At 40.5% G+C, this 72,089-nt stretch overlaps 1 protein-coding gene across 1 annotated transcript; it reads right to left on the bottom strand.

The window, feature by feature from the left end:
* Positions 1–34,463: 34,463 nt before the first annotated feature.
* Positions 34,464–49,269, bottom strand: LOC149162304 (TMV resistance protein N-like). Its single transcript, XM_089435150.1, has 3 exons — positions 49,127–49,269; positions 36,038–36,166; positions 34,464–35,301 (listed from the first exon to the last, which is right to left on the bottom strand). The coding sequence occupies exons 1-3, from the start codon at positions 49,267–49,269 to the stop codon at positions 34,464–34,466; spliced, it is 1,110 nt and encodes a 369-aa protein (XP_089291276.1).
* Positions 49,270–72,089: the final 22,820 nt, after the last annotated feature.

The raw sequence follows: 72,089 nt of genomic DNA, 5'->3' as shown, positions 1-72,089 counted from the left end.
CACTTCTTGTCGACATCAGCTCATTATCCGAGAAGATGGTCTAGGAACACCCCATTCAATACTTTGAAGTTTGCATGCCTCAATGGCAAGTTTCTCACTTCCGGCGACAGGTTTACATCAATGACCTTCGACCGAAAGATTTTGCGTGGTGTTCGATGTCAAGTCCTTTATTCACACTATGTGAATCGTATTGCAGTACCTTGAGGATCATTATCATTATCGGTGATTCCTCTCCCGCTTGTTAACAGTTTACATCATTGACTGGTAATCAAGCGATGTCTTTCCATGTTCGACTTCAAAACATTTCTCACATGGATCGACTTGTACTTCGAGTGAAGATCGGACGAGATTGAAGACCCCGGATCTAGTTTCATCCATCCGGGCCATGACATATATCCAGGGAAATAAAGACATTAAAATGTACAGCATTGCAACACATATAATCATCCTACCAAAAGGATGATGGCTCTATCAGAATCATTAGTCTACAATCAGACAATTGTCTGTCCTATGTACATGAAAATGAATTTATAAAGTTGAGCATGGGAATGCCCGCCTCAGCTAGATCATGAAAACAGTATGAAGATAATGTATTGTATTGTATCTTATTACAAGTCTCCTCCCAGCATTGAAATAACTTCGGATCCTCATAATAAAGCATTTCACCCGATTAACGGCCTCATACTTTAGGGGGCAACTGTTATAGACATTTTTGTGCCTTACAACTCCAAGCATGAAATGTCCATAAACCAAGGGCTCCTAAGTCCCTAAAAGTGTTGTTCTAACCCCTAAAGGAACAAGGTCAACAAATTATAGCTTCTCCCAGAAGTTCTCCACCAGAAACTGCTCAGAATAAGTCAAAACAGGATCATTCCAGCTGCTCCACTGGCTAAGTGCGTTGCATAGCACCTAAATCCACTGGCTAGGTGCATTACAACGCACCTAAATGCACTATGAGGGTGCGTTGGGTGAGAAATGACAAATGGCAGTGTCATTCCACGAGGTGGAGAGACAATGGAAGCTTCCAGAATCTTCTCCTATGACACTTGCCTCACTGAATTCGATCAAGGATGAGTAAGAGGCCTTCAGTCTCCAAGTGGAAGCAAGAACTGACAGAGAGAAGACACTAATCAAATCACAAGCTGACTCATCCTCCTTACACACATCTATATATGGATCCCTCGTCCCAGAGATCCAGAGGCTGGAATTTTGCACATTGTAAGGAATTGTTGTTGGTTTTGAGATAAACATCAGAGTATTGGGTGATCTATGCTTTGTTGGAGGTGAAGAGGGGCTTCTTTGTTGGGAGGTTGATGCTAGGTCAGGAACCATCGGTTGTAACTCCTCCTGGATCTTCTTGTTTATCAATAAAAACTATTTGAGTTTCTCCTCCATGCTTTTGTATCATTGATGCTTGTTACATTTGTATGGTTAACTTAAATCTGATCCTAAGTTGTTTATGAATATAGATCCATGTCTTTGTATAGTTTTCTTCTTCTGTGATCTTACAGGTACTTGGTGAAGCTGGGCAAGTAAGGGAGAAGGTAGCTGGAAGGTGTCAAAGAAGAGAGGGATTGGATCAAAGGATTAGCGCAAGGAACATGTTGGTTCTTTCTACTCCTCTCTATTTATAGTTCATAAAGGAAATACAAAAGTAGTTTTCTCTGTTTGTTTCTAAGGCAGCTGTCACACCTTAGTGGGATAGAGCAGTTCTAAATAGACACTTTTCCCAGTAACACAAAGCTACCCTTCGTAGCCACAGATGACGTCATTTTCAATGTCCTGGGGGCATGAGCGCCAGAGTGGTGCGCCCCAGACATTGTAGAGATCAAGAAGTCGGTGGTGCAAAGAAAGAAAGACGAGGCCAATCTGCATATCGCACAGTTGGCCGAAAAGTGAAGAAAGGAAGTAGTGGCAAGAGAAGTGCAGGCTGCGCGACGCGACATAGAAAGCCGCTAATTAGGACAAGGCCGCAATAGCAGCAGCAGAATAGGAGGCAGTTGTAAAGGCGGGCGAGGGCCACACGACATAGGGGCATGAAGCAGAGGAAGCAGAAATAGAAGAAGGAGGCGCGAACCCACAAACCGCGTCAATGCAGCTGAAGCATCAGTAACCCACAGAGCGGGAAGGGTCGTAGAAGAAGGTCAAGGCCTTGAAATTGTCCATTGACCCGATCAGCATAACCGAGGGTAGTCTGCATGAAATTGGCGAAACTATGCGCAATGTCACCTCTGAGGCTCTCCAAGATTTCATGCAGGAGAACCAGATTCTGTTGGGGGCCCTCAGAGCACAGCTACAGGAATTATAGGCATGCCCCCCCAGCCTAGTACCCTTTCAGCCAGCCTTACAGTTGGCTCAATAGCAGTAGAGTAGATGTTACGTGCACGAATGACGAACACCATAGTGTTGCCGGAAAGAGCACTAGTACCATCAAATGAGGCCGATAGGCCTTCGGTTAGCACACTGAAAGGTATTAATATCAATCTAGATGCACTACTGCGCGAGACCTTATATGCGCTGCAGGATGGGATAACTACAGAGCTACAAGCTAGGGAGAGTTGCACGCTCCAAGTCCTCAATGAACAGAAAATAAATGTGGAACAACTAAGCTTGCAACGCGAAGAATTGGTGTCACAGGATCAACAACTGGTATAGGTGATAAACGACGCTTGCTAAAGCATCCCAGAGCTATCCATCCCAGCAGACATACCAACGAAGACGCAAATCCATATGTTAGCAGTAGGGATCTGCGAGGCGAAGGAAGAAATGACAAAGGTTCAGCTGGAGCTGAACCTTCAGATCGCCGAGCTACGGTTAAAGGCGTAGCCATCCACTCCCGTGGAAGTCAGAGAACAGCACGCTAGTGCTATCACAGTGGGATTGGAGGAAATTGGAGGTGCAGTGCGAGACTGCACCAATATGTTGGAAGAATCACTTGAGGTCCTCTCAAATCTGCAAGAGGACCCCAACATCCAGTGCTTAGAGACAGAGGCACGAGAACTACAACAGTAGTATGATAGTGTCTGAGGAACTATGCAGATGGTGGTCCTCACTTAGAGGCTTGCGTGGACACAGTAGGCTAAAGCGGTAAAGGAGTAGGTGGACGTGGCATGACATAAGGAAGCAGTCCTAAAGGCGTGCATCTAGCCTTGGATTGACGAGGCCTTCACCATCATGGCAGAAATTGAAGGCAAGCTCACACACATGTAGGTGATGCACAAATTGATGCAAAGAAGCACTCCTGACACAGAGGTCTCGTAACAGCGTATGGAGCAGATCTAGCAAGTAGCAGCTCAGTGTGCTGCTGACCTTCGCACAGTTCGAGAACAGTTGGAGGCACTCTGCGCAAAGATCGCCGCGCTAATAGAGTGACTCGCGGGTGAGTCACGATGTTTGTGTTGGGGGCCTTTTGGGCATGGAATCTCCCCAAGGCATGTTTTGGGGCTTAAAGCTCAAGTTTTGACCAAATCTTGTTGTAAAGCTCCACGAATTGCGGGCATAAGGCGCGAAAGTATGATAGAGTCACAGGGTTGTCCGGCCTAGTTTTGTAATGTAATGTCAGCTGGATAGACCTACCCATGGTCCATGGACCATGGGATTGTATAAATAGAGTGAGGCTCTAAGTGTAAAAGGATATAGAAGAGACATAAATAGATAATAGAAGAGAAGCATGAGAAGTCTGAGTGATTGAGTCGGAGGGTGAAGTGTGTCTTTGAGTCATAGAGTAGGAGAAGGCTCTACAGCTAAGTGCGCAGAGGCTTAGTAGTCCGCAGTTGAGTGCGTGTACCCCTGCAGCTGAGTGCACAAGGCGAGTCTAGTCTGTAACCGTGGAAAGAATCAATAAAGAGAAGCTTGGTTATAATTCGGTGTATATGTTCTTGGGTTAATGCATGATCGATATAATTTGCAAATATATTGTTTATTTACTGCGTGCACCTGTATGAATGTTTGATGTTGTTAAGTATAACTTAAAGCACTCAAGTAGGAAAAGATAATTAACTAACATTGGAATATAAGCAAGGTCTTGGGTAATCACGCAGAGCGCAACGCTCAGCCCCTGGGTAGGGTTGCGCGAAGGCAGTCTATCAGGCCATGAGGAATGGGAAAGTGCGTGAAGCAACCTACGCACAGGGACAAACTGCGGACCAGTCGAACTCATATGACATCTCTAGGGTGCGAAAACCTGGTTCTAGCACCCTCCCATACTACTTCGGGTGAGATCTCATTCCGCGCTCCACGGACTGTTGCCGAAAGGGCCAGTAGTACCAGGATTTGTTTGGCTAATCAACTCTAAACCTGGGTCAGGCCCCAACAAGCCAATAATTGAAATCGTGGAGTCGCATGGCATAAGATCGAGTGTCCATACTCTGAAATTTGACACCCTCATCCCAATCTGGAAAGTGGCCAAAACATAGAAGGCTCAGATGCAAAAACTAACTACACCACTGAATTTGTGTCGTCGAGGGGTGTAAAATTGACTATCCATTTTCTGAATTCTGACATAGGAAAAATCTGGGCCTGTAAGAATCTTTTAGATTCCCTCTTGATTCTCCAAAGATTCCCTCATTTGGGTTGACAAGAGATCTGCAACTCAAATAATAAAACTAATCTCTCCATTGAGATCCTTACAAAATTCTGAGAAGAATGAGTATAAAGTTGGCTGCATTCTAGATCTAGGGAATTCTAGACTCCAAGGAATCTAGAAGATTCCCTCAAGATTCTCAAAGATTCTCCTCCACTGGGTATCTGAAAATCCGCTGCTCAAAAAGAGAATCCAACCTTGCCATTGCATTCCCTATGAGAATCTGAGAAAAATGAGTATAAACTTGATTACATTCTGACAAAATGAATTTTTACCTCCCAGAAAATATTAAAGATTCCTCAAAAAATCTACATGAAAAATATTCCCTAGAATATTCTAGGCATCTGCCTCGATTTCCATGCCCAAGGCAGACCCCTATGCATTTCCACGCCTCCATTCTGTCTCTCTCCCGTTCGATTCTCCATTCTTCTCCCGTGCAAATGAGAACATAAGGTTTAAATATGTTTTATGTGCAAAGCTACGTAGGAGGTCGTTGTGGCTTGATGCTTAATGTGGAGACATTGAGTTAGGGAGGTTGGGGGATCAAATGTTGACATTTCCATAAATATGTGTGTTTCATTTTTTTATTGAATTAAACGTATATATTTGGTGCATTGTATCCGTTGTAGTATTAATGGGTGTTGTTGGTTGGTGTATGATCGCCCAGTGAGGGCTAGCCCACGTGGGCTAGGCGGGTTCAATCCCTATTAATGGGTGTTGTTGGTTGGCGTATCATCGCCCAGTGAGGGCTGGCCCACGTGGGCTAGGCGGGTTCAATCCCTGTTGGCTCCACATTTAAATGTGATATGTATGGTAGTTGGGTGTTAATACGAAAACATGGCACGTTTTGGTTTTTAATTCCATTACCTTCAACTGTTAATATGGAATGTTGGGTTGGCATATAAAACATGTGTGTCATATTATATGGTTTTTAATGCCATTACCTTCCAGATGTTAATATGGAATGTTGGGTTGGCATATAAAACATGTGTTTCGTATTATATGGTGTTATAACCATAACCCCTTCCTTTTACATATTCGTTGAAATATATTCAACCGCCAATCGTTTTTCGCATAATTCGTTCGTTTTTTAAATGATTTTAATATTTGTTTTATTTTTATTTTCTTTATTTTTATATATTTATATTAATAACTATTTATTAAATGATTTTTGTTTGATTAAATGCTAGCATGTCATGTGTCGACAGTTTAGTAGCGATTTGGTTACCACATAAACATAGTGGGTTTCACCTATTGACTAGGATGCCATGTGGTACACTGTGGGCCCCGCTTTTTCCCTTGTCACATCAAACATTGACGAGCTCTATCTCCCTCATACGAACTCGAATTTGAGTGTCATTTGCATTGTTCGAATCAGGGCAACGAGCACTTAAATGTGATGCTGGTTTAAGAGCAATATGACCAATTTGAATTTTGACAATTTCTGAGCCCCCTTGGACTTTTGCATGTGTCTGGAGCCACCTCGATCACAAAAAACTAGGTTGATTCCAGGATTGTGCATTGCAGACTTCCTGGAGGGAAGCCTCATGCTCTTCATAGTTTTGGGCAATAGTGCTTGATCACTGAGGCCTGGGGATGCGTAGAGTAGCTCATTGGAGGTCATGCTGATGGAGGTTAGTCCTGTCGACAGATTTTCAGAAAAAGTGGCCAAGTGTGTGAGCGAGTGAACTCGTGTATACATGACCTTGCGAACACACACTCAACATGACTCGATGACAGAACACCTGAAATCACAAGACAACATATCATTTGTGTCACTGACTATGGGACTGTCTAATGGTGAAAGCGATAAGTGCGACACTTCGGATAGACCTTCAGACGATAATGATGAGACTTGTGCAAAATTGTGTGTGAGTGCGATGGGCGTTTACATAGTTGAAACAATTCATGCACACGAAAACAAACCTTCGATGTCACTAGAAGAAGGTCGCAAGCATGATGTGGCAATCAATATGCCAAAGACGACAGCTCGTCAAACTAGTGAAAAGGAAGCAAGACATCTATAGGAAACACATGAAATGAATTTTTTGTGTTTGCGCACATACATGTTACTGAAGACAGGATGATATAACAATGAAAAGCAATCATGCAAACTCGAATAAGAGGTGTACCTTGAAAGGTGTTCTTTACTATACTTACCCTAGAGATGATCATGCATCCGACAGAGATTGCATGCGGTCCTGGTCTTTTCCCATAACTTAGTTCCTTAGTAGAGTCTCCTCAACTCCTTAGGAGTGATCTCAGCATGTCACCTTTTCCTGTAGTCAATGAGAGATAGATCAACCCAGTTTCAGTGGGTAATGACTGTTGCTGGGATGAAGTCCTAGGAGGCCCATCGCACAGTTTCTGTATGCAAGACAGATATAGCAGTTGGACAACATTGTGCAGTTTTGAGACACGTGACATTGCTGTGAGATGGGGTCCTGGGAGGACACCTCTACACAATTTTTTAGTGCAATGCAGCTCGAATAGCTAAGAGGAAATATTGTGTGATTTCTGATAACAGTGGGTTCCGACTGAGAGAAGGACACTGGAGGAAAACATTGCATAGTTTTGGATGCCAAGGGAGGCTGGGGTCTCTGCACACTACGGAGTTCCAACAGGAAAGGTAGGAAGCTTGAGGGTTGTAGAAGAAAAGTTCACAATTCCGGGAAGCTAGATGAGGCTAGGTTTCTCAGGAAATGGATAAGTGTGAGATGAGTGACACATATATAAACAATGATAGAACTTGACTATGATCACACACGAACACTTAGTGACACATCGTAGACTATCCATAATGCATAAGACATACTTTTCTAGATGTACCAACCTTCAAGATAAGAGTGTATGAAGTGAGTATGAAACATGTCTATGTGATGATAACAACTCATATGCACAATATTCTCTTGAAGCAAAACAACATTCCATTTGCATGCCAAACAACAACCCCTATGCCCAAAGGAGACACATGCTGCATTAAAATGAGAACATAGACAACTGTTAAGATCAAGGAGGGGAGCTTGAAATCATCAGCTTACCAACAAGTAACCAAGGATGATCGATCATAGGATCCAAGGTAGGCTCCAAAATTTGCATGCGAGCCAAAATTTTGGAGGGTGGTTGTAGCCGCTACAACTGTGTTTGAAAAAAAGGGGCGAATTGTTTTGATTTCTTTATATGTAGATGATCTTATTATTACAGGAAATGTTGATGAGCTCATTAAAGAAATCAAAGTGCATATGTCGCAGGTTTTTGAAATGAAAGACCTTGGAGATTTACACTATTGTTTGGGTCTGGAAATTTGGAGGGATTTTGGCCAAAATTTGCTATCTCAAGGAAACTATGTCAGGAGCTTATTGAAAAAGTTTAGAATGGATTAGTGCAAAGTTGCCTTAGTGCCTTTATAGCATAATCAAAAACTTCAGAATGATGATGGTTCTAAGGAGGTGGATGTAACACTATAGAGACAACTAGTTGGGAGTTTGATTTATCTAACTACAACTAGACCTGATTTAGCTTTTGCAGTCAGTGCTTTGAGCTAGTTTATGTCAAAGCCTCTTGAGAGTCATTGGGTGGTAGCAAAAGGCGTCTTAAGGTATCTTCAAGGAACCTTGGACTTTGGTATCAAATATGCTGATTCATTTGATGTTAGACTAACAGATTTTTCAGATTCAGATTAGGCCAGAAATCTAGATGATAGATGATCTATATTAGGTTATGCATTCAACATTGGGTCTGGGTCCATTGCATGGAGCAACAAGAAGCAGAACATTGTATCCTTATCTTCAGCAGAAACAGAGCATCAAGAAATGTGTGCCACAACATATGAGACAGTTTGGTTGAGGAGACTTCTCCATGATGCCGGAGAAGAACAAAAAGATGCAACAGTTATGAGATGTGACAACGAGAGCTCAATCAAACTTGCAAACAATCTAGTGTTTCACAAAAACACTAAGCATATTGATACACAGTTTCACTTTGTTAGGGAGAATGTTTAGTCAAAAGAAATTTATATTGAATATTGTAATACTTCTGATAATGTTGCAGATATTTTTACTCAGCCCCTTGGAAGAATTAAATTTGAGTTATTTAGGGAGATGTTAGTAGTACTAGTGAACCCTTTCTCCATTACGGGGGGTGTTGAAATTAATGGAGAATGTATTATTGGAGAAAGTCGGTTCATTTGTTATGAGTGAGTCTTAGTTTAGGAATTAGTTCCTACATTCTAAGTGATTGTTCTAACTCTCCTATTTACATGTCAAGTATATATTATGGATTATTAATGATGACTACGTAGAGCATTCTACCAGATGCGAAGTTCTTCAAGTGTGAGTTGCATAGCTTCTTGAATATATCCGTCTTCCATTTTTTAACAAATTCCCCGATACATACATTGTTAAAATATTACTAAATATTAAGTTACTTGTTCAATTCCCCTCTATTCAAATGTTATTAAACATTACCATAATCCAAAGTCACCAATGCTCAACTTATCACACACACTATATATATAATTATACTAACTAAGAAAGACAACACAAAACAATGATATGATAAGAAAGACTTGTTGAAGAAAGTCAGTGGCAAGTTAACCTTGTACCGTATTCCGAAGTACTGGTCCATCCACTCCACAACACAATGATACGATAAGAAAGAATTTTGAAGCAAGTCAGTGGCGAATTAACCTTGTACCGAGAAGAATTACAAAGGGAGCTGAAAAAATGAATTGGCTGTCGAACCTGTGGCTAACCGAGCAAGGGTTTCTTTGTTTGTTGCCGAGTATATTTTTAAGTTCTTTGAAAAATGGGTTAGCTGCCAACGCTTTAACCAGAGCGAGGGTTTTTCATCTTCACAGTGCACTTGTTAGATGCCAGCGTTGGAATGAACCAGACTGAGCGAGGCCTTTTTTCTTTGCCCAGTATATCTCAAGTTTGTTCAGGTTCTGCGTTTAAATTTTGACAAATAGAGTTTGGATGTAAAAGCATATGTCAATTGTGTTTATATGTCAAATATGGTCACAAAGATAACATTGAAACTTTGTCAATAGGAGATGAACATTTGGAGGATAGAAGGAATGTATTTGGAGATAAAACTCATTTAATGGAGGCCTAATTCTACCATCTCCAAAAACTCATTTCCTGCAATTGTTGTCCTGACATAGGTGGTATTTTTCAAAGCTCCTACGCAATGGGCTTCTTTCTTAACTTGGATTCTTTTCTTTCTTGACATGTTTGGAATATTCCTTAGAGAAAAATATTCATGGAACACGCTATCAATTTTTATCGAAACCCAATGAAGGGAAAATATATTTTAGAACAACCAATGAAATAAAATGTAGAGCATTCCATAGATCGTATAATTCATTTTGCTTCTGATAAAATGCCTTTCATGGTTAACCACAGAACTCTGTATACAGCTTGCAGTGGGCACTATGGCCACGGTCTTGACCACTGTTGTAACTATGAAGTGTCGCTATCATCTGAATACGTGCTTTTCATTCCATGAACCCTTTCTTCAGTCACTGGCACAGCTGTTGGACTACTCCCTCACTCCATTGCAATTCATAACAACCATACACATCAAGCTACTCCAACGAACTCAATTGTTCAACATTGGGCAGCCTCTTCAAATTGAAGAACTGGCACAAGTTAATACTTTTAAGATTCCTTAAATTCTCAACTGAATTTGGGAGGACCTCTAAAGTGGAGCACCCCCTCAAGTCAAGACTCTGGAGGTTTGTTAAGTTCCCAACTGATTCGGGGAGCATCTGCAAACTGGAGCACCCTCTCAAGTTAAGACTCGGCAGTTTCCTTAAGTGTCCAACTGAATCCGGGAGCATTTTCAAAGTGGATAACACGTGCAAGATAATACTTTCGAGGTTCGATAAGATCCCAATTGAATTAGGCAGCATATGCAAAGCAGAGCATCGGCCCAAGTGAAGAGTTTGTAGCTTCTTGAAGTTCCCAATTGAAGCTGGAAGCATCTGCAAAGCGGAGCACTTGGCCAAGTTAAAAGTTCGGAGGTTCGAGAAGTTCCCAACTGAATCTGGGAGCATCTCGAGAGTGGAGCACCCTTGCAAGTGAAGAGTTTGGAGGTTCTTGAGGTTCCCAACTGAATCTGGGAGCATCCGCAAATCTGAGCAGCCGCCCATGTCGAGAATTTTTAGTTTCTTGAAGTTCCCAACTGAATCTGGGAGCATCTCGAGAGCTGAGCACCCTTGCAAGCGAAGAGTTTGGAGGTTCTTGAAGTTCCCAACTGAATCTGGGAGCATCCGCAAAGCTGAGCAGCTGCCCATGTTGAGAATTTGTAGTTTCTTGAAGTTCCAAACTGAATCTGGGAGCATCCGCAAAGCTGAGCAACCGCCCATGTCGAGAATTTGTAGTTTCTTGAAATTCCCAACTGAATCGGGGAGCATCTGCAAAGCTGAGCACCGAGTTAAGTGAAGATTTCGGAGGTTCTTGAAGTTCCCAACTAAACCTGGGAGCATCTGCAAAGCTGAGCACCCGCCCAAGTGAAGAATTTGTAGTTTCGTGAAATCCCCAACAGAGTTGGGGAACATTTGCAAAGCGGAGCACCCGCCTAAGTGAAGATTTCAGAGGTTTTTGAAGTTTCCAACTGCACCTGGGAGCGTCTGCAAATCTGAACACCCGCTCAGGTCAAGAATTTGTAGGTTTGTGAAATTCCCAACAGAGTTGGGGAGCATCTTCAAAGCAAAGCACCCATATAATCAAAGATTTCAGAGGTTCCTGAGGTTCCCAACTGAGCCGGGCAGTATCTGCAAAGTTGAGCACTCGCCCAAGTCAAGAATTTGTAGTTCCCTGAAATTCCCAACTAAATCAGGGAGCATCTTCAAAGCAGAGCACCTGCCTAATTGAAGATTTCGGAGGTTCCTGAGGTCCCCAAATGATCCGGGTAGTATCTGCAAAGTTTAGTACTCGCCCAAGTCAAGAATTTGTAGTTTCCTGAAATTCCCAACTGAATCGGGGAGCATCTGCAAAGCGAAGCAACCCGCCAAGATAAGAGCTTGAAGGTGGGTGAAGTTGTCAACTGAACCTGGGAGCATCTCCAATTCTGAGCACCCACACAGGTGAAGACTTTGTAGGTTTTTGAAGTTTCCAATTGAATAAGGGAGCATCTGCAAGGTGGAGCAACCGCTCAAGTGTAAACTTTGGAGATTTTTTAAGTTCCCAAGTGAATTTGGAAGCATGTTGTTGGGTCCCTATAATACTAGTGATTACCCCATTACTATTGTATTTATACCCCTTATTTATATTGTTGTGCCCCTATTACCCCCACGTTGTTATTTCTGTGCCCGATAGAATCCCTCTATTGTTATTTTTGTGGCTTTATATTATTATTGTTAGGTCGGCTGGATTAGATTGTGACTTCTTAGACTCCTATATATAGAAAGGAGGTTTTGTCATTTGTATCATCCAAGAATTGTTCATTTATGTAATGTAAAGGAGGTTTCCCCCTCGAAGAGGCTGAATTCTAAGGCGTTGATCTAACTTTTCTATCTTTTCTTGAGCTGGTTTCATAACATTTGGTATCAGAGCTTTGGATTCTAGGGTTTCGCTGCTCCAAACAGGTCATCGTGGAATTTTTGCTATAACTTTTTTTCTGTGACGTTTCAGAAGTCGCAAAAAAAACCCATTTGAGAAGAAATGACGCTGAACCTTGGGTCCGAATTTCAGATCTTGTCGCATGATATTTGTAGAGATATGATCTGAGGAAGTTGGTCTTTTTGTAGACTCCTGTATTACATGCAAAACAGATAACCTGGGGAAAATCATCATAACTTTCTCTCTAGGGATCGGATTGAAATTTCGTAAGAAGGTACAGAAAGAGGACGGACTGTAGTTTTTTTATGTGTGTTTCATATTGACAGCTTGAAACAGTTACTCGTGGCACGTCGTACAAGTTCGATCTACTGAACTAGTCTAAAAGCAAGTCACTGTGGGAGATTTCACATAACTCTTCCTTGGAGAATCCAATTTGGGTCAGACTTGTGGCATTGGAAAGAGGATGCAGAAGGCTACTACAGGTCGCAATTTCAGAACTAGATGATCCGAAATTACAGAGATACATCAGATTCAATATCAAGCTTCTATAAAGTGAAAAAAGGTGTGTAGTTTTTTTTTTTTTTTTGTAAGCTTGGTTTAACGGAATTCAAAGGGCATAGTAAAGCATTATTATCGGTAAATGATGCCCCGAGGAAAGAAAATGCAAACACCTAGTAAGGAACCTGAAAGCTCTAGCATGACTCATGAAGAAGAGGAAGAAATGCTACATGATATATCAAAATTACAAGAACAAGTGCAACAAATGTCACGCTCACAAAAGCTAACAGAAGCTAAGATAAGTGGCATGGAATCTAAGATAAATGGCGTGGAATCTAAGATAAATGGTGTGGAATCTAAGATAAAGGGCATGGAAGCTAAGATGGATGATTTGAAGACAGATTTGAGGACAGATTTGAAGACAAACATGGCAGATTTGAAGACAGATTTGACAAATTTTCTACAAGAAATACTTACTAATGGTGAAAAGGTTGTAAAGGAAACTCATGATGTGAACAAAAGTAATGTTAATCATGATTCCATAGACGCTAATGTTGGATCGAAGACCCACCATATTCCAAAAATCGATATGAGGAAGTTTGATGGCAAGGATCCCGCCACATGGATATTACAGATGGAGCAGTTCTTCGATCTCAATAATGTGCAAAACACACAAAAGGTACGTATGGCAACTGTATATTTGGAACCAAATCAGTTTGTATGGTATCAATGGCTTTTCTCTCGTAAAAAATTTATCACTTGGGCAATTTTTACGGAAGAATTGATAGCACATTATGAAGATACAAAAAGCAACACTTTTTTTAGCCAATTGATAAGTCTCAAACAAAAGGGTTCAGTAATGGAGCACATTGAGGAGTTCCAAAAATTGAACATAAGGGTAAAAGATATTCCAGAGGAGCATAGGATTGATGTGTTCATAGGGTCTTTAAAGGATAATATCCAACATGATGTTCGCCTTTGGGAACCTGATTCATTAGAGAAGGCATTCAGGTTAGCAAGAAAAATGGAAAGCAAAATTATGGCAACCAGGAAGCATACCACTCACAACTATAAAGACGGAAGTGTTGTTGCCCCTAGTCTTCCACAACCTATAAGGTTGACACCACAAAAATTGGAAGAAAAAAGAGCAAAAGGGCTTTGTTACAGTTGTGATAGCAAATACACTAAAGGTCATAAGTGTGCTGAGAAGAAATTATTCTACATAGATTGTGAAGAGGAAGAAGAAAAGGAGCAAGAAAGGTCAAAAGAAGAAGATATACTCCAGGAACAAAGCCTAGATGAAGAACAAATAAATCCGACCATATCTTGTAATGCATTGGCGGGAATTACCACTCCTCAAACCATCAAGATAGAAGGACAAATCAAGAAGAAAAAGGTAATAGTGTTGATTGATTCAGGAAGCACCCACAATTTTATTCATTGTAGGGTAGCAAAAGAATTGAATTGCTTCCTATATCCAGCACCAGAGTGTCAAGTGATGATTGCAAATGGAGGAACAATAAATTGCTCTGGAAAGTGCCATAATATCAAGCTATCCATGGGAGAATATGTATTGACTAGCCCAATGCTTTCCATTCCAATGGGAGGTGCTGATGTTGTACTAGGAGTCCAATGGCTACAATCCTTGGGTACAATAGCTTTTAATTTTCAAGAACTTTTCATCAAATTTTCTACGGAAGGAAAGGAAGTTGAATTAAGGGGTATTGCAGGGAAACCAGGAAAGATAATCAGCTCTAATGGTATGACAAAGCTTCTAAAAAAGGAGCAAAGAGGTGTAATTGCACAATTATGTTCGCTAGATGTTTCCACATCGGAATCATCTATTTCTCCAGATCTCCAAAAAGTCCTGGACAATCATTCCAAGGTATTTGAGACTCCCAAAGGTCTCCCACCTATGCGTGATCATGATCATGCTATTCATCTGATTCCAGGAAGTGTTCCTCCAAACATCAGGCCGTACAGATATCCCTATGTCCAAAAAAGTGAAATTGAACGTATGGTTGCAGAAATGCTAGAGGCTGGTATAATTCAACCAAGTCAAAGTTCTTTCTCTGCTCCAGTAGTATTGGTGCACAAGAAGGATGGATCATGGCGCATGTGTCCAGATTATAGGGAGCTCAACAAGCTCACTATTAAAGATAAGTTCCCCATTCCTGTCATTGATGAATTACTGGATGAATTGCATGGATCAATTTACTTCACCAAGTTGGATCTTCGTTCGGGATATCATCAAATCAGAATGAAGATTGAAGACATTCCGAAAACGACATTTAGAACTCATGAGGGTCATTATGAATTTTTGGTCATGCCTTTTGGCCTTACCAATGCACCTTCAACATTTCAAGGTTTGATGAATTCAATTTTCAAACCATTCCTTAGAAAATTTGTGTTAGTATTTTTTGATGATATACTAATCTACAGCAAGTCTTGGAAGGATCATGTTGAACATGTTGACAAGGTGCTACAACTATTGGAGGAGAAACAATTATATGCAAAAAGATCCAAATGTTTCTTTGGAGTCCAGGAGGTGGAATATTTGGGTCATATTGTATCTCATGAAGGAGTTAAGGTAGACCCTAGCAAAATTAAAGCCATTAAGGAATGGAAAATCCCCACATCCATAAAGCATCTGCGAGGATTTCTTGGGTTGACAGGGTATTATCGCAAGTTTGTTAAGAATTATGGGAGAATAGCAGCACCTCTAACAACATTATTGAAGAAAGATGCATTTTCATGGACTCCGGAAGCAACAAAGGCCTTTGAACATCTTAAAGAGGCAATGTGCCAAGCACCGGTCTTAGCTACACCGAACTTCACAAAAACCTTTATTGTGGAATGTGATGCTTCAGGAAATGGAATTGGTGTTGTTCTAATGCAAGATGAAAGACCCATTGCTTTTGAAAGTCGTCCAATCAAGGGAAAGTTTTTAAGCAAAGCTATTTATGAGAAGGAAATGTTGGCAATACTCCATGCACTTAAGAAATGGCGACCCTACCTAATGGGAAGACACTTCAAGGTAAAAACGGATCATGATAGCCTTAAATACTTTTTAGAACAAAGATTATCCTCTGAAGAGCAACAAAAGTGGGTCACAAAGATGTTGGGTTATGACTTTGAAATCATCTACAAAAAAGGGAAGCAAAATGTGGTGGCAGATGCACTCTCAAGAAAGGATGAGGATGTGGAAGCATTGTTGTGCGCCATTTCTATTATCCAACCAGATTGGATAAACGAAGCAAGGGAGGAATGGAAGAATGATGAAGAAGTGTGGGCACTTATTCGAAAGCTACAACAAGATTCCAGTACGTCTGATACATTTAGCTGGCAAAATGATTCGTTATGGTACAAAGATCGCTTATACCTCTGTAAGAATTCCCAGCTAAAACAAAAGATTCTTATGGAATTGCACACTTCTCCCTTAGGAGGGCACTCAGGATTTTTAAAAACTTACCACAGGGTTAAGAAGGAATTTTTTTGGGATGGCCTTAAATCAGATATTCAAAAGTTTGTGGCGGAATGTTTGGTTTGCCAACAAAATAAAGTTGAAACAATTAAGACACCGGGTCTATTACAACCTTTATCCATTCCAAGCCAACGTTGGGAGGAGGTTTCAATGGATTTTATCACAGGTTTACCCAAGTCTGAGGGAAAGAGTGTCATCATGGTGGTAGTTGACAGACTTACCAAGTATGCACACTTTTGTGCATTATCACATCCATTTAAAGCCAGTACAGTTTCTACTGCATTTATGGAAACAATTCAAAAGCTACATGGAAACCCAAAGATTATTGTAAGTGACAGAGATCCCATTTTCACTGGAAATTTTTGGACAGAATTATTTTCTTGTCTTGGTACTCAGTTAGCTCATAGCTCATCTTATCATCCTCAATCTGATGGGCAAAATGAGATAGTAAACAAATGTTTGGAAGGATATCTTCGTTGCTTTGTATCTGATAAACAGACACAATGGGTCAAATGGTTGCCTCTGGCTGAATGGTGGTATAACACTTCCTTCCATACAGCAACAAAAATGACCCCATTTATGGCACTTTATGGGTATCAACCACCATCCATCACATCATATTTAAGAGAAAATTCTAAGGTTCAGGCAGTGGAACATCACATCGAACATCAACAACAAGTCCTCCAACTCTTAAAGGATAACCTCGTGTTGGCACAAAATAGAATGAAACAACAGGCAGATCAACATCGCAGTGAAAGAAGTTTTGATGTAGGTGATTGGGTATTCCTACGGCTACAACCATATAAGAAAATGTCCCTAAAGCAAGCTAAGAAGGATAATAAATTATCACCAAAGTATTATGGTCCGTACAAGGTGTTGCAAAAGATTGGTACTATGGCATACAAATTGGAGCTTCCTGCAGCTTCTCGATTGCACCCAGTTTTCCATGTTTCATGTTTAAAGAAGGTTATAGGCGACAAGCTCCCAGTTCAAACAATATTGCCAGAACTTGACGAGGAAGGAAAAATTATATTGGAACCGGAAGCAGTCACAGAAACAAGAACTCGACAGCTACGAAATCGATCAATTTCAGAGTATCTTATCAAGTGGAAGAACTTATCCGCTGAAGATTCCACATGGGAGGATGAGAATTTTATGCAGAAGTATCCAGAACTACTCAAGCGTTGAGGACAACACTTTTTTGAAGGAGAGGGGCATGTTGGGTCCCTATAATACTAGTGATTACCCCATTACTATTGTAGTTATACCCCTTATTTATATTTTGTGCCCCTATTACCCCCATATTGTTATTTATGTGCCCCATAGAATCCCTCTATTGTTATTTTTGTGGCTTTATATTATTATTGTTAGGTCGGCTGGATTATATTGTGACTCCTTAGACTCCTATATATAGAAAGGAGGTTTTGTCATTTGTATCATCCAAGAATTGTTCATTTATGTAATGTAAAGGAGGTTGCCCCCTCGAAGAGGCTGAATTCTAAGGCGTTGATCTATATTTTCTATCTTTTCTTGAGCTGGTTTCATAACACATGTGCAATGCAGAGCACCCGCACAAGTAAAGACCTTGGAGGTTGATTAAGTTCCCAGTTGAATCTAGGAGCATCTGCAAAGTGGAGCACCCACCCAAGTGAAAAGTTTTGAGCTTCATTAAGTTCCCAATTGAATTTGGAAGCCTATGCAAAGCGGAGCACCCATCCAAGCGAAAAACTTGGAGGTACGTTAAGCACCCCACTGAATCTGGGAGCATGCGTAGAGAAGAGCACCTGCGCAAGTCAAGAATTAGGGGGTTTCTGAAGTTCCCAACTGAATCAGGCAGTATTGTCATATTTTTACAGCCCCATAAGAGCATGTGTCTCAACAAATGCATATGACAGAATTCTTCTGGCAATGTTTCAACATAATTCTTGTTTAGGGTTAATGATTCTAGATTTTCAGCTTCCCAATGGAGTTTGGAAGCATTAAAACAGAAGCATCAATAGTCAATTCTCTTAATTGCACAGGTGCCTGCAATGTTCAAAGTTTTGAACTGGGTAGATGTCATTTTTTTGGCATTGTTATATATGAAGACACATGGAGCAAGCAATTTCTGAGATTCGAAAGCAATACAAAACAACATTTCTGTGAAGAAATAGCATGATTACCTGGGATTCATGTTGCCACAGAGTTTCCAAATTCCCCCACTCTATATGTAGAACTCTTAAATTCTCTAGTCTAATTGAGGAACGTAAGGATGCATACGGAAAATTCTTCCAGCAGAGCCATATGAGTTGGGGTAAGTGCCCAATTTGAATAAGGTTTGAAAAAAATAACCTTCAGCCCTAAGAAGCTGCAACCGGCTCATATTAGTTAATAAAGGACTTCCCACAAGGTTTTGAAAAGATTGTTCAGGGTCATTTCCATGAACCATGCTAATTCCGCGCACCCAAATTGTTCAGTTCTACATGTTAGAAACAAAATCGAGAATCTTGCAATGTTTTGAAAACTCAAAACTTGACAGATGTTACACTAAAAAATGTCACCATGACTACTTACAGTTAGTATGGCTCAAATCAACAGTCATGCTACCCTCTTAGGCAAGTTTTATGCCTCTGCTATCCATCTCAAACTCAAAGAAGAGAGAAAGTCTTGTAAAAAATATGTTTATCTCTGGGGTCGCAGGTTCTCTCTAGCCTTACCTGCGGGGACGCTCACCATGTTCACAAAAGCTGCGTCGATGGACGCTCTGTATGTTAAGGGACAGGTGCGTCCTTCTGTAAAAGGCAAAATGCGTGAGTTTCATATTAAAAAAGTTACTTGTGCTTACTTCTAGAACCTTCTAGAGGTCGGTTTGATGAAATGGATGCGCCTCCAGTTGGTTCATGTATCTCTATTAAGGGGGAACTTATCCCATCAATAAGGGAGCTATCCCACCCAAAGAGGGGGATTATCCCATTGATGGTGGACCTGAATAACCTCTTTACAGCACTATAAATAAAGACATTGAGCCAGAGGGAGGGGAGGTTAGAGCTATACATTTTCTTTGGGTAAACGCTGCAGGAATTAGGACTCCCATTTAGAACCTTGTGAGGAGAGATTGTCTTTGCTTGATTCTACTTGGAAGTGGGTGAGCTTTGTCAAAGTAGAGGAAAACCCTTGATGGACCCTGGGAGGAACTTGCACAACACCAAGGCCAGGTTGTAAGAGTTTCTTTGTTTCGTTATTAATACAAACTGGTTTATTTTTCTCAATAGCTTGTGTTAACGAGTTATTTCATGTGTTCCTTGGTCTACATGTTGAATATATGTTTTATTATATGAAATACAAGTGCTTGGTAATTGTTTGATTGTTTGTGGTTGCAGGAATTGACATGAAGGAGGAGCTCATCCGGATCGGCAAGGACGGACTACAACAACAGCGTTTTGGAATAAGGTAAGCCTAAACACTCATAGTTTTCATGTTGTAAAAGGTATATTTAGAGAAAGATCACTCCATTTTGTCTTGTTTGTCGCTAGAGAGTTTAGACTCCTAGGGAGGTCAATTGTGTCCGCACAAACGACTTTTTCCGCCACGACAAATTGGCGACTCCGCTGGGGAATCCATTAATGAGAGAGTCTTTTCCTTTGTGTGAACTTTTCTCCGAGAAAATCATTTTTATTTTCTGGTTTTTGACTGTGAGAATTAGTATTTGGGTGGCTTAGCTTTAGATTTAGTGAGATTTGGTTTTTCTTCATTTTTCCAGAAGGACGCACCCTCTGAGTACTGCACAGTGCGTCTTTGGACGTGCTGTTGCCGTTTGCACAGAGCGGGCCCGCACCTGTTATAACGGGTTCCCTGCGTCTTCCTGTAAAATTTAGGAAAATTCCATTTTTGCTTTAATTGCTTTTAGATTTTGATTTTTCTTAGTGTTTTCTGCCCAGATCCTTTAGTACCCTGTCAAAAATTTTCACCTGAACTTGTTTTGTGAGCTTTGAGTGTTTTAGTGGATTTCAACAAAGTTTAGACCTAGGGTTTGATTTTTGGATAGGTTTTGTAGTGACTTTGACAGTAGAAAGTTGTCCAGCCTTAGATCTCTCTGGTTAGTCAGCCTTCTTAGAAGTCGGACCTGTCGTAAAGTCTCCTTGCGTGAGCAGCTTTCCATTTAAGTTGTTTTGGGTCAAATTTCGAATTACTTGTTTATAAAGTGTTGATTTCCATTTTACAAAAAGAACAAAAAGATTAGAGTTTTGTTTTGGCTAGTTTTTGGTTCTACAATAAGCTAGTCCTTGATTTAATTGTGATCAAGTAAAACACCTTAGAATAATCATTGTTAGTTTTGGCCTCGTTAAGATTGCTTAGAATAAATTTGCCTTTTAGTTTGCTTATGAGTGGATTTTCGTAGATTTTAATAGTCGTTAAGATTGATTTTTGGTTATATTAGATTTATTTGCTTTATTAAAAGAAAAATACAAAAAACATCTTCTTTAAAAAGTCTTGTTTCAAGTAGCTTTTTGTTTTTGAAAGAGGAAAAGAGTTTTTTCGTACATGTAAAGAGCGGTCATGTTTTTATGCTTGGAAAAGACAAACGAATTGTTTCTTTGATTGTCTTCAATTAAGAAGTTGCTTTTATAAAGATTGCATTCTCTCAACTTTTTAGTTAAAGCAATTCATTGAAAGAGTAAAGTAGTGGGTAAATCATCCTAGGTGCATTTTGTAGTGGTTTCGAGTCGAGTCAACACACCACTGGTTTCACTTCCATCACCTTTTGACTTAAGAAACAACCTTAAAAGTAACGCTTAAATTAAAATCAATCTAGTAATTTTTATTTTCTAGGGCTCTAAAGCACCAACATAGCTTAGGCTAGTGTCTTGGAATAGGTGAGTACTTAACTCTCCAAGGCAGTAAAACAAACAAGTAGTCGATCTTGTGATAGAATCAAATCCAATTGTTACATTTACACTCTGGGAAAGCTCCTCTTAAAGGAGAAGCACGAGCTCGTGTCCGAACCAGTGAGGGGATCATTCCTCCCTCGTTGGGAACGATGCCAGACAGTACGTATTACAAACGGTAAACCTCGGATTAACCATTGTCGAGGAGCCAGGGGTCACTTATCGGTAAACCTTGGATTATTGTCAAGGAGCCGGTAAGGGGATTGAGCTTGTTACTCTGCCCTTGCGTGCTGTCGAAGTTGAGACTGTTCCCCCAGGTGTACTTGTGGCCGTTGGTAACCTTAGTGACCATAATCTCTAGGATTCTACCCAAGGTGACGGTGGAGGGAAGGTCCCACTGTACCTGGAGCAGACGTCGGCTATACTCACTTGGATTTTCTGGGGGGTTCGCTTCACTTCGAGACGGTTAAAGTGGAGGAACTTGGTCCAGTCTATTCATTAAGCAGGTTGTCGGCGTAACTGTTCCACCTGCCATTTCTGTACTGAATCCTACGAGGTTGGACCTAATCACCAACTAGCGCTTTTGGTCCGAAAGATACTGTTTGTGTTTGGTTTGACACTCTAGATTCTTTAGGCGTGTGCTTCAAATTTGTTTGCTTCTTTAGAAGACTTTAGGTGGTTTGATTTGAAATTTTTACTTTGTTTTCGTGTGTTGTAGTTAAAAATCATTAATTGTGGCGGAATTACCGAGACAGTCCCGTCGACTTCGGGGCAAGTCTCCTGAGATTGTTACCGGAATAGATTTGTTAAGAAAACTCCGTCAATCGCGGGGTGAATCTCCTGAAGACATTACAGGTCAGTACGAAGGGTTAAAGGTCCTTGGAACTCCTCCTAGTGACAGTAGATTAGGTTCACCTGAAGAAGGAGAATCTTCCTTGGTAGTCCATCCAGATTACCAAAGTTTAGAAACAGGTTACAATCCCGAAACTGTTACAGTTTCCGAGATTGCTGGTAGTTTTTCATCTACCAGTGAAACAAGCGAAGAACCTGAAATTTCCGAACCTATTACTCCAACTCCTAGTGTTCCTGATTCACCAAGAATAGAAAGAATTATCACCGAAAATCTTCCTGTTGGTTTAATTGTTATAGAAGAACTTGTTCCAGAGGAAGAAATAGGCGTCTCTGATTTGAAGATCAAATTACCCTTGATCTAAGGGAGCGTGAATCCATCTTTTACAGTCCTCCTAGAAGTACTTCTTGGTACCTTGCGTTAACCAATTTTTTAGACAACTCAGTAGGTTTTTCTACACCTCGTACTCCTTTTCCACCTAGAGGAATTCATACTCCTGTAAATATGTCTGGTCAGTCATCTGTGTTTACGCAAAGTCCTGAATCTTTTTTACATGGCGGTCCTTTTGTTCCTACTGGGTATCAATCTCTTTCTGGTACCTTTGCGGGAGCATCTCCTCAACCCATTGATCATGGGTTATTAGTTGGAAACAGTGGTAATGTACCATTGAGTATAGGTGACATTTACATGATGTCAGGTTCAGTTCCCGTTACCCAACCTCAAGGTGGCCAATTACCGCCTGGGGGTCAACCTTCGTTAATGCCTGGGGGGCAACCTCAAGGTACTTCATTCGTGTCTGGGGGGCAACCTCAAGGTCAGTATGCTCCTATGGGGAAATACATACCTCAAGGTCAACCCCAGCCTCAATATGTACCCCAAAGTCAACCTCAGTATCAATATCAACCTCAAGGATGGCAACCTCAAGGATGGCAACCCCAAGGGTATCAACCCCAAGGGTATCAACCTCAAGGATACCAACCTCAAGGTCAAGGTCAACCCCAGTACTCGTATTTACCTCAAGGTTATCAACCTACAGGTCAATACTCTGGTCAAAGTTATCAACCACCTCAAGGGCAATTATATGGGACTGCACCTTACAATTATCAACCCTATCCTCAATCTGGCTATGGATCTCAGTATCCTCAACCTGTTATGGGTCAATGCCCTGGAATGTTAGTGTGGGATCCGTCACAGGGTCAACATATGTCGCAACCAAGTATACAGTCGGTACCTCAAGCAGGACAACCTGTAGTTCCTGGTCCACCCCAGCAACCGCAACCTATCCAGTCAAGTGTTCAGACCCCTGTAACTTCGGTAGTCACTCAGCCGCCAGTTGCACCTGGTACTCCACCTCAAACGGCTGCAGCAACTACCGCCACATCTACCATACTTACTTCTGGAGTATCGGCAGCTCCGGTTTCTACTGTCCCTGTAACCACTCCTCAGACATCTGTACCGTTGTCTGGATCTACGATTCAAACCATAGTCCAGATGCCTGTAGGCCAACCTGGTACAAGTACGGTTGTTACTACTCAACCTCAATTTGTTCAACCTCCGTACCAGGGACAGTATCAACCTGGGCAAGCTGCCCAACAACCGGTTTACTAGTATCAACCGTATCCTGGGTACACTTATCAACAACCTCAGCAACCCCAGTACGGTCTGGTTAATCCTGGTTTTCCAGGAGGATATAATATCCCAAATGCGACTCCTGTTCCTAGTTATCCTGGATATCCTCCTCCTGGGGCTGGTATTGTGACCCAGACTTTTAGAGATCCTAACCGGCAGTTACCGTTTATTGCAACTATGGATTTACCCGACTTGACGCGCCTAACGAACGATCCAATTCAATATCTTCAGTTCTGGCCGCCAATGCCAAATAAGTTGCCCAGCGATATACCCAAGTTCGAAGGTAAGTCTGGAGAGGATCCGTCCAATCACGTGATGACTTACCACCTCTGGTGTGCTTCAAATTCCATCTCGGATGATTCGATCCGTTTACGTCTTTTTCAGCGTACGCTCATTGGTCTCGCGGCCAAGTGGTACATTGAGTTACCACGGGCCTCTTTTTACAACTTTAGCCAGTTAGCTACCTCGTTCTTAACTCATTTTCAGTTACCAGTCAGATACGATAACGGTACAGAGTTATTAACTTCACTAAAACAATCGACCTCCACGTATATTTCAGATCACATCCATGAGTGGAGACGTCGAAGAAGACTAGTGAAAGTTTTTATCCCAGACCAAATCTTAGCTGAATGGTTTGTTAAATCGCTATTACCAAGAATTACTGAAGATGTAGCTAAGGCCGGAGTAGTTACTGAGGAGCAAGTCATTGCTCAGGCACAATACGTTGACTTAGTTTACACGCAGTTGGGTACATTACACGAGAAGATTCCGGATCTTCCCAATTCAAATCAAATCGCTGCTGCTCCTTCGGGATCTCATGCCACTGATGGTATGATTGGTATCGTGACTACGAAGAGCAAGAAGAAGTCTTCCAAGGCTTCAACTACTCCAATTATCACTTTTCCTGATTCTCCGACAGGAGAGTCTTCTCCTGAACTCACCGCCGACATTCACGCCGTAGAGTCATCTACGGCCAAATCAAAAAACGGTGGGAAGAAGAAAGGAAAGAAGAAGGCTAAAGCAGACAAGGCTCCAAAGGAGAAAACTGAAAAGTCGGAAACCAATGACGAAAAGCGCAAACCTCGATATCCTTGTCTCATTTGTGAAGAGGATCATTTTACGAGAGACTGCCCTCATCGGGCCGAGGTAGTGAAAATAGTCAAAGGTTCTCCCACTCCTACTGTGTTAAAAAATCCATTTCCGGAGCAGGAAAATAAGATGATAGGTTCTTCTTCGAATGCCAGTGAAGAACCCATTTTGATGATGTCTCATGTGAGGATTGCGACTCGATCGCAAGATTATGGTAGTAAGGCTCCTGTTGATGGCAAGGAAGCAGAATCTTCTCACTCTAACCCATCAACCTCAGCTCCTGGTTCCGATCCACTACAGATCGAAAAACCTAACCCAGACTTAGTGATTAAACCGCCCGCCAAGGGTGTACTTCGAAGGTCTGCTTTCAATCCACATGCGAGGGCAGCCCAGAATTACAACATTGTTGAGGACTTAGCTGTTTCACCTTCAGCAATGTCGGCACTTGAAGTGCTGCAATCATGTCCAGCACAACGAAAATTGCTTTTGTCGGCTATCGGAGCTGTCGATGTTCAGGACCCGAACCTAATGATCTTTGATCTAGAAAATAGTACGCCACGTCTCCCCCATCAAATGGCTTTCCAAATTCCAGTGATAGTCAAAAACAGGCCTATTCATCGGACTGTGATTGATGAGGGAGCTTCTACGTGTATTATGTCGATTCAATGTTGGATATCGCTTGGTTCTCCTTCGTTGAACCAATCCCCCACCATCCTTAAGGCCTTTGATGGCCGTGGGTTCCGTCCGTTTGGTATTCTACAAGAATTGCCTATAGGGGTCGAAGGTAAAACCGTTAGTCTGGATGTGGAAGTGGTTGATGCCCCTCTAGACTACAACCTTCTTTTGGGTCGAAGTTGGTCATATGCTATGACAGCGGTCGTTTCATCGGTCTTCAGAGTAATTAAGTTTCCACATAACGGTAAGATCGTGACTATTGATCAGCTGACATACTTTTCATCCGACCCAGCCTCTTCAGAGAGTATCCAACATGTTGGTAAGACGACAATCCCTTATAAGGACGTTGGTGTAGGTTTAGTTAAGGATTCCGGTTTACTGGGAACTTTTCCTCTCCCTCCACTCAGCGTAGAACCTTCGTTTGCAACAATTCATATGATCACGTCAGAAAACATTATTTATGATGATCCTTGGTATGTTCCATCTGACTCTGAGATAGACTCATTCGGTGATGTTATGCCGTTGAGTCCGTATGAAATTGCTTATGAAGCTCTTATGTCTTTTACCGACTTTCATTCAACCGAAGTCGACCAAATGAATGTGGTCAGTGAAGAATCACTTTTCACCTCACCCTTAGAACGGATAGCGTTTCCCGAAGTCGTGTCATCTGACGAACAGCTTCGCGAAATCCTAAGTGTAGACAATCTACCATGGGAGGATCTCCATCACAGATCTTCGTTTTTACCTAAGGATGATGCATTTGAAAATGATTTTTCATCTATCTTTACCGCTGAATATGTCAAAGACGCTCAGGATCCAACGAAACATTCTGATTCAGAGTTGAATTTAGGGAATATTTCTCGTACTATTCCCATTGATATTTCAGTGAAGCCCGGAATCGAGGAGAACATTCATATAGGTGCCGCATGTACTGAAGAAGAAATCAAAACTTACAAGGCCCTATTCCAAGAATTCCGCGACGTGTTTGCCTGGTCTTACGAGGAAATGCCAGGAATCGATCCTGCCATTGTTGTTCATGAAATCAAAACCTACCCGGATGCTAAACCCATTCGGCAACGGTTGCGTCAGATTCACCCTCGAAAAGCGGCTGCAATTAAAGCAGAAGTCGAAAAGCTGTTGAAAGCAGGTTTCATTTATCCGATCCCGTTAACGGATTGGGTATCGAATATTGTTCCCGTCAATAAAAAACAAGGAACAATAAGAATCTGTATCGACTATAGGGATATCAATCGAGCTTGTCCAAAAGACAACTATCCTACGCCTTATATCGATCAAATTATTGATGATTGTGCCGGAAGTGAAATGTTTTCCTTCATGGATGGTTTCTTGGGCTATAATCAAATCAATATTCTACCTGCCGACCAACCAAAAACGGCATTCATTTGTCCATGGGGGACATTTGCTTATTGCAAATTACCTTTTGGGCTTAAGAATGCCGGCGCTACTTTTCAACGGGCGATGTCTTATGCATTTCATGACATCAAGCACATTGTGCAACCCTATCTCGATGATTTGCCTGCTCATTCTTTACATCGAGCTGATCACCTTGTCCACCTACGAGCAATCTTTATGAGGTGTAGGCATTATCGAATTCGGTTGAATCCCCACAAGTGTGTTTTCTGTATAGAAACAGGTCGATTGCTGGGATTTGTTGTTTCAAAAGCCGGCATTCGCGTCGATCCCTCGAAAGTCGAGGCTATCATCAAATTGCCTCCTCCTTCGAGTTTGCGCCAACTCCAAAGTTTGCAAGGGAAAGCAAACTTTTTACGCCGATTCATCCCAAACTACGCCGAGGTCACTAAAGGTTTTACACGGTTGTTGAAACAGAACACACAATTCTTTTGGGACGAGATTGCCCAACAATCTTTTGATGCACTTAAACACGCGTTGACCCATGCACCGTTATTGCATCCTCCCAACTACAACCAGGACTACTTCTTATACCTCGCAGCTTCGCATTCTACCATTGGAATGGTGTTAGTTCAAGAAGATGAATTCGGAGCGGAGCATGTGATATATTATCTTAGTCGAACCTTGAATCCCACTGAGCTAAAATATTCGCATGTGGAGAAATTGGCCCTGGCAGCCGTTCAAGCTGTCCAGCGTTTCCGTCACTACATTCTTCTCCGTAAGACTACAGTTATTTCGGATTGCAACCCTATGATTTATATTTTGACAAAACAACTGCTAGGGGGCAAGTACTCTAAATGGATTGTCATCCTGCAAGAGTTCGACTTGGAGTTCGAGAAGTCCAAGTCTAAGAAATCCTTAGTCTTTGCGGAATTGATGTGTGATTTCCCGAGTGCTGACACAGAGACTGTGGCAGAAGAGTCCATTGCGGATGAATCTTTGTTTCTCATCAGTACTGTAGATCCGTGGTACGGGGATATAATCATTTATCTCCAAACCCAAACCTTCTGGCCTGAAGCTTCCAAAGCAGAACGTCGAAAAATTCGGTTTCAATCCCAGCCATACAAAATTATTGGAGATACACTTTATCGCCGGGGGGCAGACTTAGTTTTTCGACGTTGTTTAACTCACGAAGAGGCTGAGAGGGTTTTGAATGATTGTCACTCTGGAGCATGTGGCGGTCATATGTCTGGGTATGCCACAGCTCAGAAGGTGTTGCGCGCTGGCTATTTCTGGCCGTCTATGTTTAAAGATTGTATCATTGCAGTCAGGAAGTGCCACAACTGTCAAGTGTTTGATCGCAAGATGCGCGCTCCACCTGCTCCTCTCCACCCTATAATTGCCGTTGGTCCATTCGCCAAATGGGGTATCGACTTTATTACTTGTAACCCTCACTCGGCCGGGGGGCATGCGTATATCATCCTTGCGGTTGATTATTTTACTAAGTGGGCCGAGGCGATGCCTACATTCGACGCAAGCGGCAAAACAGCTGCAGTTTTCGTATTCAATCATATCATAACTAGGTTTGGTGTCCCACAAGCAATCATTACTGACCATGGGAGCCATTTTCGAAACGTCATGATGACTGAGCTTACAAGCCAGCTTGGTTTGCGCCACGATAGCTCTACTCCTTATTATCCGCAAGCCAACGGTTTGGTTGAGTCTATCAACAAAGTTCTAGTTATCATGATCCGACGAACCATTGGTGTTCATCGGTCGAATTGGCACAACATGTTATTTTCAGCGCTATGGGCATACCGAACCTCAGTGAAAAATTCAACAGGGTTCACTCCTTTCCAGCTAGTTTATGGCTTAGAAGCTGTGTTACCCATTGAATGCGAAATCCCATCACTTCAAATGGCTGTCGAATTACTTCCAGCTACTTCCGAAGAGGAGAAACGTTTATTATACTTGGCTAAATTAGATGAGACTCGACGTGACGCTACATTGGAAATCGAGACTCACGCGAAACGAATGAAAGCTCAGTATGATAGAAATGTAACCCCTCGAAGTTTTTCGGAAGGAGACCTAGTACTATTATATGATCAAGCTAACGATAAGCTAGGTGCCGGAAAATTCGTTCCCATGTGGCATGGGCCCTACATTGTAAAGCGAAAGCTAGCAAAAGGGGCTTATGAGCTAGTTGATTTTGATGGGGACTCTTTGGGTAAACCCAGAAATGGACTTTACCTAAAGAGGTATTATGCTTAAAATGATGGGTATGGAGAAATTTTTAGATAGGTTAGATTTTCTTTCTAGCTAGCAAGTGTGTTAGTTTAGTCAGTGTGCTTAGCTTAGAGAGTGTGGTTTTTCGTCGTTATTCTGGCTTATCTTGGTTTTACTCTTGATATTGTAGATGTCGACGCCTCTCCAAACATACATTGGATTTGCTGATGGTGCTTGTCGTAGTACACGGAATATCTCTTCCGCAGCTTGGGTTATCTATTCGCCCTCTGACGAGTTAGTTTCTATGCATGGGGTAAGCCTCGGTCAAACAACGAATAACATTGCAGAATACAGTGCAGTGGTTGAATTATTATCCGAATCTATTTCATTTGGAATTCGACGTTTGATAGTGAGGTTAGATTCTGAACTTGTTGTATTACAGCTTAATAGAGTTTATGCCATTAGAAATCCTGTGTTATTAAGGTTGTTTTTGAGAGTGCGTCTTTTGGAACGTGAATTTGATTACATTGAATATCAACATATTCCAAGGTCCTTAAATACATTAGCAGATGCAATTGCTTCTCGAGTGTTGGACAGACATTTACAATAATCATGCAAGTAAATTTAAAAACATTTCATCATACATGTTAAACAGGATAAGCCGGTAATAGTGATATATATAGATAGAAGTGTGTCAAAAATATATACATCGTCTTCGATCATAGGTTGAAAACACCTTATGATCGGCAAAATGATAGTACAAAAAGTCAAAAATGTCACATGTGACTACAAAAGTGACTAGTCAATCACTGGTGGTGCTCTCTGTATGACACCACTGCGCGGGCTACCTTACGCAAAAATCTCCTAAACGGTCCAGGGACCGCGACTACGAAACGCTGAAGCCTGATAGGAATGTCATCCATAGTAGTCTCAGGTATATCTTCCGTGAGACGCTCTAGATCATGCTCCAACTCAGCTAGTACTTCTGCAGCCACGTCTTGTGGGGCCGGTACCGGTGCAGCTGGATGTAGTCTATCAAAAGGCCGGAGGTTGGCTGGACGCTTTGGACCAACATCTGCATTTTGAAAGTTTTACTGTTATTTTTGAGACGATATATATGAAAAATAAAAAAAATACATAATTAGAAAACTTGTGAAAATAAAAGTACCTTTGTCGTCCCATTGTTCTCCCTGTGGAAGAACCATGTTCGGATCACCTCTAAAATCCATTCCGGCATACGGAAAGTCCTGTATCGAAAAAACCTGGTCCTCTAACCAGTGAAAGTAACTATCTGAGAATCGAACCACTGCCGCACCCTCGTCAGGATGCCGGGCCATCACCGCAACCCATCGTATCAGCTTTGGCTCCCGAGGACCCAAGATATCAACAGTGAGTTGCTGAGGGATCAGCATTGGAACTCTCTCCAAGGCAAAGCTCACGACTATAGGCCCATATCCAAAAGTCTTTAGTCGTCCGTTCTTTGCCTTGGTCAGTTGGCTCTTCATATGAGCCGACACAGCTTCACACCAGTTGAAAATGGTGCCTTGGTAACAGTCAATTGCCATCCGCATTTGGGATCCGGAAGCAATGTGTAAAGCGACCGCGCCGCAAATTCTGGTAACCGTGAACGCTATGACTTTGAGTTCAGGCAGAGTGATGTGTTTTATCTCTATGCCTTTTGAATGGTGAGCCCCACGTGTGCACCAATCCTCGCGGAGACTATCAAGGGGTTGGCCACCCGGCCTAGTCCCCGCAAGATTGAGTTGCTCGCCTCTGTTTGGAAAGCCAGTGAGAAAGTATACATCCAAGGGCTCTATCTCGAGCTGGTGCCCTCCTATGTAAAAGCATTGTTCTTGAACGTTCCATCGCTCAACCAGCCATTCCAAGAATCTTACCTGGCCCCTCATGCCCGGTATGGTCCAATATTTGTATAATCCGCATGCTCTTAGGGCATCCAGGGAAGGTTGATGATTTATTGCATCTTCATCTTCCTCTACATGCTCTCTTTCTCTCCAGTCTAACATGATTAATGCCCTGCACATCAAAAATAGCAATTAGAAATTGATTTGGGAATTTTTGGTAGGTTTTTGAGGGAGTTGGGGTTTTGAAATGCGCATTTCTCGGAAGACGCACCCCGGCTTTGTAGCACAGGGCGCCCGGACGCGGCTGGCCTGAAGGCGGACTGCGTCTTCCGACCATTTTCCCGTATGAGAAAAAGTCAGGGGACGCAGGTCACCCGAAGGGCACCTGCGTCCGCCGAGAGGCGCATTCCAAAACCAAAAACCCCCCAAAAAATGAAACTAAGACCTAAAAATTAATTCTAAACGGATAGAAATGCAGAGTAGGATGTGTAAAATACCTGGATGAGACGGCGTTCGATTCCGACGGTCAGATTTTCCGCAGCGACCACGGGAAGTTTCTTGTCAAAAGCTCCTTTTTCAACCTCAAAGTCAAACGGTAAAAATGACATGGTAAAAGGTCTTTTTATAGGTTTTTTGGATGAATTAGTTCATTTTTTACCATGAAAAGATGTTTTTCGATGTATTTTTGCCTATTTTAAACAGGTATGAGTAATGTGTTGCTTTTGTGCAGGACAAAGGGATTTCGAGGAAAATTGTCATTTTTCACAAATAAAAATATCAGAGTCATCTTTTAAGCCCTTTTCTGACTCCGAAAACATTAAAAGATCGTCGAGCGTTTCTTTTACACTTGTTAAAACGGAATTAAAAGACGGTCCCTTTTTAGCTCTTTTCTGACCGTAAAATCAGGAAAAGATTGCCGGGTTTTTGTCGTTTCAAACTCGATAAGGAAATAAAACGACGTGTCCTTGATCGCTTTTTACTTTTCAGGTCGACGACACTATTATGAAAGTACTCCTTGGTCGCAAGATCAAGCGGTTCCCCCAGGTATTATTTTATACTTTTTCGGGCTTGAGGGACACAAATTTACGAAAAAGTTCAACGTGGAGTTTCCTTAAGTTTTTCAGACTCTCTAAAAATTGAAAAACGCCGAGTTTCTCCTATACTGGGCTCGTTAAACTTTTACAGTAAAGGACCTGTTCAATTACAAACAGGAACGAACCACTCCTTCCTAGGGTTCGAATTTAAACTAGGTTGGACTCGTCCGAAGGATGAGCTTATAATCAAGCATATGTTATCCTCCTCAAGCTTGTTAAAAATAAAGAGGTACTTGCCAGAAATGGTGGGGGAAAAGAGAGAAGAATGAGCCTATTTGTTACCTTTTATCTCAAAAGAAACTTTATTACCGCTCTTGAACACGACACTTTTCATTCACCTGGGTTGGGAAATCTTTTACCTCACAGTTGACCAAACCACTTTGAAAGTCTTTAACCAGGTTCCAGGGATTAACTTTGAGTTATTCGTCACCAAGCCATCTGTCGTGTCGTTATGTGTTCAAGAGGTCTGCAAGCAAAACTTTCATCTGCAAAATACTTGTCATCCATTTGACCACCCCTGAGTCAGTCCTTACAGCAACATTTCTTCAACTTGAACAATGATTTCGTGTTGCAGGCTTGCCTGCAACGAGTCGCTTTCTATCGACATCGACACATTATCTAGAAATATGACTTAGGAATCGACAGTACCTTGAAGTCTGCATGCATCAATGGCAGGTTTCTCGCCTTTGACGTCAGTTTACATCATTGACTTTCGATCAAAGGATTCCGTGAAGTGTTCGACATCAAAACATCTATTCACATTTCACGGGTTGTGCTTGGTACTTTGAGAACCATTGACATTACTGGTGGTCTCTCTCACGCTTGTTAACAGTTTACATCATCGACTGGTAATCAAGTGGTTTCTAACATGTTCGACATCAAATCATTTAATCATATGGTTAGAATCGTACCAATTCGGGAAGTAGAAGTGAAGACCCTGGATCTAGTTTGTACCATCCAGGCTGCGAGGAGTTTTGTATTCATTATCTATGTAGACTAATCATAAACAGATGGCTGCGTCCATACTGTGTCTACGAAAGTCTATAAAAAATGATGTACTGCAAGATCATTCCTGTATCAGAATAGTTAGTCCATTAGTTAAAGTTTTGAATCTGAGTATGGGAATGCCTACCTCAGTGATGATATAATCTTATACATGTATTTTGTGTTGAAAATTGCAGGTTCCAACCAGGTCATCCACAAGACAATCCTTGAAATGATAAAGCGCTTCACCCTTCCTAGAATTACAAAACCCTAATCTATTCCAGGCTTCGCACTTTAGGGGGCAATCTTTTACACTAAAAAATGTCACCATGACTACTTACAGTTAGTATGGCTCAAATCAATAGTCATGCTACCCTCTTAGGCAAGTTTTATGCCTCTGCTATCCATCTCAAACTCAAAGAAGAGAGAAAGTCTTGTAAAAAATATGTTTATCTCTGGGGTCGCAGGTTCTCTCTAGCCTTACCTGCGGGGACGCTCACCATGTTCACAAAAGCTGCGTCCATGGACGCTCTGTATGTTAAGGGATAGGTGCGTCCTTCTGTAAAAGGCAAAATGCGCGAGTTTCATCTTAAAAAAGTTACTTGTGGTTACTTCTAGAACCTTCTAGAGGTCGGTTTGATGAAATGGATGCGCCTCCAGTTGGTTCATGTATCTCTATTAAGGGGGAACTTATCCCATCAATAAGGGAGCTATCCCACCCAAAGAGGGGGATTATCCCATTGATGGTGGACCTGAATAACCTCTTTACAGCACTATAAATAAAGACATTGAGCCAGAGGGAGGGGAGGTTAGAGCTATACATTTTCTTTGGGTAAACGCTGCAGGAATTAGGACTCCCATTTAGAACCTTGTGAGGAGAGATTGTCTTTGCTTGATTCTACTTGGAAGTGGGTGAGCTTTGTCAAAGTAGAGGAAAACCCTTGATGGACCCTGGGAGGAACTTGCACAACACCAAGGCCAGGTTGTAAGAGTTTCTTTGTTTCGTTATTAATACAAACTGGTTTATTTTTCTCAATAGCTTGTGTTAACGAGTTATTTCATGTGTTCCTTGGTCTGCATGTTGAATATATGTTTTATTATATGAAATACAAGTGCTTGGTAATTGTTTGATTGTTTGTGGTTGCAGGAATTGACATGAAGGAGGAGCTCATCCGGATCGGCAAGGACGGACTACAACAACAGCGTTTTGGAATAAGGTAAGCCTAAACACTCATAGTTTTCATGTTGTAAAAGGTATATTTAGAGAAAGATCACTCCATTTTGTCTTGTTTGTCGCTAGAGAGTTTAGACTCCTAGGGAGGTCAGTTGTGTCCGCACAAACGACTTTTTCCGCCACGACAACAGATACAATTTTGATAACACAACCCTATTTTGAATGTCAGTTTAAAGCTTCAAACTACTTACAGGTGGTTGGTGAGACATATTGCCAAGAAGGTTGAGGCGCCAAATTCGACGTGGGCACTCAGCAGGTTCTTTCTCCGCGATATGTCTGTCGAGGTCTCTAATGTGGTCATGCATTCTTATACGGTTTTTCCCGTCCACATCTACAAGACATCTATTCTCTAGGTTGCAAAGACCTAGCCATCCTTTCCAGCCGGAGCCGTTCCATATTCTTATAACAGTTTCCCTGTGTTCTCCAATAAAAAAACAAGCAATGTCTAAGAATGTTTACTTCTCCTCTGGATCTAGATTTTCGTAGCTAATTTGGAGTCTGTTCAGTATATCGCTGGGGAGTATGTTGGATATTTTATTGAATTGCGCTTCCCAGTACTCCAAATCTTTTCCACAAAGCAGCGCTCCAATCACTTTAAGAGATAATGGTAGTCCATGGCACGCCTCCAAAAGTTTTTCAACTACTTCTTCAAATCCCATAACTGGATAACTCTGGTTGAAGGCGTGCAAGCAAAAGAGTTTTAGGGAGTGTTGTCGATTAAGGCCGGTCTGCTTGTAAATAAATGACTCTACAATCCCCGAGCTGGTAAGAAGATCCTTGTTGCGAGATGTCACTAAAATTAAGCTCTCTGTATGAATGGTATCTTTGACTGGTGAAAATAATGCATCCAGTTGGTCGATATGATCCACATCATCTAAAACTATGAGAGCGGGGTGAGAAGATGAGAGATGTGTTCTGAGATTCTCTGTGCCTTCATCAGTGCTATTTATTTGTACATATTTGTGAATCAAATCTTTAAGAAGGTTACTCTGAAGGGAATGTAAAGATCTAGTAGCTGTGTTTTCTCTGATATCACATAGAAAGCAAGATTGACTGTAATCTGATCTGTGTCGGTTGAAGAATTCTTTTGTGAGGGTGGTTTTTCCTACCCCACCAAAACCCACAATACCAACCGCTCGAGCCTCCCCACTTTCGTGTTGGGATAACACTATCGCTTTCAGATCCTCTAGCTTCTCATCCAAACCAGTTGGATGTTTAGCAACATTCAGAGGTGTTTTGCTAACCTTTTTCAAAACTTGTTCCGCGACCTTATGGACGAGCTCACCCTCATCACTGAATAATAATATTCACAATGAAATGACTAGTAAGGAAGGGCTACAAAGCACACACGAAAGAGTAACAGAGTGAAAAGTGAAGGCCCTTACCCGTTACACGCGCTCAGCTCAAAACAGCTTATTTGTGAGCAATCCGAAAGAGCTTTCCTCCACTTTTGAATGGTGTTGGAGTCATGTCATGGCATCCATTTCTTGGTTCGAGAATCGAATGTGGTCTTCTTTTCGAGCTTGCTCAGTGCCCGAGCATAATCGCCATTTTTGCCCCGCGTACACAGGAAGATACATTGGAGGATGTTGAGGGCTGTAGCATAAATTCCATCTGTGCCCCCCGTCCACCAAAGTTCTGAAGGATGAACGCCATAGAAGACTGGAATAATTGTGGACCCCGACTCCAACATCTGGACGAGCTCATTGAGACACCAAGTGGACTCGGCATATCTTGGAGAGAAAATTGCTATTTTGACTGAGGACGTTCGAATAGCCCTTTCAATTTGGGGAGTTGAGGTGTCGCCCCTTTGCAATTCCTCAGTGTCTAGAAAAGCTCTTAAACCATTTTTGGAAAGACAACGGTAAAGGTGGCTTGTGAGGCCTTTCTTGACGTCAAGCCTGCGGTGATTTATGAATACGTTGTACGCATAGTCGCTGGAGTTGCAATGTGAGGAGGCAGTGGAGGTGGATACCGATCCAGAGAATGTTGCGTCTGGAGCAGGTGTCAAGTTAAGGTTTTCCATTACCAGAAAGTAAGAACGGAGATATTTTGCAGAGATGGGAGTAATGTGCATTTAATCGCTATATTTTCGTCCTCCTCGTCTGAATAGTTCAGAGATGTGAAGTAACCACAAGCTGCGCATTTGCTACCCTCTCTGCATCAATACTTTAATAGTTAGGTAATCAATTGATTAAAAGAGAAAGCACATAATGTTTTGGTTGTTCTAAATAAATTTGGTAAATGTTTTGATCAATTTATGTTTTAAATTGTTGGACCACAATCACAAAATAAATATGATTTCTTAGTCGTTTATTTTAAAAAATCTGTGGACCACAATCACAAAATCAATATCGTACCCAATTGGTGGTGCAAAACTGGTGGCATCCACCAACAAAAAGAGTTACCGCAGACCATCGACTTATGTCACTGCATTTTTTAACCAATGCGAAATTAAGGAATGCTTGAAAATATAGGCATATGCTTGTTTTTATTGTTGGCTGTTATGTGCTTTAAAATCTACTGCGTATGCTGATATTTAAATGCGCTTGAACATATACATAAATGCATACAACAATGAATAATGTAGCAAAGAAGGAAACACATAAGACAATGATGTAATATGGAGTTCACCCTGATATCTTGGGCTATGTCTCCTTGAGATCTAATCAACTCGATTAGACTCTTTGGGATTATGGTTGAATTCTTTTTACAAGTCCTTGACTCAACTCCATATGGTTTAAAAATTAACCAATGGACTCAGAATACCATCTTACTTGTGGTTGTCCTTTAGCTGCAAACAGTTCTAGGCTTCTCTGGACTAGTTCTTTGAGTTAGTGCTCTGAGACTCCTTTGAGCTTCTGGCTTCTCTGACTCCCACAGAATTGTTTACTATCTCTGGAATCCTTCATCTGTCTTCAACTCAAACAACACCAACAACATCTCGAGCAATCGATCTCTTTATTGTCTGATACTTCACTGAAGTATTTGTGCGCTGCCTCCAACCTCTGGTGGCTTTGTTGTGTTAAGTGCTCTTGCACACCAAGCCTCACAATGGGTTCCTCAGCGCTCCAACTCTCCCCACACATTCACTGAGCATTATGGGCCTCCATGAGCTTCTTGGAACTCCTCTTGAGCATCATACTACCTCCATGAATGAGCATTCATCACTCTCTGTGTTATCGGTCCTTCGCTCTACCTCAAAGTGAATGAATCAATTAAGCTCTCAGACTCAGCCCCCACAGTCTTTGACATTCATGGCTTTTAGCCAAATCAGCGTTGTCTGTTGGCTTTCCCTTTCAGGCTCTCTGTCTTCCGGCTTTGGGTTCACTCAAATCCCTCTCCTAAGCATTCAATAATCATTGCATAACACCCTTTGGGTAGGTGACCACCTATTCCGTAACGGAAGAGGCCATCAGCGCTTGAAATCCATTAAAAACAGTCATTTTTTGTTTTACACAGAGAATGCTGCAATACACAGAAAAATCTACAAAGCACTGTTCTTTCCGGACTTTAAATATTCATAATCGCACTTTATTTTCCTATCGGGTTCTCCCATAGGTTGCTATCACATGTCACAAGGCTCTGTCCCTTTGTATTTCGTAACACATTAAAACATGTGAAAATACATACAAAATGGTATTTTACGAATTTCAAAATATATCCATTATCACCTAGAGCCCTGTTGGGTCCGACTATCGCATCACATATCACAATGGCCCTTTGGCTTCTCCTTTGGTATCGCCGACACCGATCTCCCGATATCAACGATCGTAGTCGGAATATCGCATATATATATATATATATATATATATATATATGTATGTATGTATGTATGTATGTATGTATGTATGTATGTATGTATGTATGTATGTATGTATGTATGTATGTATATATATAACATGGTCGCTCCATGGTGTTCGTCGATGGTGATCTGCCAATTTCGGTGATCGCTCCATCGCATCGCCTCGGTTCATTGCGCTATGACTCCAATCAGACCCATCGATCACTGCCGATGCAATATGCCGATCGGATTTGGATCTTTGATCAACTAGATCCACTAGTCCCTGTGCACCAATTGTTTAAGCCTTCGTTAGCTTGATTTTCAGGGTTTTCTTCAAGTTTTTAAGGCCTGATAGTGTAATCCGTCGATGCAATATTTCCTCTTTGATAAATCAAACAAGGCGACATGGCCCAATCCTGGCCTTGCACATGTCAGCTGTGGATTGGTCTGTGAGCCTATCAAAATTTTCAATATACTTCAAAATTTAATGAAATTGCCTCCTTTTCTAAGGACATTGGGCAATTTTCATTTTACAATAACTCCTTTATCCGGAGTCCATTTTCACCCATTCAAGTTGTGTTGGATTCAGAGCGAGGAGATATTTGCAATGAGAATATTTCTGAGATCAACCTACGACTTTCATTTTCCTCTAATTTACAAACGATTTGCACCATTTGGCACCTTCTACCTCTTGCGTGAACTCTTTTAGACTTAGAGGTTTATCCAAGATCCAGTTTTGGACCATGCCTTCCCACTAAAAGAAATTTTGGTCTCCAAAAAGACTGATATACTGATCTGAACAGTAAATGAGAGTGATTCACCCTCTTCTTTCAACCTCCCAACACTTGCCTTTGTGTAGTGCCTTTGAACCAAAGTTTCTGACCACTTCCCTTCTCTGGATGGGCTGGTCTTCCTGAGAAGAACTATCTTCCTCCTTGCCTTCCTGCAGAACTTCTACTGAAATGGTCATAGAAGGTAGTTTGAGCTTCTTTGCCTTGATCATTGACCTAAGGTGGCTCAAACAAATGTGAAGTACATCTGCTCCACAAAACTTTCATTTGTACCTGTTTGACAAGCTGCCAACAACAACTGTTAACAACAACAGGCATACAGACAACAACTGGATGGACTAAACTCCTGCTTCAACCAAAGAAATAGATTTTTCACATCTTGTGAACACCTCCATGTCTTACATCTGCATACAAATGATGGAATAGATAACAAGCCCACAAAACATGCCTTTTAAGCAATCAACCCTTCAAGTCAATCAAACACATGTTCTGAAAACAAGGAAAACATCAACATCCCTGTGTTCATGCACATCATCTCATGCATGCATTTCATCCTTCAATTTTTGCTTAAGCACATTGTACTTTCGAAGCTGAAATAAAATATAATGTTGTAGCAACAAAGCGTGCTTCCCACTCAACTTCTCCATTCACCTTCTTGGTAAAATCCTGCAACTTGCATTCCATTAACAAAGAAATGCAAATTGATGCATAAATAGATATGCAACTTTTAATTGGATAAGAATTCTAACCATTTCTTACCAATCCATTTCAAAGGTCATTCCTTTGTCTCTACATCAACATCAATATGTGAATCATCTTGAGACACATCATTCATGGAATCTTCCTTTCCATTTCTGTCATTTTCTCCTTCCACCTTCTCCCTCAGTTTTAGTGGAAGCATTGTTGGATTCAGATTCCAACACCTTTCAGCAAGATGCCCTTGCTTATGGCAGTAAGTGCAACACATGTGCATCCTCTTGACAGCATGATTTGCCTTGTCCAATGTACCTTTGGTTGCTTGCTTTCTTTCCTTCAAAAGTTTCCTGTATGTGGCCATTCTCTTCCAACATCTAGAAACATGATGGTTATCCAAACCACAAAAGGAACATGCAATTATTTTCCCATATCTATGTGGAAATTTATCATGCTTTGCAAAATCAAAAGGACTATGGTTAGAACTAGATCTATACCTACCTCTTTCACCTTTATTGCCTTCATGAGGAGGTGAAGCAAATGAAGAAGTGGCTCCCTTTGGAATCCCATCAATCTCTTCAAGGCTGTTAGAGTTTTCACAACTCTCTGGCTCAAGGGTGTGCTTCTGAACACCTACACCCTGAAAATGGTGTTTCAAGCCATTGCACTCCTCCTTAACACAATCTTCACACTCTTGAGATAGGGGACCTACAATGAAACTCCTTCTTGGAATGATTTCAATGGCCTTCATGGCAGCTTTGGAATTTTCTCCATAAGACTATCCATAGCCAAGACCCAAATGCTTAGGCCTTTCCTCAATCATTATTGGTTCAATAATACCTTCTGCATGTTCTCCCAAGCCCTTTCCTTCATAGCCCATCTTGGACATTAGCTTGGAACCTATGCCTCTAGTATGTTTTTCAAAAGAACCAATATGAGCATTCTTAGAGGAATTTGAAGACAAACTGGAATGGCTTACCTATTCTTCAAGATGGTACTTGACTAAGGCTTCTTGGGCAACAAAGGGCTATGACTCCAACTCATGCATCCTTTTCATGTTCATATTTGCAATATGAAGTTGCCTCTCCATTTCCTACAATTTGTCAACAAGCAACTACTTCTCTTCCTTCATGGAATTCAGCTTCTTTCTAAGCATCCTGCTCTTCCTTCCATCCTCATACATTTCTCCCACTATATCCATCATGGTGGACAATTCTTGCTTCATGTCTTCATCAAGGAGTCTCGTGAAGAGAGCATAATTTGAGGACCCACTTGTAGAATTTGTCATTATGCCAATGAAAAAAAAAACAAGTTCAACAAGATAATTAAAGAGCTTATTCAGCAACCTTTTGCAACAAACCTCTTGTACTCCAAATATTGACTGGAGGTCCTTTCGGGTAGAAGAATGCCTTCAGCCCTTCTCCTTCTTGTCCTTCCTGGACTGAGCTATCAATAGCTTTCCATTCACCTCTACAAACTCAACAAATATTCAGTGATGCAGGAGCATCAAGACCATCTTTTCATTTGTAAATATGTGATAAAGGGGGTGTGACAATTTTAATAATTAATTTTTTATTAAAATGGGAGAAGGTGAGGATTTTGTAAATATCCTTTTATTAATTAAGAGGATATGAGAGAATTGGTTAAGGATATGAAGGGATAAGATTCTAGATAATAGGGTTTGTTGAGATATTCTAGTGGTGTTGAGATATTAAGGGGAATGAGCATTTAATTAGTTTATTTTTAAACATTGTCTAAATAGGAAGGGGTTTTTGAGAGAAAAATAGAGGGAAAGTGTGAGGATAGAGTGTGAGAAGGGAGCAAGGGTTCTCCTTGAGAGCCTTCGGCAGTTTGTAAAGGGCCATAGATTGCATGTCTGGCCATGAGGAAAACTTTGTGTGAATGTTTGTGTTATTGTAAATATTAATATGTTGATTTCAATTTGTATGGACCTCGTTGTGTTTAATAAAATTATGAGAGATGGTTCTTTGCTTGATGACAGAATTTGATGTCATATAACCTGAATGGCCTAATGGTGCTTATTTTCCCATGCGCTCTCTGCTGTATAATAATGGTGAATCGGTTTCTTTTTCGTTTAATGTATGGACATGCTTGATTTTATATGGTGCACATATATGCAGTCATATAATGTTGAACTCGTACATATATACAGTCATATAGTGTTGAAATGGCACGGTGTTCATGGTTCTACTTATGATTCCATACGCATTTGGTGTCCGGTGTGATTAAACGCTATCTGGTGTGTGCATACACGCCCGTAGGCATAATGATAACCTGCTTCTTGATTTTAAACTGATAACAGGTTTGGCGGAGGAATATAGAGCTGTCAATTCGACTGTAAACCGGTGTATAATAAATTGGGGATCATATCTGCGTATTGTTTAATTTGTTGTGGCGAGTTTCGGGGATCAGTTGAAGGTTCATTGTTTATATGCCTGAGGCAGAGCCGTCATTTGGAAAGTGGAGAGCGGCTCATTGTGTTGAACGATGGAAAGCATATATTCCTGTTGCATGCGTTGATAGATTACCAGTGAATGTTTGAAGTTCTGCGTATTAATATAGTCGGTGACAATGCGGTAAAAGTCCCAACCTCAGGCGCAGTTAACTTTGAGAATTCGCCGCCAGTTTGCATTTAATATATATTTATATATTTATTTGTTAATACCTCCCTGCAAGCGTGGATATATACGCATATTGTGTGTATGTCGGCCAGTTGACTATGACTGTTAAGACTTCGCCAGGAAGCCACTGTTTGTAAATAGCATTGAAGGTTAAGCATAACAAAGTTCCGGAGGAGCGAAAGTCAAGGGTTGAGCATCGCCGAAAAGAGGAACGACGATCTATCAAAGATCACATAATCGGCCTGTTTGTTTGAGACTATCCGGCACCTGAGACATTGAAACGGTTGTAAGAGATTTTAAATCATGATATTACTATGAGTTCGTGGCAAGAGAACCACAGTTCGGCATTCATGCGGATCTGGGGTCACGATGGTTATCTTCCGCGTTAAATTCAAAGTTTGGAGCCCCTGCAACGCTGAACTGAATCCACAGCGTAATAAGGAGAGTCTTGGATATAGAGAAGGCGGAGGTATATATAGTCATCGTCATTATTGATCGAACAATTGCAATTATATATATCCATTGACTGAAAGCCGCATAGGGATAGAAATATATATGCACCTTATCCAAGGTAGGCGATGCGACTTATGTTTGTGAGGACCGAGATATATATATCAGAGCTTGTCTATGGTAAAACCGAACTTATATTTATTGCCGATGGCAAAGAGAATGCTGTGAGCACATATATGGTAGCTTATATATGTTTATTATGCTGCCTAAGACCGAAATGTGAAGATGTTGAACCGCAAACCATGTATTCTTGAGATAACTGAATATGGGTCGATTTGCTATAGAATGAGTGACCATATTGCGTTATTTGGTATTTGAATTCGGTTCGAATTAGAACAGTAAGGACGCATTCTTGAACCAAGCATATGAAGAATGATAAGTATTAAGATTGCTTGTGGAAGCAGTAAAATGAAGATCCTGATAGAAGCGGCCTAGGAGCGGCCTGGGCTGCGTCATTTGGTATCAGAGCTTGGCTCTGTTGAAATGAGGGATGTTTGTTTGAAGTCAGAAGGTTTGTTGAACTGGAATATATTTCTGAATGTGTGATGAATGATGAAGATCAGATTTTAAATCTGATATGCAGCATATGCAATTGCAAGTGAACAGAATGTAGATAAAGAAGATTAGATTCTAATTGAAAGTCAAGCAACCAGAATACAGCTGAAGGAATGAAAGATCATGCAGGTATTGTGTTTGGTTAATTTTGATTTGAATTTTACTGACAAGAAATGGAATGAGAATTGATGGTTGCAGCAAAGAAGAAATTCAGCAAATAAGAAATTGTTGCTGACAGCTAAAGTTTGCCAGATCAAGCCAGGAGATTGGAAGAGAGAATCAGATTTTAAAATCTGATTGACAGTGGTTGAATATCGAGAATTTATGCAGAGAAAGCATAAAGATTGTTGTAACAGATTTGCAGGAGTGGTGAGATTTTGAAGGTAAATGAAGTGCAAATGAATGGGAGGACAAGATCAGGCGAGATCTTGGAGGTAAGATGATATGTTTTTGAAGAATAGAGTATTGTAGTCTTTGCATTGAAATATTATTGCAACTCCCAAAAGGCAATTGTTAACAGATAAAGGAAGCTGATGAAAATTCTAGGTGAAAACATAGAGGTGGCAGAACCTTGGGGAATTCCAATAGAGATTGGATAAGGAGAACAGTTGTATTCTTAGAACATGCAGATGGGTTGAAGCCAGGAAGAGCAAAGAGAAGTGCTCAAAGGAGGTTCCAGAGATAGAACCAATTGCTTGCCAAAAGACTGAGTGAGGAGAGCTTGGTGAGGTAAGTGGCGGCAGGACAGGACTTGCTGCTGAAAAGGATTTAGTGCAACTCATAGAAAAGTGAGTAAGGAACTCATAGAGATGGAAAGGATGATGACTAGTGACAGTCGTAACAAAGGTTCTGAAATAAATCACAGCAGAGGACAAAAGGAGAAGGATGCCAAGGCAATTGGCATACAGAGACAGTTAAGCAAAGAGGAATATGAGAGGGAGAAGGCTGAGATAGTAGTTCAGCTTGAGGTATTAATGGAGATGTTGCAAAGAAATGAGGAAGACCAGAAGCGTGGTTATGTCATGAGAAAGAAGTTGAGGTGGCAGAGACTACAAGAGAAGTGGAATCATCAGGTAAATTTGCAGTTGATAAAGGAACTAAGGGAACTTGAACAGGTTATAGATGCCAAGCAGAGGATAGAGAAGCTTGAAACAGTTGAGCTACAGCAAAAGGAAGATGCTGAAGGAGATGTTGAAGTTTCTATATGTTACCCAGAGAGTGGAACATTACTTTTTGAAAGTGATGAAGAGCTGGAGGAGTTGAATCATATGAATGATTCGAAGCAGCCCGAAGACTTGATGACTGAAGCATCAAATAAGACCGTAAGGTCTTGTGATTTTAAAACTAACGATTTGTGTGTGATTGCAGGTTTGGAAGAACATCTACTGAAGGATGTTAAGGAAGATTTAGCAGAAGAAATACCATGTGAGGAAATGGAAGATCGTGTAAAGTTTTCGAAGTCCACTCCAAGTAAACTCATTGAGCTATATCGAGAATTAGATTTTCAAAGGAGGAAATTGGAAGAAAAGAAGATGAATGTCCAGGATAGATTGCTGATGAAGGATGACAAAGCAGTTGTCATAAATGATAATCAAGATGAAATTGCAGGTGACGAGCAAAGGAATGTTGCAGAGGGAAAGGAAGTTTGGGAGGCCGCAACATTCATATTAGCAGCTAGAGCAACATGTGAGGCAACATTTATAGTAGCAGCAACAGAAAAGGTGATCAAAACAAGTGAAGAACAAGTAAGAAATGAGAAGATAAGAACGGAAACAAGCATAGGAGTAAGAATTGAGCAAGCCATCTTAGCTCAACAGGAAGAAAAAAATCAGCAGCTTGAAGATTTATTGGACAAGGAAATTGAATTAATCAGAAGAATCATGTTGAAAACGTCTCAGAGGAAGACATCAGCAAGGAAGAGACGTAGCAGAAGCAGCAGCCAAAGAAAGAGAACAAAATATTGCAAAAGCACAACCAGTGGAGCGATGCAACATAAAGTGTGGAAACTCGGAGAAGAATATCAGAAAGAAGCAACGACAAGTAGAAAGTTACAACACAAGATATGGGATCCAGGCATACACAAATCCGAACACATGATCAGGTGATCATGTTTAATTTCAACGTTGGGAGTCTGATGCGGGAGCATCAAGACCATCTTTTCATTTGTAAATATGTGATAAAGGGGGTGTGTCAATTTTAATAATTAATTTGTTATTAAAATGGGAGAAGGTGAGGATTTTGTAAATATCCTTTTATTAATTAAGAGGATATGAGAGAATTGGTTAAGGATATGAAGGGATAAGATTCTAGATAATAGGGTTTGTTGAGATATTCTAGTGGTGTTGAGATATTAAGGGGATTGAGCATTTAATTAGTTTATTTTTAAACATTGTCTAAATAGGAAGGGGTTTTTGAGAGAAAAATAGAGGGAAAGTGTGAGGATAGAGTGTGAGAAGGGAGCAAGGTTCTCCTTGAGAGCCTTCGGCAATTTGTAAAGGGCCATAGACTGCATGTCTGGCCATGAGGAAAACTCTGTGTGAATGTTTGTGTTATTGTAAATATTAATATGTTGATTTCAATTTGTATGGACCTCGTTGTGTTTAATAAAATTCTGAGAGATGGTTCTTTGCTTGATGACAGAATTTGATGTCATATAACTTGAATGGCATAATGGTGCTTATTTTCCCATGCGCTCTCTGCTGTGTAATAATGGTGAATCGGTTTCTTTTTCGTTTAATGTATGGACAGGCTTGATTTTATATGGCGCACATATATGCAGTCATATAATGTTGAACTCGCACATATATACAGTCATATAGTGTTGAAATGGCACGGTGTTAATGGTTCTACTTATGATTCCATACGCATTTGCTGTCCGGTGTGATTAAACGTTGTCTGGTGTGTGCATACACGCCCATAGGCATAATGATAACCTGCTGCTTGATTTTAAACTGATAACAGGTTTGGCGGAGGAATATAGAGCTGTCAATTCGACTGTAAACCGGTGTATAATAAATTGGGGATCATATCTGCGTATTGTTTAATTTGATGTGGCAAGTTCCGGGGATCAGTTGAAGGTTCATTGTTTATATGCCTGAGGCAGAGCCGTCATTTGGAAAGTGGAGAGCGGCTCATTGCGTTGAACAGTGGAAAGCATATATTCATGTTGCATGCGTTGATAGATTACCAGTGAATGTTTGAAGTTCTGCGTATTAATATAGTCGGTGACAATGCGGTAAAAGTCCGAACCTCAGGTGCAGTTACCTTTGAGAATTCGCCGCCAGTTTGCATTTAATATATATATATTTATTTGTTAATACCGCCCTGCAAGCGTGGATATATACGCATATTGTGTGTATGTCGGCCAGTTGACTATGACTGTTAAGACTTTGCCAGGAAGCCATTGTTTGTAAATAGCATTGAAGGTTAAGCATAACAAATTTCCGGAGGAGCGAAAGTCAAGGGTTGAGCATCGCCGAACAGAGGAACGGCGATCTCTCAAAGATCACATAATCGGCCTGTTTGTTTGAGACTATCCGGCGCCAGAGACGTTGAAACGGTTGTAAGAGATTTTAAATCATGATATTACTATGAGTTCGTGGCAAGAGAACCACAATTCGGAATTCATGCGGATCTGGGGTCATGATGGTTATCTTCCGCGTTAAAGTCAAAGTTTGGAGCCCCTGCAACGCTGAACTGAATCCACAACGTAATAAGGAGAGTCTTGGATATAGAGAAGGCGGAGGTATATATAGTCATCGGCATTATTGATCGAACAATTGCAATTATATATATCCATTGACTGAAAGCCGCATAGGGACAGAAATATATATGCGCCTTATCCAAGGTAGGTGATGCGACTTATGTTTGTGAGGACCGAGATATATATATCAGAGCTTGTCTATGGTAAAACCGAACTTATATTTATCGCCGATGGCAAAGCGAATGCCGTGAGCACATATATGGTAGCTTATATATGTTTATTATGCTGCGTAAGACCGAAATGTGAAGATGTTGAACCGCAAACCATGTATTCTTGAGATAACTGAATATGGGTTGATTTGTTGTAGAATGAGTGACCATATTGCGTTATTTGGTATTTGAATTCGGTTCGAATTAGAACAGTAAGGACGCATTCTTGAACCAAGCATATGAAGAATGAGAAGTATTAAGATTGCTTGTGGAAGCAGTAAAATGAAGATCCTGATAGAAGTGGCCTAGGAGCGGCCTAGGCTACGTCAGTCAGTCTGCAAACAAGCATACAATCAACCTCTTCTTGTTCAAACACCTTTCAGACAAGCAATCTCTGCTCTGTCAATCAAGAATTCTGATAATATCTTCTTTGAAGGTGTGTTTGATCAATCTTAAGCTCTGATACCACCTGATCTAAAAATGGGGCTTTTAGGCTTCTTTTCTAGCTTACAAGAATCTATCCCACTTCCAAAGCTTGAATTTTACCAAGTCTATTTGATTAACCAATGCGGAACTAAGGAATTCTTGAAAATATAGGCATATGCTTGTTTTTATTGTTGGTTGTTATGTGCTTTAAATTCTACTATGTATGCTGATATTTAAATGCACTTGAACATATACATAAATGCATACAATAGTGAATAATGCAGCAAAGAAGCAAAAACATAAGAAAACAATGTAATATGGAGTTCACCCTGATATCTTGGGCTACGTCTCCTTGAGCTCTAATCAACTCAATTAGACTCTTTGGGATTATGGCTGAATTCTTTTTACAAGTCCTTGAATCAACTCCATATGGTTTACAAATTAACCAATGGGCTCAGAATAGAACAGTGAATAATGCAACAAAGAAGAAAACACATAAGACAACAATGTAATATGGAGTTCACCATGATATCTTGGGCTATGTCTCCTTGAGCTCTAATCAACTCAATTAGACTCTTTTGGATTATGGCTTAATTATTTTTACAAGTCCTTGAATCAACTCCATATGGTTTACAAATTAACTAATGGGCTAAGAATACCATCTTACCCCTGGCTGCCCTTTAGCTACAAACAGTTCTAGGCTTCTCTGGACTAATTCTTTCAGTTAGTGCTCTGAGACTCCTTTGAGCTTTTGGCTTCTCTGACTCCCTCAAAATTGTTTACTGTCTCTGGAATCCTTCTTCTGTCTTCAACTCAAACAACACCAACAACAGCTCGAGCAATCAGTCTCTTTGTTGTCTGATACTTCACTGAAGTATTTGTGCGCTGCCTCCAACCTTTGGTGGCTTTGCTCTGTTAAGTGCTCTGGCACACCGAGCCTCCCAATGGGTTCCTCAGTGCTCCAACTCTGCCCACACATTCACTGAGCATTACGGGCCTCCATGAGCTTCTCAGAACTCCTCTTGAGCATCATACTGCCTCCACAAATGAGCATTCATCACTCTCTGTGTTATCGGTGCTTCGCTCTACCTCCAAGAAAATGAATCAATTGTACTCTCAAACTTAGCCCCCACAGTCTTTGACATTCAAGGCTTTTATCCAAATTGGCGTTTTTTATTGGTTTTCCCTTTTGGGCTCTTTGTCTTACGGCTTTGGGTCCACTCGAATCCCTCTCTTGAGTGTTCAATAATCAATTCATAATTCCCTTTGGGCAGGCGGCCACCTATTCTGTAATGGATGAGGGCATCGGTTCTTGAAATCCATTAAAAATAGTCATTCTGTGTTTTACACAGAGAACACTACAATACATGGAAAAATCCGCAAAGCATTGTTCTTCTCGGACTTTAAATATTCAAAATCGCACTTTATTTTCCTATCGGATCCACCCGTTGGTCACTATCGCATGTCACAAGGCTCTGTCCCTTTGTATTTTGAAATGCATTAAAACATGTGAAAATACATACAAAATGGTATTTTATGGATTTTGAAATATATCATTATTGCCTAGAGCCTTGTCGGGTCTGGCTATCGCATCGCATATTGCAATGGCCCTTTGGCTTCCCCTTTGGTATCGTCGATGTCGATCCGTCGATATCGGCGATAGCAGTCAAACTATCACATATATCGCCGAAATTAGTGGATGGCCATCAATGAACACCATGGAGCTGCCATTTTAGCTATATATATATATATATATATATATATATATAACATGGCAGCTCCATGGTGTTCATTGATGGCCATACACTGATTTCGGCAATCGCTCCATCGCATCGCCTCGGTTCATCACGGTATGCCTCCGATCAGACCCGTTGATCACCGCCAATGCAATATGCTGATCGAATCTGGACCGTTGATCGGCCAGATCCGACGGTCCCTGTGCACCCATTGTTTAAGCCTCCGTTAGCTTGATTTTCATGGTTTTCTTCAAGTTTTTAAGGCCCGATAGTGTAATCCGCCGATGCGATATTTCCTCTTTGATCAATCAAACAAGGCCACGTGGCCCAATCCTAGCCTGCCACATGTCAGCTGTGGATTGGTCCGTGAGCCTATCAAAATTTTCAATATAGTTCAAAATTTAATGAAATTGCCTCTTTTTCTAAGGACATTGGGCAATTTTCATTTTACAATAACTCCTTCATCCAGAGTCCATTTTCGCCCATTCAAGTTGTGTTGGATTCAGAACGAGGAGATCTCTGCAATGAGACTATTTCTAGGAGCAACCTGTGACTTTCATTTTCCTCTGATTTACAAAGGATTTGTGCCATTTGGCACCTTTTACCTCTTGCATGAATTCTTTTAGACTTAGAGGTTTATCCAAGATCCATTTTTGGATCACAATTGAACACCCACAATCCTACACAGTAAATGAAGGAAACTGGAGTTTTGTGACAGATTTCAAAGTAATCAAGACACTATGTAAAACTTGGAGACAACATAATAAAAGCTCATAAAAGCCATAATAAGAATCTCAGGTACAAAAACAGAATGTAGAATTTTCTACACATCCACCTCTTAAACCATTTAGAAATTTTCTCTACAAATCTTGCTCTGAGATCATGTAGAAAATATGTTGTAGATTAACCCAATAATGCAATATACCAAAGCAAAATACTATAATCTACTTCTACTATCAATTTTCTTTGCGAAAGCTTAAAGATCTATCTGAATCAGAGCTGAACAATATAACCATAAGAAGAAGAATCAATGCACATGAAACATAGAAAATACTCAGGGGAAAGCCTCAGCTAAAAACCCCACTATCTGTATTATCATAGAAGGTGGAAATACATAGGAATTATACAAAGCCTTAGCTCTCTCACAGCTAGCCAGCTCTCAGTACAATCCTCACAGATGAAGGTGGAAATACATAGAGATTATACAAAGCCTTAGCTCTCACAGCTAGCCAACTCTCAGTACAATACTCACAGATGCTCACAGGCAATCAAGGCTTCTCACAAGCCTTCTCCTCTGCCCTCCAAGCCTCCTATTTCCTTGCACAGTTTCTCCTAGGTGATCCTCCTATTACCAAGTGGAAGACTCTCAACCAAGTGGAACACTGATCTCTCACACTGATCTCACACCCTATCAAAATTGTGCAATCCTCAAGGAACCTTGCCTTGACTGCATGCATTGGTTTCCTTTATAGGAAAACATATGAAACTGATAGTACATTGTCCTTGACATTTAACTCAAAAGGTCTTTCTCAGAATAGACATGCATGAGTTTTTGATGAGAGAATCTTCACGTAATTGAGTAGCACTAGTTGCATGCATGCATGCATCAACTGAATGATAACTCTCCATTAATTCCACAAACAGTTTGGAACTAATTTAACTGGAGTTGACTCAGTAAACTTAGTTAACTAATTACAATTCAAATATAACTCAATCTTATCTCCTTAATTAAGGGATAATCTCCTTAATTTAAAGGATAACTATTGCATGACTTTAGAAAGAATTCTAAATTGAATTTCTCTAGCTAATTAACTCAATATGAATTAATTAATTATTTTTCAAGTAGCTGGTGAGACTAAATTCAAATTTTAATTCACAATTTTAATTCGAGGACAAATTAAATTGGAATATTTTGGATTCTATTTTTATCATTTTTTGTTGCTATTTTCAACACAGAATGTTGCAACTTTTCTATTAAAAGAACAAAATATTACAAAAGGCCAATGTCTCACATTCCCAATCAACCCTTCTCAGAGTCAGAAATCTCCTTATTTATAGAGAAAGATCTCTTTACATATCTTGCCACCGGGGTCAGATTCAATCCATTGTTCTAGAGACCTGTTCCTATCTAATTACTAAAACTTTGAGACTTCATAGGGATTTATGTTACAACAAAATTCAAATACAAATGGAATTCATATGAACAGAACCTATTTAACAGTTACAGTTTTTCAGGAAAATAAAACTGTTGTAGCATTGGCGTTGTATTTGTGGAAATTCATAGCATCTGGCCTTTCAAATTCTTTTATGTTGTTTCCGAGATTTTAAATGATAAATATTGTTTATCCTGCGGATAGGCATGTTGTTTGTTGTTTGAAACATTTTTGAAATTTCCATTAATGTCCACTTTGTCTCTGTCTTGTTTTATTTTTTGTCTCTGCGTGATGACCATGCTGTAGGATATCTGCCGAAAAGCACCTTCGTTGTCGTATTTTATTGTTTTCCTCTTTGATGACCAATTTATCTTGTTTACAAGCGTGCTATTTTTTGTTTCAAACACGTTTTAAAGTTCCATGATTGTCCCACCATGTCTCTGTCCTATTTTCTTGTTGTTTCTGTGTGATGACCATGCTGCTGGATATCTGCCAAAAAACATCTTCATCGTCCTCTTTTCTCGTTGTCCTCTTTGATGACCATGTCACTGAAAAACATCCTTGTTGTCCCATTGAGCATAAGTGGAAGGGATATTTTAGTGTTCATTGATATCAGTCGTTGTTTCGGGATGATTCAATTTGGGACTATGATCATCGCAATACTCCATCGAAAAGAGAAAGGGGGCTTTAACATTGATTTTATGGTGATTTTCTAATAATTCGGACCTGAAATTACTCAAAAAAATAATACATAACCTTTAGGATCCATCGAAATCGCAAGTCGGAAGGGAGTTCAGTGGAGGAGGGAATTATGTGTGATCCCCAATTATGATATCACAATCAACGGGGTAAAGATTTATCACGATCGACACGGAGATGGAATAATCACAATTTGCGTGGAATACCTTATCACAATCATCGGGTGGAGTGGTAATGGGACGTGGATATGATATTGGGGAGGGACTTGCAATATGCGATTGACGGGAGACTTGCGATATCGCAATCGACGGGGAAACAAATTTATGGTGGTAGGTGGGAAAGTTTGTTGTATGCGATATCACTATCATAAAAGGAAAAGAGTAATGGGCAGGGATGTTTTTGTAAAGGGAAAAGGGGTTGATAGTGATAAATTTTTGCGGGTCCCAAACTTTTAAAAGTCTTACGACATGTTTTATTAACGTTTTAAATAAATTTCAAATGAGAATGGGGAAACATGGCTAGAGTTGGAAAAGAAAAGGATTTATGACTAGAGTTTAAAAATGGGTCACTGCGGCTAGAGTTTTCAGAAAAAAAAAAAAAAAAAAAAGAAGGGAAAAATGGGGTTATCATTGATAACAATGGCTCCAATGGGGATGTTGTGCCCCTGTGGTGCAGCAAAGAACCAGTAGACTAGTTGTGTTATTCAAAACTAAAAATTGACGACATAATATCCAAGTTTTTATGGCCTTCACTTCAAGCTCAAAATTGTTAAATATATCATCCACACCTTCAAATGAGAAAAACAGAAAAATAGAATATATACAATGGTATTTATTTCAATTTGATCAAGAGATATAATGTTTGAGAAACCCACCATTAACAGGTCCTCCCGCATATAGTTGACCATCCATCTCTTGCAATATAAATGTATTATTCCCCTAGTAAGCTGCAATCTTATACAACCCCTTCCAGAGATTCTCAAACTTGTTTTGTTTTCCTTTATCTTCAATCTTTGCTTCCCACTTCAAAACTACATCTTTAGCACTGCAATTTTATTCTTTGATATTTTTGTCAAAAGTGTTTTTGATTCTGTTCTAAGATTGTTGATGGTTGTTGTAAACTTCTTCTCTTTTTTCTTGTCGAGCAATTAGTTGGTTGATCCTCCTTTGGATAACATTTGGTTCTTCCTCTAGAACCTGCAATAGTTTCATGACCATAACTCCAAGTGAACTAGGAAAGATAGCTTTAGTTCCATAGACTAACTCATAAGGAGAAACTCCTATAGATCTTTTAGTACAAATTATGTCAGCCCATAGAGAAAATTTTAGCTTTAAATGCCATGACCTTTTATTTTTCTGCAAAATGTTTTTGTTGTGTTCCATGTTAATGGCGGTGTAGAAGGATAATTCGATGCTCCCCGTATGTTTCGTGTCATGTGCTTAACACTAGCGATGCGTCTGTTTACTAACACCAGTGGGTTTTGGTGTAATGGCAATCGTGACTCCAACAAGTGGTATCAAAGCAAAAGGTATCGAATTCAAAACACGCCTAGCTCGCGTTGGGGGGGAGATTGTTTCACTCCCCATTAATGGCAGTGTAGAAGAATAATTAAATTCTCCCCATGTGTTTCGTAGCATGTGCTTAACACTAACAATGTGTTTGTTTACTAACACCTGTGGGTTTTGGTGTAACGGCAATCGTGCCTCCAACACTTTTTGATGATTCTAACTAGGCTTTTGTTCGAAGATTCAACTAAGACATTACCTTGGGGATAATAAGTTGTAGAATGACAAAGAGTGAGATTATACTGGTTACAAAAACTTACCAGCCTTTTTGATTTGAAAGCCTGAGCTTTGTCAGTGATATCTTCACGGGGCAGCCAAATCTTGACATGATGTTATTTTCTAAAAATTTAATAATAACTACATATGAAACTTGTCTTGTGGGAATTGCTTCAACCCACTTTGTGAAGTAATCAGTGATTGTTATGATCCACCGATGTTGGCTTGAAGTATTATAATGTATTTCGCCAATAAAATTTACCCCCCACTGATGGAAAGGGGATTCCACAAAAACAGATTTTAAAGGCAATGAGAACAACTTCCTTTTCCCTTCAAATATTTGACATTCATGACAAGTAGCAACCTTTTTGTATACATATTTGAAAATTTAAGGCCAATAAAATCCTACTCTGATTATCTTATTCACTTTTTCTCTCCAGTAATGATGTCCTCCACAATCACCTTTATGAAACTCTTCAATCACTTTTTCAGCTTCATCTTTCAATAGACAATTAAGAAGTACTCCACCTGAATCTTTATAATACAAGCATTTATTCAAAATACAGTATCTTAATGATTTGAACTTGAAAAATCTGGATTTTGATTTTTTTAGTTCAGGAGGGGCTCTATGATTTTACAGTACAAAGATAACATCTTTATACCAATATGACATTGTAAACTTTTCTTCAACAAGGATCATCTCTTCATCTTCAATTGTATCTAAATTTTCTGCTACAAAATTAATATCTAGACAGTTAAAATTTGATTGAGTCATCAACTTTGTCAATCCTTGTCCTTTTACCAATTTTGTAGGCTTGATTTCCAGATCATACTCTAGTAGAGTAGCAATCCATTTACTCCTTTTACAATCTGGATCAGCTTGGGTTAACATGTCCTTTACTACAACATTAGGTACATAGGGAATAATGTGTGAATTAATGACATACACCCTGAAATATTTAAGAGCTTTCACCAAAGCATAAGCTTGTTTCTCCATGATGTTATATTTCAATTCAGAATTTCCAAGTGTTCTACTGAAAAATGAAATAGGTTGTTCATAACCTTGATGTCCTTTCTGCAACAATACTCTAGCAATTGTGTGTTCTGAAGCAAAAGTAAAAACCAGAAAATGCTTTGAAAAATCAGGATTTATGAGGACTCGAGCCTGAATAAGAGCCTTTTTTATTTCTTCAAATGAATGCTTAGCCTCTGCTATCCATTTAATATCACAATCTTTCCTAAGCATCTTTTTCATGTGTTTCACAATTTCTGAAAAGTTAGGAACAAATTTTCTCACAAAATTCGCTTTGCCTAAAAAAGATTGGATTTCTTTTCCATTTCTAGGCAAACCAATTTTCTGGATAACGGAATCCCTACTTGGATCAATCTTAATTCCTTCCTTTGATATGATATGACCCAAAAAAATTCCCTTTGTCAAAGAAAAAATACTCTTAGTTGGGTTTAAAGAAATATCAGAAAATATCAAATTTTCTGCATTTTTGAAAAACTTTCTCCAAGTGTTTGAGATGTTCTTATTCTTTTTTAGAAAACATAGTGATATCATACAAATATACCACTACAAACCTATTTATCTCATCTACAAATGAAATGTCCATACATCTCTGAAAATTTCCTCATACATTCATAAGTCCCAAAAGGCATATTTGCATACATAAATGTTCCCCAGGGTGTAGTAAAAGTTGTCTTCTCTTGATCATCATGATGTACTAATATCTGATTATAGCCTGAGAAACCATCTAGCATCAACATCCTTTGTGATCCTACAATTCTTTGCAAAATATGATCCATTTTGGGAAGTGGATAATTATCTTTTAATGAAGCTTTATTCAAGTTTCTGAAATCAATGCATATCCTAATTTCCCCATTCTTCTTTCTCACGGACACCAAGTTACCCAGTGTGCTGAAATAAAATTATGAGTGCGGACACAAACAATTCCTCTAGCCTGATAATCAGTCTAGCCACAACTGATATGTTCTATGGAATATTTCCTTAGGTTAGAACCAATTAAGAGGGCCTACCTCTTAGTATGTTTATCCCGTTTGATGATGTCCTTGCTTGCTCTCTCTGACTATCTCTCGTTTCCTTCTTCAAACACCTGAAACAAGGAAACAACAGCAAACAACAACCATGATAAAATAAAAATTGTAATTCAACCTACTTAACAAGTCAAGAAACATTAAGCCATGAACATGTAATATGACACGTCATGTAGGAAATCAATCAATAGTTGCATATATCTTGGATCAAGAAGAGATTACAACCATTGTCTTGACGTTGTTGTTCTCCTCCAAAAAAACTTGGTTCCCACACACTTATTCTAGCATTCCATGATGGCCTCAACAATAATAGTTTTAAGGCTCTTCCCTTTAGGCTTCACACTAAACCAAATTCACACTTCTCCCTCACAAAACTAGAGAGCTACAACTATGAATAGCTTGCTATTTACTCCAAACTTAATTAGCACTAGTGCACCACATTAACACTAGCTTGTGCTTGGGAGAAAGGGAGGTTTCTATAGCATGAATGGATGGGAGATGGATCCTCTTCTCATGGGAGAAGGTCTTATCTCTTGATGCAGTTACATCATTATAGGGGAAAGGATCCAAAACTAACATCCTTGATCCCATCCGGCCAAACCATTTACCAAACTTCCATTACAAAGCTTCTAGAGCTGGAAGCTTTGGCTCTTTATTTAAAAAGCTTTCCATAAGAGGACCGACGTGACTAGAACAAAGCTCAGTAGCTCCAGACGGTGCTAGGGATAGTGTTAATCCATGCATATTGGTGCGAGGAGGACAAGGGCCATTACCGCCGTTCTTGTAAATTGGGAAAAACATAAGATTTTGGGAAAATGGTAAAAAAGGGAATTGTTCTGCTCATGAAGAGGGACACAATGGGAGTTTCTTCATGAAGGGAAAGCATGAAGCGTTCACTATAGAGGTCCTCCAGGATCAAGGAACGGGGATTACAGGGACAGTGACAAAATGTTGTGTAATAGATGTCCCCTAAAGCATGAAGGCTGAACTAGAGCAAGGGATGCAATGCTTTATGAATCAGTGTGGGGAGTTGCAGTCTACTGTCAGAAAACTTGTAAGCAAGTACAGATACATATACATATCTGAAATCTCTGTTAAATTATACATGAATCGTGGTATGGACGTAGCCATCCAGAGAATGATCATGTGAATGGATCTAGGCATGGGCACAACCATCCATTAAAGAGGATCATGATGAAACCAAGGTATGGTCGTAACCATCCAATAATGAGAAGGATAAAATATGATAACTCATGGTATGGTCACAACCATCCATCTGAGAGGGACATGTATATCAACATAGCCATGTCACATCACTTCGCAACATGGACTTTTATGATCTAAGTCTAGGGTCTTGCGCTCCAACATGACTCGATCAAAGTACAAATTCTAACATGTGAATAGATGTGTTGACGTTGAACATGCCAGAAAATCGCTTGATTACTAGCGAATGATGTAAACTATTAACAAGTGTGAGGGAAACCACCAATAATGAAAATGGTCCTCAAGGTACTATCAGCACAATCCATGGAATGTGAATAGAGGAACTAAACTCGAACACTCGTGAAATCACTCAATTGAAAGCCAATGATGTGAACTTGTCGTCGAGTGCGAAGAACTTGACATTAGGGCATGCAAGCTCTAAGGTATTGAAAGGGAGTCTCTCGGTCAACTTCCCAGATAATGAGTTGAAGTCGACAGGAAGCGACCGTGTTGAAGGAGGGCCATAATGAATCCCACATCATTGATGCGAGATAAAAAATTCAAAATGATTTTGGGTGATACAGAGAATCAGAGGTAAGTGTAATTGCAGAAGGACAACTCTTGAACATATCGGCGACACAACTGGAAGTTTGGAAACTTTTGGATCCTCGGTGGTCATAATAACATGGCAGAGATCAAATGGAAGGAAAAAATGAACGACCCAACCGAGGAAGGTCACCGATTCAAAGGAGGATGTCCCAACCCGACACGAAGAAAAAAGTGTCATGTTCAAGAGTGAGCTGCCGATACAACTTATTAGATTTCCAAATTTTCCCCCACCATTTCTGGAAGGTACCCCAATTATTTTTTATCACAATCTGGAAGGGGATACCATATGCTTGTACTGTAAGTTCATACTTTAGATGAATTGAACCTAGTAAGTTTAACGAGCCCTAGGAAGGAGAAGCTCATGTTCGTGTGTTGAAAATAGCAACAAGAAATGCTAAAAATAGAAGTGCTAAAAATAACATTCCTATAGATAGCATTTCAGGATATATTCCAATTTTTATCTGTCCTTGAATCAAAATTGAGAATTAAAATTTGAATTTGGTCTCACCAGCTGTTTGAATAATAATTAATTAATTAATCTCGAGTTAATTAGTTGGATAAATTCAAACATGAAGTCTTTATGAATACATGCAACAATTATCCCTTTGATTGAGGAATTTATCCCTTGGTTAAGGAGATGAGGGTGAGTTGTATTTGAGTTGTAATTAGTTAGCTCATTTAACTAAGTTAAGTCTAGTTAAATTAGTTCCAAACAGTTGGAGGAATTAATTGTGAGTTCAGTTAGTTAATTCTTGCATGCATGTAACTAGTGTTCTCCAGATAATTGAATATTCTCTCATGAATAACTCATGCATGTTAGTTCAAATAAAGACCCAGTTGAGATCAGATGCAAGGACAGTGTACTATCAGTTGCTAGATTTTTCCTATAAGGAAATATCCTGCATGCAGAAGGAATTCATTCCTTCAGGATTACGCAGTTCAAACAGTGTGCTGGAGCAGTATGTGAGAGCAATGTCACACAAGGTTACAACAAGAGCACCCAGGGAAAACTGCACAAGGAAACAAGAGGCTTGGAGGACAGAGGGAAAGGCATATGAGTTGTCTGGTCTATCTATGAGCAGTGAGGGATTGTATTGAGAGTTGGATAGCTGTGTGAGAGCTAAATCTGTGTGTAATCTTTGAGATATTTCCATTCTATGATAATACAGATAGTGGGGTTTTTAGCTGAGGCTTTCCCCAGAGTATTCTTCTGTGTTTCATGTGTGATTGAATCTTCTTCTCTGATATATGTGTTCTATTTGATGTTGCTCAAATCGATTAAGCTTCCGCAAGTTTGATTGTAGAAGTAGATTAAGTATTTTTCTTTAGTACATTGCTACAGTGAGAATTTCTACATGGTATCGAAGCAAAGGTTATCAGAGCTATGAACAACATATTGATAAGGTAGAAGCTTGAAGTTCTTGATTGCAGGTACAAAATTGATTTCTTATCACATCTCAAAATTCACCAATGGCGTTCAATGGCTTGTGACTCGAGTATGCCCTGGATGGTAGCTTGAATTACATAGCCTGGAAGGATGGCATGGAAGTGGTAATAGAGGACAATGGTTTGAAGAACTTCATTAATCAAGAAGTCCCCAAGCCACTAATAGTTAATGCCCAAGAATTGGCAGAATGGAAGAAATGTGTGGTGAGAACGAGGAGGATTTTTCTGGAGGGAATTCAAGACCATATTGTCTAGAGTCTCCATGGGAAGGAGACTCCATATTCAATGTGGAAGACATTTAAGGACCTATATCAAAACAGTAGTGACCAGAGGAAGCTGGCGCTGAAGGACAAGCTTTGGAAAATCAAAATGGAAAAGGCGACATCATTTCTACATATATGAAGAAGCTCACCACTTGCAGGGATGAGCTTGTTAGTGTAGGAATCACAACAGTCGATGATGATATGGTGAGCCTTTCTCTCCTTGGTCTTCCTAAGAGCTAGAATATCTACCAGGACTCAGTGAATAGAAGAGAGAAACTACTAGATTGGGAATGACTGTGGTCAGATCTGATGCAAGAGGAGATCAGGAGGAGCACCAGAGATGGTTCTTCATTTAAGCTTGATGATGAAGAAAATCTAGCCTTGGCCAGTAAGGCGAGGAAAGGGAAAGGGAAGGCTTCCCATTCCAAATCGAGTTCTTCTCATGGTGGGAAGAAGTTTGAAAAATATAAAGTGAGATTCTTTAATTGTCATGAGGTGGGTCATTATGCAACTAATTTCCCACTAGAGAAATCCAAGAAGGGATCCTTGAAAGGATCAAAAGGTGAGACACTGGCTTCACAATTCGAATTGGGTTTTACCCTCATCGCATGTATGGTTTCATTGATGGTTGGGTGTGTTTGGTATCTCGACAGTGGAGCCTCTTTCCACATCACCGGGAGACAAAATTTTATTCAGTACCTGGGAGGAGAAAGACCTCCAGATGCACATAGAGATGGGCGATGATGGAAAGTACCATGTTTCAGGTGAAGGTATGGTTGTGTTTCAGAGGGAGAATGGAGCTCCTCTCACCCTAACTGGAGTAAAGTATGTGCCTGGTCTGATGAAGACCTTGGTCTCAGTAGCAATGTTGGAAGATAAGGGCTATGATGTGGTCTTCAGTAAAGGAAAGGCATTCCTGAGACACATAGCCACGGGCTAGACCAAGAGGATTGGGATTCGAGTAAAGAATCTCTACAAGCTGGAGGTAGATGACTGTGTTGCATTGAGTTCGAAAGAAGAGATGGTGCAAAGCCAATATATTGGCGAGTTATGGCATAGGCGGTTGGGCCACTTGCATCACAGAGCCTTGAGGATAATGCAATAGATTTCTACCAAAATTCCCAAAGGTAAATTTGAGTAGGTAGATACATGCACAGGTTGTACCTTGGGTAAGTATGCAAAGTATTCCTTTCACGATTGAGACAGTCGAGCAGAAGCAATATTGGAGGGAGTTCATATAGAAGTGTGTGGACCATTCTCAACAGCCTCCACCACTAAACAAAGGTACTATGTGATTTTTGTTGATAATTTCTCTCGTAGATGCTCGACCTATTTCATGCAGAAGAAGGATCAAACCTTCTAAAAAAATTTTGATTTTAAAGCATTGGTTGAGAAAGAATCTGGGAAGAAAATCAAAGCCTTGAGGAGCGAAAATGGTGGAGAGTATGTCTCTCAATTGTTTAAGGACTTCTGTGCATCAGAAGGAATTAAACGGGAATTCACGGCACCTCATAACCGACAACAAAATGGGGTGGCTGAGAGGAAGAACAGATCAATTGGGGTAGTAGCTCGGGCGAAGTTGCATGACCGAGGCCTACCACTTCATTTGTGGGCTGAGGCATGCAATACAATGGTCTATTTGCAGAATAGAAGACCACATCGTGTACTTAGGGTGAAGACACTAGAGGAAGCTTTTTCTAGGAAGAGACCAGATGTGAGTCACTTCAGGATCTTTGGCTCATCCGTTTATTTCCATGTGACCAAGGATGCCCGGAAGACAATTGAGCCAACAGTTGAGTTGGGGATACTTTTGGGGTACACTGATACACCCCACAACTATCGAGTGTACTTTCCGACCAGTCAGAGGACAGTGGTTCGCAGAGATCTTAAGTTTGATGAGGAGAAGGCCTTGAGAGTTTCCCTTGAGAGGGAGCTCAAACTACATGATGTGGAGGAACTTTTAGTTCCTAAGGAGGAGGAGCCTCAGACTAATGAAGAGCAGCCACATGTAGAGGATCCAGGAGTGGAGACATCCACTCATGTAGAGTCTTCCAGAGAGGGACGGAAGCGCACCGGGGAAGCTGAAAAGTTGTTGTCGGATGCAAGAGACAATGTGGGAGAACCATCTTCTCAGCGCAAGCAGAGGAGGTCACTTGTTAGGTACACTGGATACATGGCCCTTGTTAGGGAATGTATTGAGACTGAACCTTCTTCTTTTGAAAAAGTAGTGCAGCAGCCGATTTGGGTTGATGGGATGGTGGAGGAGTATGACTCCATAGTTCAGAACAGTGTTTGGGATGTAGTCCAAAGATCGGAGAACAGGTCAGTGGTGAGTTCTTGTTGGATTTACAAGATAAAGCATGCATCTAATGGTAGTGTTGAGAGACATAAGGCAAGGTTTGTTGCCCATGGTTTCTCACAGGTCGAGGGGATTGACTATGATGAGACTTTTTCTCCTGTAGTAAGGTACTCATCTATCAGATCTATGTTGGCACTATCAGCACAGATGGGTTGGAAGATCCATCAGATGGATGTGAAGACTGCATTCCTCAATGGAAATATTGAGGAAGAGGTGTACATAGAGCAGCCAGAAGGATTTGAGACCTTCAATCATGAGTCACATGTGTGTCGACTCAAGATAGCTTTGTATGGGCTAAAGCAAGCACCTCGTGCTTGGTACACCAGGATCAGCAACTACTTCACAAGGTTAGGCTTCACAAAGAGTGAAGCAGATGCAAACCTGTACCACATCATGGTAGAAGGTAAGCAATTGATCATTGTTCTTTATGTTGATGATCTCATATTGACATGTGATGATCAGTTTATCATGTCTTGCAAGGAGTACCTTGCAAGAGAATTCGAGATGAAAGACATGGGTCTCATGCACTACTTTCTAGGCATTGAAGTGTGGCAGAAGGCTGGGGAGTTGTTTGTGTCTCAAGGAAAGTATGCCAATGAGATACTCAGGAGATTCCACATCGAGAAGTGCAAGCCCATGCAGACTCCTCTATCTAGTAACTGGAGGAAGGAGGATGCTACTTCAAGTTAGGTAGTAGCTGCTACTATTTATCGACAACTTGTTGGTTCATTGATGTACTTAGTGAACACACGACCAGATTTGTGTTTTTTGGTGAACCAGATGAGTCAAGATATGGTTCAGCCTACCAAGCTATTTTGGAAGGTAGAGAAGCATTTATTGAGATACCCCAGAGGCACATCTAAGTATGGATTATGGTACCGACGGATAGAGGGAGTGAAGCTTCAAGGCTTCACAGATGCAGATTGGGCAGGGAGTCCATCAGATCGAAGAGCACTTTAGGTGGAATTTTCAACCTTGGGTAAATGGCAGTTTCTTGGTACAGCAGGAAATAGAGGTTGGTTGCACTTAGCACGGCGGAGGTCGAATTTACGGCTGCAAGTTAGGCAGCATGTGAGGCTATCTGGATGCAAAAAATTCTAGTTGGGTTGTTTGATCAAAGGATGGATCCAACAATGATATATTGTGATAATCAGAGTTGTATCAAACTCTCTGAGAATCCAGTGTTTCTTGATAGGTCCAAGCACATCGATATCTGGTATCATCATCTTAGAGATTGTGTGGCAAGGAGGATCATTTTCTTGTAGTACATTTCAACCGAGGAGCAGGATGCTGATATTTTGACTAAGGCATTGTCAAAATAAAATTCGAGTTTCATAGAGACAGGATTGGGGTGACGGATAATCCCTTTCTTGCTGAGAGGGAGTGTTGAAAATAGCAACAAGAAATGTTAAAAATAGAAGTGCTAAAAATAGTATTCCTATAGATAGCATTTTAGGATATATTCCAATTTTGATTTGTCCTTGAATCAAAATTGAGAATTAAAATTCGAATTTGGTCTCACCAACTATTTGAATAATAATTAATTAATTCATCTTGAGTTAATTAGGTGGAGAAATTCAAACATGAATTCTTTGTGAAGACATGAAACGGTTATCCCTTTGATTAAGGAATTTATCCCTTAGTTAAGGAGATGAGGGTGAGTTGTAATTAGTTAGCTCAGTTAATTGAGTTAAGTCCAGTTAAATTAGTTCCAAACAGTTGGAGGAACTAATTGTGAGTTTAGTTAGTTAATGCTTGCATGCATGTAACTAGTGTTCTCCAGATAACTGAATATTTTCTCATGAATAACTCATGCATGTCAATTCAGACAAAGACCCAGTTGAAATCAGATGCAGGGAGAATGTACTAGCGGTTGCTAGATTTTTCCTATAAGGAAATATCCTACATGCAGAAGGAATTCATTCCTTTAGGATTTCACAATTCAGACAGTGTGTTGGAGCAGTGTGTGAGAGCAGTGTCACACAAGGTTACAGCAGGAGCACCCAGGGAAAATTGCACAAGGAAATAGGAGGCTTGGAGGACAGTGGAAAGGCATATGAGTTTTCTGGTCTGTCTATGAGTAGTGAGGGATTATACTGAGAGCTGGATAGCTGTGTGTAATATTGGAGATATTTCCATTGTATGATAATACAGATAGCAGGTTTTTAGCTGAGGCTTTCCCGAGAGTATTCTTCTGTGTTTCATGTGTGATTGAATATTCTTCTCTGTTATATGTGTTCTGTTTGATCTTGCTCAAATCGATTAAGCTTTTGCAAGTTTGATTGTCGAAATAGATTAAGTATTTTGCTTTAGTACATTGCATAATCAGATTAATCTACAGTGAGAATTTCTATATCATCATGGTGACGAATCCGATGTCGTTTACCATTTTAACGAGTCTGACAAAGGTGCAACTTGGTATCTTTTTCATGTTTTGAGAGTTTGAAAAAGACACGGAAAAGAAAACTCCACATGGTCCCTTTTTGTACATTTGTGTCTCTCAAGCCCGAAAAGGTAGAAAATGATACTTGAGAGAACCGCTTGACCATTTCAGTCAAGGATTACCTTTTTCGTAAATAGTGCCTCCCAGCCCGAAAAAGGGGTGAACTTATAATGGGTGCACAATGTTTCGCATCTGTTAATGAGTTCGAAACGATAAGGGCCCAACTATATTTTTTCTTTTAAAGGGTCGGAAAAGATCTTGAAAGCAGACCCCCCCATTTTATTCTATTTTATGAGTCAAAAGGGAAAAAATACTCGGCAATCTTTTCATATGAGTTTTACGCAAGGAAAATTTTAAGGATGGAAAATTTTCTTGAAGTTTAAAACATTGGCGAATCTCACTAATCCCTAATATGAAAATTATAAATGTTTATTGATATATTTGTAAAATTAATCAAATTTATAATTATTTTATATATATTCTCTCTATAATGTTGGCGATTTTTAAGGTAAAATAATTTTATGTTCTAAAATTTGGGCGAATCGTCTTTTATAAAATTGGAAATTGGCGAATCTTTTTTGTGGAAAAATCATGGAAAATTAGCCCACTGGGCGAACATTAGCCCCTAAAATTTTCCATGGTTTTACGAGTCGAGAAAAGAGTTGAAATGTGACTCGACATCATTCTAGAATATCCATCACCTGCCATTGTGCAAAAAGGTGAAGTGCATTATCCAATTCTTGAGGCAAAATAGGTCAAAATATTTATAAAAACCTACTATTTTCATGAAAAAATGTATAAAAAGGAGGAAAAGTAAATATTTTTTACCATTTACTATTTTACCTTGTTGTGAAAGACTTTTACTCACTTTTTCCCTAATTGTTCCGGAGCAGATTGTGGGAGATTTGGGTGGTCATTCATCGAGCTACAAGTTACAGGTAAGAGCCAAAGCCCTAACCTTCATTTCCATACCATTTATTATTGTTTTTAACCATTTTTGGGATTTTTGAGGGAGGATTTATTGAAAAAAAATTTCCCTCGGGTGCACGACTTCTGGGCAAGGAATTGCACCGGCCGAGGTTAATTAGCACAACATATCGTGCTGTCAACGCAACTATTTTTAAAATAGGCATGTCTGAGCCATGAATAGGGAAAAACCCTATTTCCTCTTAAAACCACCGTTGAAACTTGAAATTTATGTGCCAAAAATGATTATTGACTCAAATCTATGGCTTTTGCAGGAAAGAATCGCCGAAAATGGTAGACTGGAAAGAACGGGAGCACAAGGATGTGGACACTCAGGCACTAAATGATCCAAATTGCTTAGAAGCTTTGAGGGCCTATGGGCTCCTCAAGTTCTTTCTCACCCAGTGATGTGGGCCCAACCTGATTTGCCTCGATACCTGATTAGTCGCTAGTACATAATTTGGGTTATATTCATCATTAGTGACAAGAAGTTGGATTTAAAAAGTTTAGCTATATATTTCATCACAGGACTGTCCCGAAGAAGGGAACGTATCAACTTATATAGGTCATGACCGATTGGGGCAAGCATATCCATGTTTCTTGCCAAACATTGCCCTGAAGCCCTCAAATCCAAGAATGGAAAGATTGAGATTTCCATCGTTCAGGATCTAACACTGAGAGTGCTAATTTTGACTATCAACAGAGTGGCAGGGTCCCAAGCAGTGCACGAGACTAATAGGTCGAAGTTCTTATATGCTATCGACTACACAACACCGACGATATTCAACTAGGCGGAGGCCATGAAGATCAACATAAAACTCCAGCTGACCAAACCTAAGGTGGGGAATTTGAAGCAATTTTACTTTGGATCCATACTAGTGACCTTTTTCTTGGAATGGGTGTCGTTGTTCTAGTACCAGTTGACTGAGGTAGATCCTCCCGTGCCACACGACCAACGGATGGCCCGTTGGAGTCGTTTGATGCCCAGGATCACTAGGGGGTAGCACATGTCGTACAGACCTACATTCTTTTCATGGCTACGACGATAGAAGATTGTCATGGAGGACTGGCCATACAGTGGCACCAACTTGCGTGGAGATCTGGACATGCCGCTACTAAATGGAGAGGATTTTGACGATGAAGGTAAGAAATCAATTTTTTAATTTTGTGATTTTTTAATTATTTTTTATATATATGTGTTTATAACATTTCACATTGTTAATGTAGACATTGGACAGGAGCGTCCTGTTGGGATGTCCCTAATAGCCAGGTACGTCACCCACCTGATTCATGCTATTTCTCCTTATCAAGAGGGGAGTGACAATGAGGAGGAGATCGCGAGGAACCTTGAGGGGTTGACTCATGGTATCCTCGAGTATGCTCGGGTGGGAGACATTCCTCGTCAGTATCAGAGACACACGGTGGGAGTATCGGATCAGATCTGCTGATTTTTGACTCATGTTACATGAGCCGTGTCATGCTACCACGATCACCATGCTGATTAGTTCCTAGGTCCAACAACTACATTTTTTTGAGGCCTGCGTGCCATGAATATATGAGGCTTGCGAGCCGCTGATGTTATTTTGGACACACATGTTATCTTTTGGGGCTTTGATGTATCAAACATTCTCACCATGTATATATATATATATATCTATATATATATATATATATATATATATATATATATATATATATATATATATATATATATATATATATGTTGTATTTTCTTTCTTACTATGGTACAAATGGTTTGTTTTATCTTTTCACATGTTTTGTAAATGTCTATCCAACACATAATTAGCTAATGCATCTGTCAATGTATTCATGCATCTAGGAATATTATGATATGTAATGTAATCAAAATGCCTTTCCAGTAGACGAATATGGAGATACATTCTCAATATTTGAGGTTTCTTGATGGAATATTACTCGTTAAGTTGAAGGACGACAAGCTATGAAGCTAGGTTGACAACCAACTCTCGAATGTCAAGAGAAATGGCTTTTGACAATAGTTCAACGACCGCACTGTATTCAATAATGTTGTTAGTTGTACGACCTAAGTAGATACCTTGAAGATCAATCAACTCACTGTTGGGGTCATAAATATCCCATGCTGCAAATGATAGGTTCCAGGTACTATTACAAGCACCGTCAGCAAAACCGATGTGGGGAGTCACAGACATCTGCAAAGCAAGGAAAACATAGTAAATAGGAAAGTTGTTTGAAAACTAACACACCAAACCACACTGCACAAAAATGAATGACACACTAATGTACACAAGTAACCATGCAAGATGACCTAAGCATAGTACTTCTTGAGGTAAAGCCTGTTTCAGGGCTTGTCTAGAGGATTTCTTTCATGATCAATAAGCTCATAGGCCCCTTTTTTCAAAACACATTTCAAAATGTAGGGCCCGTCCCACATGGGTTCAAACTTTCCTGCCCCTAGCTTATCATTAGCTTGGTCGTATAGTAAGACCAAATCACCCTCAGAGAATGTGCGAGGGGAGACTGACTAATCGAAATGGGACTTGACCCATTTCTTTTGTGCTTTGATAACCAAAGCAGCTAGATGACGAGTCTCAACCAGTCGTTCTAAATATAAGAGGCACTCTTCTTGAGGTGATGTTTCGTGGAGAAGTTCGAAAGCTAGCTTGAGTGAAGGAATCTTGCATTTAATCGGCAATGTTGCTTCCAGACCATAGACTAGCTGGAATGGTGTGAAACTAGTTGCATCTTTGGTCGAGGTTTGGTAAGAACATAAAGCTAAAAAGAGCATGAGATGCCAATTTGACTTGTGCATCCCAATAGTACATTGAAGAATTGTAACCAAAACCTTGTTCAGGGCTTCAATTGAGCCATTGGCCTAAGGGTAATACAGGGTTGAGCCATCGTGGCACACACCCAACACAGATGTCAACTCAGCCATCATGTAATCTCTGAAATGGGAGCCATGGTCTGTGACAATGGCTTGAGGTACGCTGAACCTGGAAATAACATGATTGAAAAAGAATTCAACTGTCATTTTACCGTCTACAGAGTATGTAGGCATCGCTTCGACCCATTTTGTGAAATAATCCATAGCAACGATAATATAGCCATGCCCCCCAGGCCGAACGAGGGTTACATGTCATAAAATTGATGCCCTATTTGGGAAAAGGTCTAATGGTAATGACGAGGTGTAGGTGAGTAGGTGGGGTGCACATCTTGTGTGGGTAAATTTGGCATTCATGGCACTTGCGAATAACAAGGATGCAGTCCTTGAAAATGGACAGCTAGAAATAACCAGCGCGAAGGATTTTTTGAGCGGTAGCATAGCCAGAAATATGACCACCACATACCCTAGAGTGGAAGTCATTGAGAACTCTTTCAGCCTCCTCGAGAGTAAGGCATCGACGAAGAACTGAATCGACACCGACACAGTATAAAGTATCGCCAATAATACAGTAGGGTTGGGAGTGATGCCGAATCCTTCAGCGATCATCCTTAGTCAACGTGGACCAGAACGTGGACATCTGGAGATACACGATGATATCACCATACCATGGATCAAGGGTGCTGATCAGGAAGAGAGTCTCATCCGGGAGTTGTTCATCTGCACCAGTAGGGAGAGACTTAGAAGGAAGGGAACAAATCAACTCGGTGAAAACGAGTGACTTAGATTTGGTAGCAGTAAATACCAAATCAAATTCTTGCATAATGAAAATCCATTTAGAATACTTTCCCCCCAACAACCGACAAGTCAGGATGTAGGTCATGGAGTTGCATTCAAAAATCAGAGTAGTCGTGCGTAAGAGAATGAAGTGTTGAAAGCATTGAACATCTTGGACGACAGCCAAATCCAACTTCTCGATATGTGCATAACGCATTTCAGTGTCGAGGAGATTACTACTAAGGTAGTAGATAACATGTTTGTTGTCTTCGTCGTTGTCTTGGACCAAGACCATAGCAATGGTGCTAGGGGTCGTAGCTAGGTAAAGGAAGTAATCTTGATAATAATCTGGGGGCTGCAACAAAGGAGCATTTACGAGGACAACCTTGAGATCATCGAAGGATTTTTGGGAAAATTCATCCCATGCAAAGGGCGTTCCTTGTTTGAGAAACCGAGTAAATCATGTAGCTAGCCCAACATAATTGGGTATAAAATGATAGAGAAAATGTGCCTTTCCTTACAGGCTCTGGAGTTTGTGAAATGAAGACGAAGGGGGTAAATTTACAATGGCCTTGACTTTAAGTGGATTAAGGCAAATACCATCCTTGGAAATGATAAAGCCGAGGAGTCGTCTAGATTCTACGTATAAGACACATTTATGCATGTTTAACCAAATGTTGTAGTGTCTACAGCAAAGAAAAATTTGCCAAAGATGGTTAGGGTGATCTTGGAGCTTACGAGAATGAGTGGGAAGGTCATCCAAGTAAGGCTGGACAATGTTACGAATATCATGAAACACATAGGACATTGCCCATTGAAATGTAGCCCCAACATTTCTAACACCGAAAGGGAGCTTTTTGTACAGGAACGTACCCCACGAACAGATAAAAGTTTTCTTTTCTTGATCGGCCGGTGAAATGTTAATCTGGTTGTAACCAGAAAAACTGTCCATAAAGGAAAAAATTTTGCTCCCAGCACATTCATCAATGTTCTGATCAATGAAGGGAGTACGGTAATTATCCTTAGGACAGGCATGATTGAGATCACGATAGTGAACGCCAATGTGGATCGTGCCTTGCTTTTTTGTCACCGGGACAATATTTGACACCCAATCTGTAAGAGGGATGGGATAGATGAACCCATATTTGAGAAGTTTTTCAACTTCACCCTTGATAACGGTGGCCTTCCTAGGGTGAACTGGGTGGAGCTGTTGGCGAACAGGATTCGCGTGAGGATAAGTTTGTATTTCGTGCACAACAATGCTAGGATTAATGCTAGGCATTTCTTCGTAGGACCATGCAAACACGTCACATAATTGTTGAAACATACGAATATAGGTCTTGATCTCATTTGGAGAACAAGATACCCTAATATGGACATGTTCAACGATACCAAGATTGATAGAAATATGAATCGGAATTGTTTGGGTAATATTACCCAAATTTCCTTCCGACCATACTTCATGAGTTATGATCGGTGGCAGAAGTGGGAGGGAAGGAAACAAAGAAGAGAACTCTTCGAACTTGGTAGACATGACCGCCGGGCGAGGCAGGAATGAGGAACGGTGATGAGTGTCGGTCCAAGGTGGTTCCTCAAGAGAAATGACTTCCATGATACCTTCATCAGTAAGGAAGGTCTCAGCTAAGGGATCAAGCGATTCCAAAGCGCAAAGCCACGGGGATTGAGAATATGTATCAAGAGAGGTATTCGAAATAGAAGAATTAGAGGATGCAGAACTCGGAGCTGAAACAATTTCCACATAATTTATTTCGGCAGGACTAAGTGGCATAACCTCACCCCAGGTATCAACAGGATCTAGTGAAGCTATGACGCAAGGATCTGATTTGACCAAGACCATGTTGACAGAGGCAACATGAGGAGGTGGGAGTGGAAAAATTCCCATTAAGGAAAAATATTTGAAAAGACCTGCCGCCACACTCTCATAGGGAGCACCAGTGTGCTTGACGTACAGAACATTTCCATCCGAGGAAGAGGCAAAGAAGGACAGTTGGTTGACAGTGACAATCTTCCCTTTATGGGGAAAACGAATTACGAGGAATAGGGAGGAGGCTACAACATGCATAGCATGGATCCAGCTCCAGCTGAGTAGAAGATTATAATTGAGAATAGCATCAACAATCTCCACTTCGACTTATATTGTCTTGCCCTCCAGAGTAATGGCAAGGTTAGGTAAGACAACGAAGGGTCGCGAATCACTCCCATCGAAAGCTTCCAAAGTGTTCGGGGATTGGTTCAAAGTAAGAGAACCAATGGCCTTTTATCATGTGATTGACATGATGCAAGTGGAAGCACCTTCATCGATGACAGTCTTGTCGATGGTCTTCTCATTGATGATTACCTGAATGAGAAAGGAAATCTAATGAGGGAGACGTAGAACATGGTTCTCTAGATAAAAACATATCAAATTGGAATCGGTGGGATCAATGCCTCCGATAGCTGACAGCAAAGATTTCCGTTGCAATAGGAAACTTTGGAGCACCTCGAGAGCCGACATAGCTGATGGCACATGAGTCAAATCCTCAACAATATTAGTTTTGAGTGGCTTGGGCATGGGATTGTACAAAGACTTCCATATCAAACCTCACGAGGGTGGCCGTGTAGTGGAATCAGGGTTAGGGCACTTGATATGAAGAGGGCCAAAACTCAGGGCATAAGAAGAAGGGGTAGCTTCTTTCTCTTTCCCAGCTGTCAGAGCAGGAGTATCGTAATATTTTGATCTAGTAGCGACATTAATATGCATACTCATTATGAACACTTGAGATCTTGAGGAAGCAGATGATTGAGGTTGGTCTACCATTTGGTTCTGCTGAGACGGAAATGGCTCTTTGAAGACAACTGGGGTTCCTTTGAGAAAAAGACTAACTTCGGATCATCAAGGACAACCCTTGGTATAGTGATCCTCCTCGCAAATGAGGTAGGGTTAATTAGGTTTCCATTGTGAAGATTCATCAGCAGATGATTTGAGAGGAACTTATTTTGGGGCATCGGCTTTACCCTTGCCTTTGCCTTTCTTCTTATCTTTCAAGGATTTGTCCACTGCAGTAGACTAGACAACGTGGACCTCTGAGGTTTTACCAGGGCCAGGTGGATTCTGGGAAGAAATATTAGGACCAGTGTTCGAGACTAACTTCTATTTGGAAGAATATTTAGCAGGAGTCTAGGACACCGAACCAATAACTCCATCGACAAGAGGTGTAGTTTGCAACTTTGATGCCATGGGATCGGACGATGGTTGTGAAGCATCAGGTAATAACTCATACAAATTTCCAGACTGAGAGTAAACTATATCTAAGTACTAGGCACGAGAAATGGCTTGTTCTTCAGTAACACACCCACCCATAGCTATATCGCGAGCAATTGGGGACACGAATGA

This window comes from Pinus tabuliformis, chromosome 5_2 (genome assembly GCF_031772625.1).
Source record: "Pinus tabuliformis cultivar Carrire ecotype Pingquan chromosome 5_2, CPIR1, whole genome shotgun sequence".
NCBI lineage: Eukaryota > Viridiplantae > Streptophyta > Pinopsida > Pinales > Pinaceae > Pinus > Pinus tabuliformis.
The sequence above is the reverse complement of the archived record's forward strand: the minus strand, read 5'-3'. Positions and strand labels throughout refer to the sequence as shown.

Excerpts from the sequence above, each read along its gene's own strand:
- LOC149162304 (XM_089435150.1), bottom strand. The coding sequence starts at position 49,269 with ATGGGTGCACAGGGACCGTCGGATCTGGCCGATCAACGGTCCAGATTC. Across the intron at positions 36,167-49,126 it reads GAGCGATTGCCGAAATCAGT|AGAGGGTAGCAAATGCGCAG; the intron begins GTATGGCCATCA and ends GTATTGATGCAG. Across the intron at positions 35,302-36,037 it reads ATCTCCGTTCTTACTTTCTG|TGATGAGGGTGAGCTCGTCC; the intron begins GTAATGGAAAAC and ends ATTATTATTCAG.